The 71,757-nt window shown below is 39.0% G+C and overlaps 2 protein-coding genes across 2 annotated transcripts; one reads left to right on the top strand and one right to left on the bottom strand.

Moving 5' to 3' along the window:
- The first annotated feature begins 13,299 nt into the window (after nt 1-13,299).
- Nucleotides 13,300-27,421, top strand: LOC110602311. The gene is made up of 2 exons (XM_021739798.2): nt 13,300-13,613; nt 26,761-27,421. Exons 1-2 carry the CDS (start codon nt 13,483-13,485, stop codon nt 27,218-27,220), a joined length of 591 nt encoding a protein of 196 aa, XP_021595490.1. The 5' UTR covers nt 13,300-13,482; the 3' UTR covers nt 27,221-27,421.
- A 2,573-nt stretch (nt 27,422-29,994) lies between these two features.
- On the bottom strand, nt 29,995-39,187 carry LOC110601696 (protein ESSENTIAL FOR POTEXVIRUS ACCUMULATION 1). Its single transcript, XM_021738929.2, has 10 exons — nt 39,006-39,187; nt 37,712-37,800; nt 36,746-37,591; nt 36,548-36,665; nt 36,226-36,417; nt 35,012-35,785; nt 32,129-34,844; nt 31,034-31,227; nt 30,903-30,962; nt 29,995-30,638 (listed from the first exon to the last, which is right to left on the bottom strand). Exons 1-10 carry the CDS (start codon nt 39,073-39,075, stop codon nt 30,250-30,252), a joined length of 5,448 nt encoding a protein of 1,815 aa, XP_021594621.1. The 5' UTR covers nt 39,076-39,187; the 3' UTR covers nt 29,995-30,249.
- Between the last annotated feature and the right edge of the window lie 32,570 nt (nt 39,188-71,757).

The following is a 71,757-nucleotide window of genomic DNA, read 5'->3' as shown; positions in this document are numbered from 1 at the left end:
TGCCAAGGAGACGAGGTCTCACCTGGTCTACACTTCACTCTGATCTGACAGCCCAGCTGTCTGACAGCCCAGCTGTCTCACTCATAGTACCAGGAGCGACCTGGACTATCCAGGGGCGACCTGGTATGGCTTTCTCATGCCATAAATCTGTATCTGCTCTCTGTCAAGGGCTAAGGATCATCCAACATTCATCCACAGGAATAACAACATATGCAATGCATCATATTCGTGAATTCTAATGCAACACAACCTAAAATATAACATGGCAATGTATGATGCATGGAGCATGCTAGAATCGTGTCATTTCTCAAAATAAAATAGTTAGTTTAGTTCCACTCACCTCTGCTTCTCTGGCAGAAACCTGACTGACTCTGCAACTGCTAAACCTGACGACCTCCCTGAACTGTCGGGTCCGATCCTACACAAAAGGACTCGATTGAGGTGTCAAACATACTCTTATTAACTCTTAAACCATTTCCCAAAACCCCTCTAAAAGCTCATAGAACAATCACTTAAAACATGCAAAGGAAAAGCTAGGCAGGACACCTTCGGCGGCATCTTCGGCGGCCGAATGTGCAGGACAGATCCGAAAGTCCATTCTTTCGGAGGCAACCTTAGGCAGCCGAAACTACCTTCACAAGGGGTTCGGCGGCCGAATCCTCCCTTCGGCGGCCGAACCTGAGTTCATCCAGAACTCAGCTTCGTGCACAACCATCTCCTGCCAAGCACCAACTCTACTCAATCATGCATACACAACTCCTCCACTTGCATATACTCTGGTATATGCTCCAAAGGGTCCAAAACTACCTATTAACCCCAACAAAACAGCAACGAGAACATATATACAAGCTTACACCAGTAAAACATCAAAACTAAGCTCTAAAACCTAACCATGCAACGCTACCCTGAACCTCGTCAAAAGCTGTGAAAACCATAAAACAAGTATACAGACCTCTCTTACCTCCTGAAACTAGCAGAGGAACACTTTGAACTCAACAAATCCCCTTCACACGCTTCAACCCACCAAAACCTCTCTTTTCTCTCAACAACTTTCAAACCCTTTGAAACACACTCAAACTCACTGAACACACGACCAACCCTCTGCCTAAGCTGATAAAAGCCTGCAGATGAGTCAAGGGAGACGTGGCCAAACCTCTGGTCATGATCTGGAGGTGAAACACCTGGCCAAACCACGGACTGAGGAGTGTGCACAACCAACCGACCACCTCAGCTTCGGCTGCCGAAACTGCATGCAAACCCATGCAACGTTCGGGGGCCGAACATAACCTTCGGGGGCCGAACATTGGGCACTTTCGGCGGCCGAACTTACCATTCGGGGGCCGAACATGACAGAAACTCCTTTGGCTAATTCTCCTCATGACTTAACTCTTTTCTGAATCACACCTTTGACACACTTAAAAACCTTTTAGAAAACCTTCACTCTTACCCTTCTAGAACCTCTGACATCCCTGAATTCCACCTGACGGTAGGAATTCCGATGTCGGATTTAGCCGGGTATTACAAAAGTCCTTTGGAACCACCACAATATGGAAGAATGCACCTGGGAGACACGGGAGTCCATGCTCCAGCAATACCCTTATCTTTTCTAAGGTTAGTTTCTTGTGTGTTTCATGTGTTTTATGTGTATGATGTGTTATATGCCTTGCATGTGCTAGTTGAGGAACATTCGGGGACGAATGTTCTTAAGGGGGGAGAATGTAATACCCGGCTAGACTCCGGTATCGGAATTCCTACCGTCCGGTGGAATCTCGGGTGTCGGAGACTTCTAGAAGGGTAAAACCATGTTTTTGTAAAATGTTTTAATACATTTTATGTTTTTAAACAAGAAAGAAAATGAGTTTTTGCATGAAAATAGCATTGGAGGAAAACTCGGGTTCGGCCACCGAACCTCAAGTTCGGCCGCCGAACATGCATGCACTTCGGGAGTGCTTTAGGCCCCCGAAGGCATAAGTGAGGGAAGTCCAGGTTCGGCCGCCGAACCTTATGTTCGGCCGCCGAACATGGCATGCTTGCGGAGGCACGTTAGGCCCCCGAAAGTGGCTTGGCCAGCCACCTATAAAGGGGTCCCCATGTCCGAACGAGTGAGCTTTTTCTCCCCATTTTCGGCCAAAGTGAGTCTCCGCCGCTCTCATGCCGATCTTGAGTTCTTCCTTCAAATCTTCCATGATTTTTATGAGTTTTCACCTTTATTTTGAAGATTTTTAAGCAAATAGCAAGTTTTGGAACTTGGAGGTTCAAAGAACTCGATCTCTCCCATCTCCGAGCTAGGATCGTTTTTCCTCTCGATCTTTAAGAGGTAAGAGCCGATCTTGAGCTCAGTATATGTTTTAAACAAGTTTCAAGTTGATTCATGAGGTACAAATGCATGCTTAGGTCAGTTGAGTTTTGTTAGGTTTTGAGTTGTGTTTATGGACAATGTAGGTTGCTGAGTTGCTTCTGATGTGTTGTAGTTGGGGTTTAGGATAGTTTGAAGCCCCTAGGACCTTATGTATGTGTTTATGCATGTTTTGGTTGAGTTGTATGCATGTTTGAAAGTTTTGGGAGGCAAATGTGCATAAGAGCCGAGTTTCTGTCACTTTGGGAGAAACTCAGGTTCGGCGGCCGAAAATGGGATTTTCGGCTGCCGAACCTGCCTGTGGAGGCAAGCTTTCAACTGCCGAAGCCTGCCCCCGAAAGTGGACTTTCGTCTCTGGAGGGGACTTTCGGCCGCCGAAGGTGCCGCCGAACATGCATGAGTTTCGCCTCTGGAGAGAACCTTCGGCCGCCGAAAGTGCCGCCGAAGGTGCATGACTTTTGGCTCTGGAGGGACTTTCAGCCGCCGAACCTGCCGCCGAAAGTGCCCTGTTCAGCCCTCCTTTGCATGAATTCTTTGATTTGTTTTGAGGTGTTTTAGGGGATTTTTTGGGGGATATTTTTAGAGTCATGTTCTAGTATATTTGGTCCCTTATTTGAGTCCACCTGTGTAGGTTCGGACCCAAGGAACCGAGGACCCCAGCAGTGAGTCAGCTGCTTCAGTTCATTGTCAGAGTTAGCCTGAGGTGAGTAGAATAAACCTTATGTTTTAAATTAATGCAAGTTTTAGCATGATTCATGCATCACGAATGCCATGTGATATAATAGGTTGTTGCATTAGAATCCACGAATATGTTGCACTGCATTCTTTGTTGTGGATGTGGGCGAATACTGTATGATCCAATTAGTCCCTGAGGAAAGACCAGGACCCCATTCTATGGCCTGGCACGGTATGAAAGACCAGGACCCCATTCTACGGCCTGGCACGGTATGGAACGCGAAGACCAGGTGCCCAGATGAGGCCTTAGGGCAATGGTAAGTAATGTTATGATATGACAGGAAGACCAGGACCCCATTCTACGGCCTGGCACGGATATGATGCTGGGACTATTTGGTGACAGGTTCACCCTTGATGTGATTTGTCTGTGATATGATGCATTACATGATGGCATATGTTTTAAATGTTTTAGTATTCTGCTCACTAGGCTCTAGTAGCTCACCCCTTTCCCCTATATCCCACAGGTTTGCAGGTACGGGCTAGTTCAGGGAGTCAAGAAGAGTAAAGTCTTGTGATTTGTAATAGTTAGATGTGGACATGATGATTTGTAAAATGATGTAAGGTTATGATCAGTCATGTTATGTAATATTGATATTGAAGATTAGAATTGTGCTTGACCATAGTATGTTTGAATAATCCCATGTATATACATGATCTATGTTTTATGATGTTTATGTTCAACCAAGCTTGATGTTTGATGAGATACCCCATTGGAGCATGTGATGAGACTCCAGTGTGTGGTTTATGTTTATGTTTATGTGCATGCACAGGTTGAGCTTGGTAAAAGAAAAGAAAAAGTTCTCATGTTTATGGATATGTTTGATCATGTATGGGATTTGACAGGTATTCAGGATGTATGTTTGGCTTGCTACGGGTCCCAGCGACCTTATGTCGATCTGGATCCTAGCGCCGGTAGCGGTCCGGTTTCCAGATCGTTACATCAACGTTGGGCCCAACATGCGCCACCCAGAAGATTTTTTTATTATATATTAAAAAGTTCATTTTTTTAGAATTTTTGTATAATAAAAAACTCATGGCCCAAAATTAATAAAAAATAGATTAGTGACTTTTTAAAAAAGAATTTAAGCATTTTTTTTATAATTATTTAATAATATTTTATTATTACTTTTATTAAAAAAGCTTATCAGTTTTTTTTAAAATGTCCAAAAATATTTTTTGGTTATTATCTTTTATTTATTTTTATTTTTTTGACCTTTACTTCTTTTTTTTCTATATATGTATAAAAAAAATAGTGCGAGCTCCCCGTAGGATGCAAGTCTTTCGTATTTCTTATAGGATCATTACTGCTAAGCAGAAAGTTTAGGTAGACAAGATGATTAGACAACTTATTGTCTCAAAAATAGATCTTACAGACAATTCAGATGAGTTAGATTATCTAGTGTTTTTTATTATCTATGTGAATGTCAGGATATAAACAATTATTTGGAACAGTGATATCTTATAAAGAGAGAAATATGACTTTAAGGAATTTGTTGCCTAATCCCAACCTAAAATAAAATTTTGATATCACTTGAGAAAATATCGATAAATCCTATAAGCAACTAGTTATCAAATTCATTAATGAATATTCTAAATGGATTGCAAATAAGACGATATGTCATTTGATAGGACTATTAAGATTTAATAATAGGTCTAAACTTCTTAGAGCTTACCGTAAGTTGAAACAATGCTAGAAAAATATCCTTTGTGGCGTCTACTTCGGGACTAAGGTATGTTGAGCATACATAGTTTTAAAATCATAGTTATCCTTGTAGGAATAAGTTGTTTTTTCAGTTTTATGGATAACTTTAGAATGAACAATGTTTTAATTATTTCATGATGATAAATATTACGTTATTATATTTCATGAATTATTATTGCTCATTTTATCTTTAATATCATATGTTGATATTATGGAATATATATTAATCCTATGCAATCTCTTAAATTATGAGTAGTTTAAGACATGAACCTTAATATATACAATTAATTATATTAATTTTTATAATAAATTAGGATTTCATATGATAATTGAGAATATAATGAACTTTCAACTCTAAACCTAATGTAGGATAATAATTGAAATAGTTAATTATAATTAAGGTTAGTGTATGTATGAACTAAAATATTAACTCACATGCATAAATATCTCTTAATGACCGTTGGGCCACTAGCACCCAGGCTGAGGTCAAGCCCTGGTAGAAGAGTCAAGCTGAGGTCGAGCCCTGGTAGAAGAGTCCCGGTCATTGGCACTCTTCGCCCGATTCTCCAGGGCCAGTTTGGAAGCATTGGCCTCACCCAGCTCAGTCTAAAGCTTATCCACTAACTTTAGAGTCTCCTTCATGGTGCCTTCCACCTCATCAACCCGAGCCTTTAGCCTCGAGCACTCCTCAGCTAGAAGATTTCTATCTATTTCTTGATTACCAAACTCTCACCTCAGGATCTTATTATGCTCTTTGGCCATATAGGCACAAAGGGCACTCTCCAGAGTAGATTGCATAATATTGTCAAAAAGCTCATCCATCTCAAGCTCGTTCAAATGCCGATGGTCCCCGAGCCTTAAGGCATTCTTGGTTAACAGGACAGCCAAGTTCAGATCCTCAAAGAGAGAGGACATTCGGGTTAGAGCCAATGCCAAGCACTGATGCTGGGAGGCTATGAGAAATCAAACCCCACATTCATAGGAACGAGCTCAGTAGGAGTGGGGACGGCAGTAGAAAGCTTGAAAACTAGGACAGGTACAGAGGCACCCATCATAGAAGTCTTAGGCTGTGAATGGGCCGACTTCTCGACTATAAGTTAGGGAGGAGGAGGAGGAAGCATGATCGCTTCTTCTGCCCGGCGAGCATGCTTGGAAAGGGGACTGGTTGCTTCGGCGACAGCCTTGCCTTTGAGAGCAGCACGCACCGCTTCAACAAATTTGCTTCTTGACCCAGTCATATCTATGTAAATTGAAAAGGTAAGTAAGGCAATTTGAAATCTTAAAAAAGTTCGAAAGAAAAATACCTTGATCTCTAGTCAAGGAAGTGCCCTAAGGTAAGAAAGACTCGCCTTCAGCTGCTCCTCAAAGACTATGATAGCATCCTCTGCAGGAATCAGATTATTCATGCGAACGTCCAAGAAAAGAGCAAAAACACGAAAAGTCTCTCAAGAAATTTGGTATTTATCATGAAATCGATCTACATCCCGCTCTGATAGGATGGACAGGGTGTCACCAATCAAGCTATCTTGGCCTTCTTGAGCCACCCCCGGTGGGACGATAGGAGCTGGAGCACGGATAGGGCCGTCAAAAGAGGAGCTTGAGGCGAAGCTTTCACAAAGAGTAAGAGAAGAAGAGGAAGACTTCCTATTCATTAAAAAAAATTACCGTGAAAGCAAGGGAATGTAATCGGGAAAGAAGGAGCGACCGAGTCTTTCTGAGAGCAAAAATGATAGATTAGAGAGAAAATAATATTTAGGGAAGAAGAAGGATTCTTATAAGATGGTTTTGACGATAGGCTTTAAATGCAACTCGAGAAATGGGGCAGCCATCATTGAAAGGCTAGGTAAGCAAAACGGCGCGGGCATGGGAAGACCAATCTCAAAAGGCTACATGAAAACAACTGTCACCTTCAAATTTAAAGAATTGAAGACCAACGGAGGGACCTCTGATGCTACACAAGAGTTGCCTAAAGTAGGCTATGAGTTGTCACCACGAAACAGGACTACGTGGCAAGGATCTGATAAGTGGATAACGCGGTCTCACCCGAGGAAAGGAAGCTTGGATACCTTAACGCTCAATTTATCATCAAGGATCACCCTCCCCTTGACAAGTCTAGCCTCGGCCTAAAGTTACCATTAGCAAGTACAATACAGTATATTCCCATTATACCTGCAATCACGGGATTGCCGACCAAGTAGCCAGCCACATCATCGCTGGATTATCATGAAATATTATATTTATCCCCACATTCTTACAGTATAAAAGGGGAATGATCACAGAGGCAAAGGTACACAATTCTTATACAACTACTATTAAGTTTTAAGCATTATAATTCTCTCTCCCTTCTCTTCAGCTTACTAACTTGAGCGTCAGAGTGGTTGTCGTGGACACCCACCACCTCATATTCTCTTTCTTGCAGGTTTAGCCAATTCTAGTACAGCTCCATTATGGCCACCTCATCAATTTGGTTTTAGCAACATCACCAAATGATGTTGCTAAAACCAAGTTGATGATGTGGTTAGAATGGAGCTGTATTGTGATTGGTCAATCTTGCAAGAAAGAGAACATGAGGTAGTAGGTGCCTACGGCAGCCACTCCGACGCTCAAGTCAGTAAACTGAAGAATATGACGAATGTAAGGAATTGCTTAGAATTCAAGTTTAGTTGTGTAAGAATTGTCTATTATAGTATTTCTTAGAAATCCGGTAATGATGTGGCTGGCTCATCAGTAAAGGATCTTGCCGGCTAATTGGTCAGGGATCCCGTGATTGTAGGCGTAAAAGGGATTTGCTGGATTGTAGCTGTTAATGTTAACTTTCTTATAGAGCCTTGCCTTGTAGCTGAGAGGGAGAATCCTGACAAACTAAACTGACTTGAGGCCAACTTGACCCGAGGCCGACCTGAAGCGTCTGGGTCTTATTTTCTATGGGTGAGACTACGTATTGATTTATTAGATCCTTTTCACGTGGCCCTATCTTATGGTGACAACTCACTGTCTACTTTGGGCAATTGTTGTGTAATATCAAAGGTCCCTCCACTGATTTTTAATTCTTTAGATTCAAAGGTGACAGTTGTCTTTAGGATCTGGGGCACGTGGCTTGTTTAGGTTGGCCTTTCATACTCGTGTCACTTACCTTCCTTAGTGGTTAGTTGCGAAATGTGTCACGGTCCTAGAGTGTAAAACATACTGATCGTGCGACCTTAGTTTAGTCCATCGAACCAAGTCAGCCTTTATCCGAGCTGAGCGTACAATGTCCTTGCTTTCTTCTTACTTGCCCTACCGACTAGTCAAGTCTAAGATCTTATCTAGCAAAAAGTGGTCCGAGTGATACAATAAATCCTTGATGAGTTTCGGGCTTTCTCTAGCCCCTGCTAGCCTTGGGGATCTTCCGGGCATTTTTCAGCCCTGGCAAGCTTTCGGGCATTTTCTTATGAGCTCTTTGGCATTTTTCAGCCTTGACAGGCTTTCGAGCCTTTTCTAATCTTAGCGAGCTTCTGGGTGTTCTTTAACCCTTGCGAGCTTCCAAGTGTTCTTTAACCCTTGAGAGCTCTTTAGCCTTTTCCAACTCTGACGGGCTTTTGTGCATTTTTCTAACCTTGACGAGATTTCGAGTATTCTCTAGCCTGCGAGAGATCCTTGGCCTTTCTAGTCTTGACGAGCTTCCATGCATTTTTTCAGCCTTGACGAGCTTATGGTCGGCCTAGCATATTTTTGCCTTGTGGCTTGGGCATGTATTGCCTTAGAAATATCTTATGGAATGGCTAGGCCTGGCGTATTTCCGCCTTAAGGCCGAGCATAAAACTCCTTAGAACATCTTGTGGAGGAGAGTTAATACCCGGTCGGTCAGTCTAGTGTATTCCCGCCTTGAGACCGAGCATGAAATGTCTTAGAAATATATTGTGAAGCGAGGCTAAAACCTGATCGGTCAGCCTAGCATATACTCACTTTGTGGCTTAGCATCGAATGGCTTAAAAACTTCTTATGAAGCGGGGCTAACGCCTAGTCGATCAATCTGGCGTATACCCGCCTTATGGTCTGGCATCGAATGCCTTAGAAACTTTTTGTGAAGCAGGCTAACACCTGGTCAGTCGGCCTAGCGTATAATGTTAAGTGTAGGTATTAAATTAAAATAAATTTATGATAAGTATAATGTTTGATATTGAAAGTTTAAGGGACTAAAATGGAAAATTGGGAATAAAGTGGAGATTTTAAAATATGAATGAAATAAGTTTGGGATATTAAAGAGTAAACGATAAATGGTGAATAAGGAGTTAAAGTGATTAAAGCATACAATACATATATTTGAACTTATGAATGAAGTATTGGAAAACGAAATTCTTGGATTAAATGAAGAAATTAACAAGTTGTAAAATATTAAAATTGTAATTTGTAAAGTTAAGTTATGGAAAATATTTATGAGAAAGAAAGGAATATCAATGAAAATGTTAATGAGTTTACCACACATGAAGGTATTAAGTTTAAAATTAAATTTTATTTAATTACCTAAAAGATTTTAAGAAATTTATTTGATGTGGCAACAAAAGATTTATAGTTTGAGAGTTTTAAATTTCACATACTGAAAGTTATGAATATCTTAGAATATTAAAATATTAATTAGTACCTAATCATATTGAGTTTAGTGAGAATACTGAGATAGTATAAGATTGTAGTATTAAGAGTATCACACTATAATTACATAACATTTTAGAGCTACAGTATGGTCCTCTAAAAGTTTAAGACATTGAACCCTTGTTTGGAATAAAATTTTTTATAAAATTTCAATTCAATTTCATTCGATTTTTTTTTATCAATTTATTATTTGGAATGAAAATAATTCATGAAAAATTCATTTCTATCAATTATTATGAATTATTTCTTGCAAAATCAATCTACGTAAAACAAGAAGATTAAAGTTGAAATTTATTGCAGTGTTATTACTATTCAAAGATGGATTTATATCCATATTACAGGAGAGATTTTTTCTATGAATATCATATTAATTAATTAAAAAGGATAAGAAAAACTTCATAGAATGTAGCATCTTGAGATCAAATTATTATAAGTCCAAATAGGGATGTTACAAATGCATTACAAATTTTAGCAGTAACAAATTGGCAATAAACTTAGAAACGAAATAGAAAATGTTGTGTAGAAATGACCAATAATATATTTTGAGGGCTTGATTGTGTGTTTATGCAAACCGAAAAGATAATGTTTTATTCTTCTATATAGTTCAAAAAGTGTGAGTTGAATTAGTATGAGTTAAATTACCTCACACATAAATTTAAATAACAATAGTAGGAGGTATTGTTTTTATATGGTAAAACATAAAATTTTTGCAAATCGTAAGCATCTATGATATATCTTGAGTTATAAGGAACTGAATTTCAAGCAGAAGAAATATGTTGAACGGTTTAGTGATTATGATAGTAAAATTGAGTATATCTTTCATATAACACATATATTTATTTATAATCTTATCCATAAATCATTTGATAGTTTATCTGATGTTGTATTAAAAAGGCAGATAGTAGTGAAAGAGTTATATAAATTGATAAATAAAGGGTTTCATTTGAATTAACTAATAAAATTTATAATTTAACAATATAATGAGAAAAAAAATGAGAGAAAGGATGAAAAACAGAATAATTTAACTATAAAAAATATTTCAACAAAAATTAATTTGAATTGGTGAGGTTGAGAGGAAATGAGGGGAGATAAATAAGAGAGTAGAAAGGCTGCCAACAATATTTGTTTTTAAAATTTATACAGTCTAGCGCTAGTGATATCAATTTTATAATACTTCTAATATTCATTTTTTTTTTTTTGTGGAAATTAAAGATTGAGAGATTATAACCTAAAATCTTTCGTATTTACTTAGATACACTTACCATCAATAATATCAATTCTGTCATGCTTCTAATTTACAGCATAATTGATATGATCACAAGATTTGCCAAACATCTTTTTAAAAATAAAAAAATAAAAAAAAAATTAAATGTCACTTTTCTTCCATCCCCTTTCTTTATATATATATATATATATATATTTAACACCTAAAAACTAAAATCCATGCTCTTTTGCCTAATTTCCATCATATATGTTCTCATGCAATCAGTTAGATTACTCTTATTGCAAAAAATGCCCCACTATTGAAATCAGAATCAATTTTGCTTGAGGGATTATCTAAATTGCCAACCTGGATGTATTTAACTTCTAATATGCTTGATTAATAATGTTGTTTTCTATTTCTAAGAAAAAAATAAGCTTCTACCCATTTTATTAAAATTTATATAAGCTTAATTTAACTTGTTTAATTAAATAATTTTTTAAATTTAACATTGAAATGCAAGTAATGTCTAATTGAATATTACTTTTAGTAATAATATATTATTTTCTATAATTTTAAATATTAAAAAAATTATTTTAATTAAAATAAAATTAAAAAATTACTGAAAATAATGTTTTATTATTAAAAACATATTAGTAAGCTAAATTTTTTGGTTAACTTAAAATTAAAATTTAAAATTGAGGATAAATTACACTTTAGTACTAAAATTTTATCACAATAAATAGATAGGTCCTTATATTTTTAAAATCAAATATTTAAAATCCATCCGTAAATAGTCCATCCAAATTAGAGTTTCTTTCATTTATTTTTTTGCCATTAAAGTGTAGAAATATTTTTATTACCATTTTAAATGAGTAAATTATACTTTAGTCCTCGAGTCTTAGTATAATTAATAAATTGATATCTGTATTTTTAAAATCAAACACTTAAATCTTTTTATAATCAGTTTATCTAAACTTCGATCCTCTCATTTATTTCTTATTATTAAAAGCGTGAAAATATCATTATTATGACTTTTGAAATTAAAAATATTAAGCAGTTAAGGTTCCATATTAATCACTTCGGTTCTTCATTTTTCATTTGAAAGAACACTCGAGTTCCATTAGCTTTTATTCAAATTATCACATTCGGCTAATATTTAATGTTTTTTATCTTTTAATTTTCATTCATTAAAATATTTTAGTATTTAGTAACTTCAAAACTTAGGAAAAAAAAACTTAGAAAAAAAACTTACAACTTTAACTATTTTTAAGTGGCTGTCACCTAGCCTTTTAAGTAAGTTCTAGACTTTTATAAAAAGTATTTTAGAAAGAAAATTATACTTTCAGAATTTTAACCATTCAAAACTAGTATCTAAAATATATGAACTGATTATGGTTTTGAATAGACTAAATATAAAAGATTTTAAGAATTTGATTTTAAAAATATAAAAATTAATCCGTTCGTTATGTTAAAACTCAGAGACTAAAATATAATTTATACAATATAAAATATTTCACTCATTAATAAGGATTTAAGTATTTATAAGAGTATTTTAGATATTTAAAATATTTATGATCTCTTTTACATGTTGACTAGTAAAGTTATGGATGAAAAGACATTCAATTTGAACGTATTGATTATAAAGGGATTTAAGTATTTAATTTTAAAAATAAAGAGATCGATTCGTTAATCATATAAAAATTTAAAAATTAAAGTGTAATTTATTCTAAAATTTATGTGATAAAATAAGTGAGCTTATTAAAAATGAGTAAATTATATTTTAATTCTTAAATTTTAATGTAATTAATGGATCGATTTTTTCAAATTGATGGAAGATATCTTTCGTCTATAATTCTGTCAACCAATCAAAGATAAAATAAATATTTTAAATATCTAAAATACTGTCGTGATCCCTTAAATCCTTTTAAATATAAAGGGAGAATTTTATATTATATTAATTACACATTATCCCTAAGCATAATTGACGGATCAATCTTTATATTTTTAAAATTGAATTCTTAAATTTCCTTATTTTAATCCGCTTAAAATTATAATTTTTTCATCTATTACAGACATTAGCTCAAAACTAGTGGATAATTAAATTTCTGAAAGTACAATTCTCTCTAAAATACTCTTTATAAAATTTTATAATATACTTAAATATTAATCAATACCACTTAAAAATAGCTGAAATTATAAATATTTTTTAAAAATTTTAAAGTTATAAGTATTGAAATATTTTAATGAATGAAAATTGAAGAATAAAAAATATTAAAAACTAGTTAAATGAAGTATTATAGATAAAGTTAATGGAAAGTTAAATTTATTTTTTTAAATAAAAAATAAAAGATCGAAATGTTTCGATTGTAATAAATGAGAACATAAGTATAGAGAAATTTAAGTATATGATTTTAAAAATATAGAAATTGATTTATTAATTATGTAAAATTTTAATATGTTGAAATGTAGTTTATCTATTTAAAATAGATAATAAATAGATTTTTATACTTTTAGTTAGATATCTAATTTGTATGAAAAATTATAAAAAATTATAAATATTTAATTTTAAAAATATAAAAATAAATCTTTACCTGTATATTTAGAGATTCAAGTATAATTTAATTTATTAAAAAATATAAATAGCCTTTTTTAGATTTTTTTATAAGCAAAATGAGAAAGAGCACACTGACGCACAAACAAGCGTCACTTGCCCTTACAACTGCTAGAAGCTCTGGCGGCTAACTTTCCTCCTACGAAACACAGATCACTGCCCTTTGTTTTTGAATTCAAGACAGAGAAAAATTATATCAATAACTGCCCGTACCCAGAGAGGAAGAAGAAGAAGAGACGAGAGAAATGGTGCTATGGGAGATCACATTGGCAACTGCATACTTTTTGGGTCTCAAACGGACTTATAGACTCGCTTTGAGGATTCAACGTAGGCTTGTATCTCCTAGACGTCCTAAGATCCGCCAATTTCTTCACAGGTATTTTCTTGTTTTGCGGCTGATTTGTTTTTAGGCAGCACCAGCAAGATTTTTAATCGTTGATTTTTTTTTTCAATTTGGGTATTTGTTCTTTGTGCTTCTCTTCTTATTGATTTTCTTGTGTTAAATTTCACAACCATATGTAGTGGACCATATTCGTTGTGATTAGGATTGAAGAGGTATTATATATTGGGTTCGGACTCAGTTGGAAATTTTGAAGCTTTGCAATGTAGATGATTCCTGTATCAATTAGCCAAAAGCTCTTTGGGTAATGGAAATTTTCTTTTGGGGGGCAATTTAAAGTGTGATAGAATATACATTTCAACATGTGAAATCATTTCATCCCATAATGCATTGGAGGCTCTTACAATCTTATTTCTGTTAAGCTCACTTCCCATTTTCTGCTACTATTTACAAGCACAACCCAATTTATTGCTTATGTCTTATGAAAGAACAATAGTTTTCCTGAAAGTTTGTGTATTCTCAAAATTATGATTCTTTAATTTTTACAGAATTGCATGTTTCATAGCATAAACTGATATAGTTAGCTTTACCACTCCTTAGGAAATGTTGTCTTCAGTTTTGGCACTTTGGTTTCTAATTCTTGAAGTGATTTTATTTAGATTTCCTTTTTAATTTTTATTTTAAAGTTGTATTTTTGGTCCTCTAGTGAAGCAATGAACCATGACAGTGATGCAATTGCAATAGCTGCCAATACATGTCACTGTCTCCTATCTGTCTTTTCTATGTACTTGATAAATTGTGCCAGTTTTTTTTTGGCTCCTACATTTTCTTTTTTACTTTATACATTCTAGAATGCAGTTTTAAAAGCCTTTAATGCAGCTACATGGTCAGAATATGCAATGACTATTGGTATTATTGTTCCAGTCATATTTAGTTGCATACGATCTGTAGAGTAGGGATGATTTTTATATTAGACTATACCTACAATATAGCGACATAGTTAAACTATCCACAACAGTTTTGATTATCTTTTTATCGACAGAACAGTAATAAAATAGAGGCCTTGTTTCCCTGTTAACTAATAGAACTGCAGAAACCGGATGCGCATATCCTGTACCTAAGATTAACATGTTCATCTTCCTTCCCAATATCAAATTTGAGAAACAGGTGTTACCTATTTCTCCTTTTTAACCATTTAGGTTGCAATTGTTACTGCATCCTTTTCTTTTTCAATAAAGATGTTCTAAGTAATAGAAATGGGCATCATCAAGCACACTGTGATGCAAGAGCACCTTAAGTTTTGGATATTAGTTTTCTATTCAGTTCTGGATTTTTACTTAATTTTCATTTTAACTATAGCTTTTTATTTTTGTTTTACTTCTTTGTTTAGGATTATTATACATTAAAGTATTTGTTATTTGGATTAGTTTTCAGTCTTTATATAGGATTTATCTCCTACCTAGTATAAACAAGGTTGTAGGTAGATATATAAGCTAGTATGGGAAGATAAGGATCCTATACAATTTTGGCATTCTGTTTATTGTTAGACTTAGGAAATTTAGGCTTTAATTATTTAGGAAGTTTATAATTATTATTATTATTATTATTTCCTAGTGATACCTGCTGGATCTAGGAATCAACTAGATGCTGCCACGTGTACTAGACAGGTGATCTGACTTATTTACAGGACAGTCCAGGTTGAGGAGAGGGCAATTGGGGTAGTCTCCAAGATAAACCAAGGTAAGAAGGATAGCAGGGTGTACCCCTTGCTTTAGAAAACTGTAAGGAGAGTAAATGAGGCTTTAAGACACAATAAATGAAGAGAGAATGAAAGGGGATGTATAGTAAATATGAAAACTCTAAGCTAACTTATGTAGAGAGTGAATATATATATATATATATATATATGTATACACCCATGGTTCACATTTTGTCTAAGGATAGCAGAGTGTTCCAAGCGCATCAAACTCATTTACACGCTCCAGCAAATGTGAAGGAGAAAGAGCAAATGTGAAGGAGAAAGAGAAAGAAAAAAACGAAGAAGCAGAAGAAGAAAAATAACTTGCCTTGTCTTCTCCAGCTTCCTCCAGAAGATCTACAGGTAAGTTGTTATTCTTTTTCTTCTTCTTCTTCTTCTTCTTTTTCTCCTCCTCCTCCTTCACCAAACTCTTTCTTCTTCTTCGGTCTTGACTGTCATGCTGCCCCATTTTTCTTTGGGTTGGTACTTAGTTGCCGGCACAGCTGCATGTCCCTTTTTCATTCTTTCCTTTTAATATTAAAACTGAAAAATAATTTGTTTTTATTTAATGAGATTAGAACTTTTAAGTATTTTAATTTTTTTAATTAAAAATTTCTTATTATTATGATTATGAGGATAAATTAAATTTATATGATTAACATAGAATTAATTATCATATTGTTTAAAATTATTTAAAAAATCATGAAATAAATATAATTTATTATAAATTTTTATCATATCACCAGACTTATGTAATTATAAAAGTAGATAAATTTAAATAATCATCTAATATTATTTGAATTTTGATAAATTATTTATATTAATTTAATTTTTTTATTTTTGCGCCTTGCGTTGTTTAGGCACGCGCCTGCACCTTGTGCCTAGGCTCCAGGACTCCTTGGCACCTTGGTGCGCCTTGAGCCTTTAATTACCATGATTAAACATCATATAGAAAATTACTAGCCTTTAATTGCCATGATTAAACATCATATAGAAAATTACTATCTTACTATCACCAAAAAGAATGTCTTGCTGGTTCTTGATGATTTTGGTTTTGACTTTTTGAGCTTTGATGATGTTGTTGATACTTATAGTATTATTGTGGATCAAAGTTGAATAAGGAACCACCCACATTATTAAGATTACTATAAGTTGGTTGAGAGTACGATGATGCCGACTTTCCGCATCATATAAAAATGTAAGAGGATATTTGGTTGGACATGGCACACCTCCATAAAACCCATAATTTGATGAAAAAGTAGCTTCAGTCACCACCTACATAAAATATTTGGATCATACTTACTATAACCATATCCATAATTAGATGAATCAATTGAACTCTCTCCTTGCTCCTTGCTCCTTGCTCCTTGTTTGGGATGTGCAACTTCAATCTTATCATCCCATGTGTAATTTTATTCCCACAGAAATTACAAGTCATTTCTTTTTTTTTCTCGGTTGGTGTCACAAATTTTCACCTGAAATCATTACCTGGTTTCACCTCCTTTAGTAGAACAAGAATCTCTTCCACGAGACATTTTCAATGTTTATATTTAATAATTATTCACAAAATTACAAGACATTAAGTATCAAAATTTGGAAGTTGGAACTAAATTAGTTATGCATTCAGTTCTATTCTAACTTCTTAAGTCCTAAATAAGTAAATGATATAGTAAAACTTTTTATTTTAACAAAACAATTTTTTTTTTCAACTTTTAATTTTAACAAAATAGAATTTTTGTTTTCAACTTTTAATTTTAACAAAAACAATAATTTTTTTTTATAAAACTTTAATATTCAACTTTTTTAACTCAACTCTATACATTAATTTCTATTTAACACAAATAATACAAATATTAAATCTATAACTATCAAACTACAATTAGCACTAATAAATACCAAATAAAACTTAAGCATATAATTGTACTTAAGTTATCTTATAATTAATTTAATAGAAGTAATTTTTGTGAAATAATTTAAAATAAGAAAAGCCACACAATCTTTATAAATTGGGTAAATTAATAGCTCAAAATTTTAACACAAAACTAACACTTTAATCCACAAAAAAAAAAAAGGAAAAACAACAACTAAAAACTAAAAAAAAAAATTTAACTTGCATTTTAGAAGAAATAAGCTAGAAAATGTAATAGTTTATGGATCTAAGCTTGTATGAGAAATATATAGGAAAGGTTGAGATTTAAGAGAGAAAGGAAAGGGAAAACTTAAAAATATTGCTCTTGAAGCTACTGGAATGCGTGGAAGCTGATAAAAATGAGAAAAGGGGCAGTAAAGAAAGGATATAAAAGAATCAATTATTAGTAATGGTCGTCAATGTTACTTCACTATCGGTAACAACTGTTAGCGTTGTGTAATGGAGTAACAGTATGATCGTGTAAGGAATGGAAATGGAAAATTGCTATTGTTTACTGAGAGTTCAGTGTTAATAAGCAGGAATAGAGAATTCTTAAGAAAAATTCTCCCAACAGAAATACTCTGCCTAATTCATAAGAATAGAAAAATACAGTATGCCCTTGTCATATTACATATTCTTCTATATATACTGCTAGATACCCTCCCTCATGAAACATCACGCCTGTCCTTTACTCTGGCAAAACGGTTTTCCCCTGATTTCCTTAATCTTTTGGAATATACCCTCCATGCAAGTTTTGTCTTTCCATTATTCCCCTGCGTGGTTCCCTCAACCCCTTTGGCCTGATTTTGCTTATCATTACCACCATTTAATGAGTACTTGGGGTACCAAGATGCCGTTTTGGTCCATGGAACGACGGTTGAGAATAGTTTCATTCTCTATTGGAATAGGCTCATCAACAACTAATTCTGGAGGTAAGGATGTGACCACAGCATGATCACTAGTAACCCTCTTAAGTTGTGAGACATGAAAAATGGGATGAACCTTTGCCTCTGGTGGTAAAAGGAGCGTATAAGCGACTGCACCAATCTTAGCAGGGATAAGGAAAGATCCGTAAAACCTTGCTGCCAGCTTTGGATGGACTCAAGATTTAATTGATAACTGAAGGTAAGGGCAGAGTTTGAGGAAAACCTTATCACCTACGTCGAACTGAACATCTTGGCGTTTCTTGTTTGCTTGGTGGGTCATGGCAACCTACGCCTTATGCAGATTGTACTTCAGTTGCCTGATTATTTCATCCCTATCCAGCAGAGCATGAGACACTTCTTCCACCCTTGTTTCTCCTGGCAAGTGCTGTAAAATGGTGGGAGGTGGCTTCCCATACACAGCCTGGAAAGGAGTGAGTTTAATTGCTCCTTGAAAGGTCGTGTTATACCAAAATTCAGCCCAACGTAGCCAATGAACCCGCAACTTAAGTTGCTCTGAGGCAAAACAACGAAGATATTGCTTCAGATTTAGCACTTCTGTTTGACCATCCGTCTGTGGATGGTATGCCTAACTCATACTCAGCGTCGTCCCCATGATTCGAAACAGCTTTTGCCAGAAATTGCTGATAAAGATAGGATCCCGATCACTAACCATGGAATGAGGAATGTCATGAAGCCGCACAATTTCTTTGACAAATAGCTCAACAACTTATTTGGCAGTGAAAGGATGTCGCAGAGCAAGGAAATGCCCATATTTCGGAAGTCTATTAATCACTACCAAAATGCAGTCAACTTTGTGTGATTTGGGCAAGCCAGTGATAAAGTCTAAAGAGATATCCTCCCAGATTCTCTTAGGAATAGGCAGGGGTTGTAAAAGGCCTACTGGAGATAGAGCTTATTTATTTCGTTGACAAATTAAGCAAGAAGCCACAAAACTTTGTATCGACTTCATCGTACCGTGCCAATAAAGACTTGAAGCTAGCCTGCGATATGTTCTGTATGCCCCCGAGTCTCCCTCCATAGGAGTACAATGAAACCCTGCAATTAGTTTAGGTATCCATCAAGACTTTTCTGGAATAACCAACCTTCCTTATAGAATAAGTGAGTGTGGATCCTATTGGAGGGATGCAAGAATGGGTTGCAAATCCAGATCATTATGAACAACAGCATGTAATTCATCCAAATCAATCCAGCATGGGTGAGAGAGAGCATTCAATTCAATGTCACCTTGACGCGAAAGTGAATCAACAACCCTATTGGTGTGTCCAGCTTTATATTCAATCACAAATCTGTGGCCCAACAGTTTAGAAATCTAACATTGCTGAGCCAGAGTAACAATCTGTTGCTCAAGAAGATGGCGAAGGCTGCGTTGGTCGATTCGTACAACAAACTTCTAAGGTATGGTTGCCAATACTCAATGGCAAGAGCAAGCGCCATTAGTTCACGGTCATACGCTGAAGTAGACGTAGTTTTGGTAGAGAGAGCCTTACTAAAATAGGCTATTGGTTGTCCTTGTTGCATTAGCACTGCACCCACTCCATCCGGACGCATCACACTCGACTTCAAACCTCTTCGTAAAATCTGGCATAACTAAGACGGGTGCAGATATGATAGCTTGCTTTAGATGATCAAAAGCCATTTGGGCATATTGATTCCATTGAAACTGCAACTGAGATTCCTTGGTAGTAAGAGCGGTAAGCAGAGAGGCAATCTTACCATAATTTTGAATGAGTTGACGATAATAGCCTATCAATCCCAAGAATGATCTCACAGCTTTAACTGTCTTGGAGATAGGCCATTGGACCACCGCAGATATTTTCTAGGGTCCATGGCCACACCATTGTTGGAGATGATGTGTCCCAAATACTCCATAGAACACCTAGCAAATGAGCTTTTTTTTTTACATTAAATTGTTGTGATTGTAAGGTCTGCAAAATAATAGCTAAATGTTGGATGTGTTGATTCCAGTTATTGCTATACACTAAAATGTCGTCAAAGAAGACTAAGACGAAACACCATAGGAAAGGACAAAAAACCTCATTCATCATAGCTTGGAAGGCAGTCGAGGCATTGGTTAGTCGAAAAGGCATGACTAGAAACTCATAATGCCCAGAATGTGTTCTGAATGTTGTTTTTGGGATGTCCTCATGCCTGGATTTGAATTTGGTGGTAACTAGAATGAAGGTCCAATTTGGAAAAGAAAACAGCACCATGGAGCTCATCCAGTAACTCTTGAATTATAGAAATGGGATAACGATTGGGAACTGTAGCCTGATTAAGCCTCTGATAATCGATGCAGAAAGGTTAACTCCCATCCTTCTTGGGGACAAAAAGAATTGGGCTAGAAAAAGGACTAGAGTTGGGCTGTATAATCTCAGCAAACAGCATTTCTGAGACCAACCGCTCAATTTCATCTTTCTGGTGGTATCCATAACGGTAAGGCTTGACTGATATTGCAGTTGTACCTGACTGCAAGGGAATGGCATAGACATATGGCCTCACTGGTGGTAAGCCAACTTTGTTTGAGAACACAGTCGAATATTGGTCCATCAATCTGTCTAGTTGATGCTGTTGATCCAGAGGGAGACAAGTTGGAAGAATCAGGCAAAGTATCAACCGATGAACAATCCCATAATAAGAACCCCGATTCTATATCATCCATTTTTTGAATAGATTGGAAGGAAGCCAGAACGCAAACTAGGGCTAGCTGGCTAGAGAGAGTAATTTTGCTGCCCTTATGAGAGAAGTGCATTGTCTGATTTTCTCCAATTCATTCTGACACCACTCAAAGTTTCCGACTAAGAGATGCCCAGAATGATATTTCATCCCACCTAAAGGGAATACATAACAATCAGGAGAGATGTTGAGAGACTCCAAATTGATGGTGAGGCTAAGACATGCACCGGAGGACTATAAACATCAGCCATCACCTAGATAGACAGAGAAAGGTTGGGTGTGATGTACTGGTAGGGAAAGCTGGTGAACCAGCGACTCGGAGACAAAACAGTGGCTAGCACCACTATCAACCATTACAATCAACTCAGTATCAAGTACACGACCTAATAACTTCACGGTACGAGGGTGGGAAATGCCTCCCATCGAAATAAGCGACAGATCCAGATGAATGATCAGGAGAAAAAATTTCTCTTGGGTCTCAGCCATATCTCGAACCACATTGGGGGAATCTTCATCATCCTCGCCCCCAATAAACATTCAATGGGATTTGTTGGGGCATTGGTAAAGAGGAGAGTAGGGTTGTTTACAATAAAAACACAGCCCACGAGCTCGGAGATCTTGGTATTCTTGATTGGAAAGATGATGAACAGGGTGAGACTTAGAGGAAGCAGAAGGGGTGGAGCGCTTAGCTAAGGAAGAGATAGAGGATGAGAACGTTGTGGTGGGTAAGTGTGGAACTTTGTCAGAAGGTTTGGGAGGGTAAGCCAGAGGTCTGGTGAGAGAAGGGTAAGCGGAGCTGGATTGTTTAGCGCTTTTGGTCTGTGAGCCAAGCCCATGAGAAAGGTCTGGTTTATCAAAGGTAGAAGAAATACAGTATTTGTGTGGAAATGAAACAACTCTCGCTCAATTTCATGAGCCAAGATCATGGTGTGAGAGTTATCTGTAATTTCATGGCTAAGTAACCGAACTTGGATCTCCTTCAAGTCATTGAGAAAAAATCCCATAGAGTGAGGATTTGAAAAATTGGGGATTTATGCAACTCGGACAACAAAATCATCAATATAAGCATCAACAGAGTCAAGCTGTTTGAAAGCAGCCAAACATTCATAAGGGCTCATCATGAGATTTGAACCATAACTATTCAAGAGCTTGGTGGAGAACAATTCCCAAGAGAGATTAGGAGTCCGATGTCTAGCCATCGGAACCAATGCAGAGCACCATCCTTTGAATTTAGAGTTATGCCTTTTGGCTTGACCAATGCCCCTTCCACATTCCATGCTCTAATGAACCTTTTATTCCAGCCCTTCCTCAGGAATTTTGTGTTGGTCTTTTTTGATGATAACTTGGTCAATAGTAACAACATGGCAGAGCATATTCAGCATTTAGAAGCCATGTTTAAAGTGTTACTAGACAAGCAACCGTTTACCAAGTTATCTAAGTGTTTTTTTGGGCATAATCAGATTGAGTATTTGGGGCATATCATTTCTGAACAAGAGGTGAGTACAGCTCTTGTGAAAATTGAGGTTATGGTCCATTGGCCAGCACCACAGTCTCTTAAAAACCTCAGAAGCTTCTTGGGACTCACAGGGTACTACCGGAAGTTTAAAAATTATGGAATTATTGGCAGACCCTTAACCAACCTTCTGAAGAAAGATGCTTTTAAATGGTGTGAAGAAGCTCAATTAGCATTTGATTGGCTCAAGCAGAGAATGACTGATTATCCCTACCAGATTTTTCTATGCCATTCATTGTAGAAACTGATGCAAGCAATTAGGGAATGAGAGTTGTTTTGCAACAACAGGGACACCCCATAGCCTACATATCTAAAACTTTTGGTTCCTGGAATCAGGCTTTATCAGTTTATGAAAAGAAGTTGTTGACTATTACTTTTGCAGTGACTAAATGGAGGCACTATCTAAAGCAAGGACAGTTTTTTTATTAAAACAGACCATGAAAGCATTAAATACCTTCTTGAACAAAGATTGCATACTAACCTGCAACAAAGGGGCATTTCTAAACTACTGAGACTTGATTATAAGATATTATATCGAAAAGGGGTAGAAAATATTGTGGCTGATGCACTTTCCAGGAGATCTTCTTCCTTAGATAGCCATCAATTATACAACTTGCAGTCAATAATTATTCCCTCTTAGATGTAGCATTTGGAGAACAATGATGAAGCAGATACTAAGGCTACTGAATTAATTCAACAACTCTCAATTGCTTCTCCTACCACCACTCCTTATCAAGTGAAAAATGGAGTCCTATTTTATAAAAACAGAATGTATGTGGGCGCAACTACAATCCCAAACAGCAAGTACTGGATGCTTATCACAATTCAGCAGTGGGTGGACATTCTGGAGTGCAAGGCACTTATTTAAAGCTTAAACGGTACTTTTACTGGCCTGGAATGTTAAGGGACATTATGGAGTAGATTAAGTAGTGTGATACTTGTGCAAGATGCAAACATGAACACTGTTTATCTAGGATTGCTGCTGCCTTTGCCAATTCCTACTCAGGCTTCGCAAGAAATATCCAATTTCATGGAGGGCCTTCCTAAGTCAAAAGGGAAGGACACCATCTTAGTAGTGGTTTGAATATTAACAAAATTAGCCCATTTCTTGCCTCTTACTCACCCTTTCTCAGCCACCACAGTAGCTCACTTGTTCATGGATCATATCTACAAGTTCCATGGTCTTCCTAAAGTCATTGTTTCTAATCAAGACAAAATTTTTACTAGTTTGCTCTAGCAGGAATTGTTTAAGAGTTTAGGTGTTAAACTTTCCTTTAGTTCAACCTATTATCCTCAATCTGATGGGCAAACTGAAAGGGTCAATCAGTGCCTTGAAACTTACCTCCGATGTATGGTTTATTTGAAATCACAGGCTTGGATTCAATGGCTTCCTATGGCTGAATGGTGGTACAACTCTACTCTCCACAGTGCTCTTAAAATGTCCCTTTTCCAAACATTATATGGCTATCCTCCTTTCAGTTTTCCTATGGAACTACCTATTGATATTATTGTTGACAATGTAGATCAATTTCTCCATGATAGGCAGAAGCTTGGGCAACTCTTAAAGGAAAACTTAGAGTTAGCTTAACATAGAATGAAGCAACAGGTTGACTCCAAAAGGACTAAATGAGAATTTGTTGTGGGTGATTGGGTTTATTTAAAGCTTCAGCACTACAAACAGACTTCCTTAGCAGTCAAACATTGTGTGCTAAATATTATGGGCCCTATCAGATCCTAACTAAAGTGGAAAGGTGGCCTACAAACTGGAGGAACCCCCGGAATCTTCCATTCACCCTGTTTTTCATGTCTACTTGCTCACAAAGAAGGTGGGAGAGTCGCCGATTATCTCTACAGTACTGCCTAACCTTCGGGATGATACTTTCGTAGTGGCTTCGGAGAAGGTGTTACGGACTAGAACTGTTCTCAGAAGCACTGATTATGTGATCCAAGGATTAATTAAATGGGTCAATCTTTCTCTTGAAGATGCAACTCGGGAAGATAAGACTTTCATTGAGACTCAATTTCCTACTCATTGCCTTTCTTAGGGTCAAGAAAGTTCTCAACTAAGAGGTATTGTCACGTATTCTAGGAAAAAAATATAGAAATAAGAGGGATTTAAATGTATAGCAGAGAATATTATAGCTATTATAGGCTGTTATAGGTTGTTATAGCCAGTAGTGAGGTTGTTATAGCTATGAGTTTACAGCTGTCAAATTAGTTACTGAGAAATAATATATATCTCAGCACAGCACACATGTAAGGACATTCCATTTTATTCATCAATACACGTACAACTTACTTGCTACCCTCTAAAACCTTCTTCTCTATCCAAAAAGTCTCTTATTCTCTATTCTTCTCTCTCCTTCTTCTCTATTTCTCTCTATTCTGCCTTATTTCAACCTGGTAGAGCTATTGCCCTAACAGAACCTTAGCATCAAAAGCTTCAGTTTTCCGAATGAATTGTGCATATCCATAATTTTTAGTTACCCCCCCCCCCCCAAAAAAAAAAAATAATAATAAAAAATAATAATAATAATAATAATGTTTCCTAGATTCCAATATATTCAAACTTTCAAAGGCAAGAACCATACCATGGTTCCCATGATTTGAACGTTTCAATTTGCTGTTTGTATTTTTCATTTTTCCATTACTAACAAAGCACTCACACACTTCACTTTCTGTTCAAGATTGTGCCCATTTCTATTATCAAGTTTTTCAGTGTTACCATTTGGAATTGGTATTCTTTTTTAATCAAGAGGTTTTCTGGAAACTAATTATACATTCTTTGTTCTAACCAGAATCAATCCTATTGTATTCCCAATTGTTGAAATCCAATTGTCTTAAACCTTTTTGCTGCTTCAAGTGGTATCAAAGATAGAAACTCCAATCAAAGAGAGAATAAGATTGAAGGAAACTGGAAAAAGAGGTGGAATTTATTAATAAAATCTAGACTGACGGGAATCGAGTCTTCTACCTCAATATACTGCTATTTCTCAGTCATTTCGAAGTTACAACTGCCTTCCCTTTATATTAACTGCTCAGTTCATTAACTCACCATACAGTTATCACAGCCTTCCACCCACCCACCCCCCCCCATTTTTCCTAGTTGACTTTTCCCCTATATGTCTTTTTTTATTTAAAAGTCAAATTCTGTGTTATTTAATTGAATGATTGACTTTGACTTGATAAATTTTGACATAGGGATGCAACTGGGACATATTTAAGCTTTGTGATCCATTTCATAGTTCCTGAAATGAAATCATTAGACCCTTATTATGCCCTCATCCTATTAGGGTGCTTTAGCATTCATTTTCTGTTTATGTTCGTAACATTATGTCTCTAGCTACTCATGTATTCTTTTGCACCATTGTTGATTACTTTTGCTTTACAAGGAGAGTGATGGAGGTGGATCATAATTCAGATTTGGACAGAGTATGTTTATAATTTTAGTTCAGATTTGAACAAATTATGTTTATATAATGCCTGAAATGCTTGACAATATGAAAAACGGGATATTTGAGGGAGTAATTTCTGCGGATATGTTCCTTTCTGGGTTCCTTTACTGTAAAATCACAGGATGTGTTATTATTTGAGCTCTAAAAAACTATTTGGTCGTTCTAAATATATTTATATGGCCGAAGGTGAGGAGAGCTTTCAATGTTACCTGAGGCTTCTAAAGAAGCCCTGGAATATTTTCTAGTTCTTTTACATGTTTGGCACATTGGAATGTTAATGAAAGGTGTGGCAAATGAGGGTGAAGCAAGGAAAATAATCATGGATTATTTTACTTTTCAAACAGAAAAACAAGGATGTTATTGCTAGAATATAAATTTTTATTAGGAGAAAGCCCAATAAACCTTCTTAACCCACCATTCTAGTGGGTTAGGGTTTTAAAGGATGGGGCATACCTCCTCAAAAGCAAGGATGGAGGGTTACTGTACCCAAGCTTAGTAATCTTCTCCCAAACAAGAAGTTGATTGTCAAATATTCGGCTAGCAAATTGTAATATGAGCTTAATACTATATTTATAATGTAATAATTACAGAATGTAAATAATTACCATCAAACTCTAAAGGATGTTCTGGAAACTGTTTCAACAGTTTGGTGATCATCGAGATTTTGCTTGCTTGAATGCAACTGTTAAGACATTTTGGATGTGCAAGGTTTGTGAAATTTTCTACATGACCTAAAGCCAGGGGTATTACAACTTATTAACTATTGATCTTATACTATGGTACAGACTCTCTACGCCTTTATTTTTTCTTGTCTATCATGAGCATAACCATCCCTTCTAAGAGCGTGTTCAGGAGGCAGTATGCTATGTATCTTATTTCTTTATGCTAGCTAGTTTTGCTCTACTAGTGTTGCTGCAACTTCAGCTTAACTTTTTTCAAAAATCACAGACGAACTCGCACAGTTTTTGATGCTGCACTCAAGGTTCACCAGAATATACAAAAGAGAGACATAGAAGTAGGCCGGAATCTTGGTAACTGGATTCTACGATGGCTGGACCGGATGAAACCTTCTGCTCAGATCCGTTCTCCCTCACCAATGAAACCCTCAAATGGTGCTAACTCAAACGTGAACATGAAAAGGCAGGCGACAGGCCCTGGGAGCATTCAGGCATCCAGAAACCAGGATTCTAGCAGGCATCTGTTCACCGCGTCAAGAAATACATGGACTAAAACATTGCCTACAATTTCAATGATGATGCGACCACCAAGGCCCACTGGGACGGTTACCCAGTACAGACACTTGTGTATCAGGGGTCCTGAAATGGCAAGTGCAAACTACATTGGTGGAGTAAGGGGTTTTGAAGGAGTAGTTAGGATGGATATAATGCAGTACTTGCTGCAGAAGTGACACTGGAAGATAGGCTTTGGTTTCACGTAAACGCCTTATGGTTAAAAACGTGTCATTTGGTTGAAATCTTTTCTTTTTCTTCTCATTTTCAAATAATAATTTAGTTTTCTTACTTGGGTGATTTATGTATATTCTTTTTGCTTTAGTTCTTGAACCTTTTCTCATAGTGAATAAGAGATGTTTCTCCATAGGAAACCAATGTATGGAGTGTTTAAGTAATTATTTAACGGGTTAATCATGTTTGATGTAGAAATAATACTTTATTCAGCCAAATACAAAATATTAAAGTTGGGTCAATTAGATTTTAAAGTTGATGAGATGAGTTAATTTACTTAAGTACAAAGTAAACAATAAAGGTGACCTTAGAAAAATTTAGAGCATTTTTTATAGAAACAAACAAAAATATAAAGCAGTTCAGACGAAGAAAATCAAAAGAAGCAACAAAAAATACAGGTTAGACAACTCATGTTTTCATCTTATTCGTATGTAGTTCAGTCCTAAATGCACGTTCAGACCCGTAATTTTACAAGAAAACTTTATTTTTTTTTCAAGTTTATCCCTAAAACTATAGGATAGAAATTTAATAAAATATAAATACTATCATAAAATTAGATCTTTTATTCACTTTTTGAAAACTTTTAATCGCTGGAAAGTCAAAGAAGAAAATTTAGAGATGAATCTATACTGTCCAAAGTTTTTTTTTTATTATTATTATTATTTTATTCTTTTGATTTATTTTTTAAAATTATTTTAGGATGATATTTTTAAATAATTTTTCAATTTGCTCTTGAATTCTTGATATGAACGATTAAAATTCCTTTGTTATGAAATTTGATATAGTTTAGATTATGGATTTTTTTAAAAATTATTATTTAATTTTTGAGATTAATGTCTTTAAGTATTTTTTGAATATTTAAATTATTTTATCCTAAAAATAATAGTGAGAGGAGTGAACCTTTTAACTTGTAGACCCTCAACAAAATAATTAGAGTATTTGAAGAATTAATTAAAATATTATCATATTAAAAATAATGATAATTTTTAATTAATTTATTTGATACTAGAAAGAGAGTTAATTATTTTAGCAATATTTGCTTTAATTTTGATAATTAAAATTAAATTATTAATCAAAGCAAATTAATTAAATCATAAATTAAGATATCCTAAATTTTAATATTAATTATCTTTTTGAATTATATTTTATTAAGTTGTTTAATTTTATTATCTTATTTTATTTAAATTTTATAACTAGTTTTATAATTAATAATTAAATTTACATATATTTTAATATTTTAATTTGCAATTAAATTTTACTTTCACCCATTGTTGTATTTTTTGGGGGGAGGAAAAGCAATGGAATGGGTTTAAAATAATAATTAGCAAAGAAAGAAAATAATTTATAACTTTTTATAAAGAAGAATTTATTTATTATTCCCTCCCGTTATCATTAATAATTATTTAGGATATCTTAATTTATCAAGAAATATATATGTGGTTCTACTCAAAAACAAGAAAAAATCCAGAAAACATATATAGTGCCCGAAACAAAAAAAAAAAAGAGATCTGAACGCTTCGAAACATGTTAGTCTCAGGTCGGATAAAATTCACCCTCATAACTGTAAAGTAAGACTCTATAAGAAAGCCGTTAACGGTTATAATCTAACAGATCTCCTTCACACTTTTGATCATAGGATTTCCGACCAATTAACCGGTAAAAATCTTTCACTAACAAGCCAGTCATATTACCTAATTATCAAGAAATACTATATATATATTTTTACAATATAGAAATGAAATAACACAGGAGCAAAATGATATGCTATTCTCCCAGACAAATATTTTTAAGTTCTTCATTCACCATTTTCTCCAACTTATTGACTTACGTCGGAACAACTGTTGTGGACACCTATTACCTCACGTTCTTTTTCTTACAGTTTAGCCAATTACAGCACAATTTCCTTCTGGTCACGTCATTAATTTATTTTTGACAATATCACATAAACTAAATTATTATGAATTATTAAAATTAAAGTGGCTAAATTATTATAGTCTAACAGTGAAATTTAACAGAATAATTATTTTATTAATTAAATAAAACTCTAAGAATTAAATTATTTTTTATTAAATATAGATTTTATTAAATCTAAGAGATTATATTATAAATTACCTTAAAAATTATACTATATAGTCCGTGAATTTATTTTGATCATTTGTTTGGATGGTTTTGTTCATTTTCACATTAATAGTTTAAGATAAATTGCTATGTAATGCTAGATATTGTAATTATATATAATTTTATTCTTAATTTGATCTCTTCATATTTCTTCCTTTTAAGAGGGGAGAGAGACAGAGAAACAGATGAAGTGTGCATGAGCGAAAATTATATAATTTTTTTGTTATTAACAATGTTTTGAGAGATTTTTTGAAAATAAAATAAAATAGAATTATAATGGTTAATTCATATATTATTATAATATAAAAAATAAAAATAAACAATAATGTTAGCAGTAAAGGAGGTTCCCCTGGTTTGCAGTGTCATTGTGGAAAGTTATGCTTTACTTTTGGTGCAAGCAGTTGCACAAAATAGACGAGATTGTTCCTTGTTAGGATATTAGAATGCTTATCCAAATACCTCATTTGTTTATATTCGTAAATCTATGAGTCAGTGCACTCATCTTTAGTTGTTAAATTCAGATATATGAAGGCAGTTAATTAAAGCCAACATTATTTTTACCACAAATAAATCATCATTAAATCCATAAAACATAACATCATGCATTTAAAATTTTCCTACGTTAATATTCATTTCAACTGAATCCTATAAAAAGTTGACAAGACTGAATATTCACAAGTAACCATAAGTTGTGAAATGAAATTGAAGATTCAGTTAGCAAAAATTAGATAGAATTTCAACCTCCTTAAGCAATTTGGATAAAATTGCCCAAAATTAGAAGTCATTAGGCCAAAGACAAAAATCCTAAGACAACATTTACAGATAGGAGTTGAGCCAAATTGTATTTTCACAACTCCTAATCTTCAGCCGTTTGAATCTCACCCATCATGATCCTGTTGCTCACAACATTAAATCCCAAAACCGAAGGGCTAACCTTCTTCCCTTTCTTCCCTTTTTTCTTTCCACCACCTTTTGAGGATCCATCGTATCCCACTGTAATATCACGTTCCGACTCCCCAACACCTGCATTGTCAAAATTCACATCTCCGCCACTGTATGCTGTAGCTGTCCGATCATTCCGACTCTGGAAGGCCATTTCGAGTACATCCGCTGGTAACAACTCTTTATAGTCGAGGAATTTGTCAATGAACTCGTGATTGGGATCAAATGATCCGAGATTCTCTATCAGAAGCATCTCAGCCTCTGATCTCGATTGCTTCGAGCAGAACTCCAAGAAACTCGTATCTATCAAGAACACAAAATATACATATACAAAGATTCAGAAGCAAAAACTGAATTTGTTATTTTAAATATACATATACAATGATTGCACAAGATTAATGTACTTTTCCTATATTTACATAGCATGGCTTCATCTTTGAGCCACATTTAGTTTCATATTTCTTATTATCACCCTATGATTCTAATTCATTTTAATTAAGGTATATCTGAGTGAAAACATTTATTGAGCTACTGAGTATGGGGAATCATAAAGTAGAAGACTAATACCTTTTATCCCAATAAGTCTAACACACTCACTTTCACACCAATCTCTGAAGTCCATGGCCTCTGCAAAAGAGTTAAAATATGTAGTTAGCCAATATTTTTCACAAGAAAAGACCATCTTATAGAGAATTTACCTGAATGTTTGTTAATTGTATCTTTTTTCCCTTTAAGAGATGATTGAGCAGAGGCAGGTGAGGATGAAAGAGAATGTTCAGCATGCCTGCTACCCATGGACTTTTGTCGGCTTAATGAACCACTTGTACTTCCTTTTACAGGGGTGTTTTTGGTTCCCCAACTGCCTTGATTCGCCAGATGAGGAAAGTCAGACCTGTAAAGAAGAATAAAACACTAATGTATTACTTCTCCCTCTTCAGCGCTGTAAGTAACAGAACCAATCAGAAAACAACTTTAAGTAAATCAAGCACTTAGAAAGAGATTACATAAACACATGACTGGGCAAACACGCACACACATTGACAGAGGCACATGCGCAAAAACACACTAGAAAAGCAAACCACATAATTAGTCCACTTGGACTCTAACAAATCTGACATTCGTCAATTCCCACTAGCATGCTTAAAACAACGCATATAAGCATGCCAGAATAAAAGTCCAAGACAGAAAACCACAACTGACGGCAATTGATAAAGCTAACATAATGAAACTGCAATTGATAAAAAGCTAACACAATGAAGCTTCAAGAGTGGCAGCCACAGGAACTGTCAAAGCAGGCAGCATGATTTTCAACTAGTGACCGCAAACATGTGATTCTAATCAGTGCAGTCATGCTCCTATTGAAGCTACATATACTAGATCTAAAACCCCAAAGCTTGATTTTGGTCAGCTACAAGCATTTTCAGTAAATTATCTATACTATACCAGGTCACTGACTAACCCCATCAGCAATGGGCTTAGCCATGTTAAACAATAACCATCTGCGAGTTATGCATTCCCGCTCTCAGAAAGATGACGCGTAGTAAAAAATGAAATTATCAATATCACCAGCTTCAGTTAGTGAAAGAGAATTTCTACAAATAGGCAAATGTGAAACTGTTGGTTTAGAGAAAGTACTAGTAAAATGAGTACCAAAAGGGATTATAAGTACATGTACATGAATGCAAAAGGATGCATGTAGAAAACCAGTGTACGCTAAAATAAAATAAAAGATAAAATATACATTGAAACTAAGGTAAAATGCAAAATACAACACAAGAAGATAAAGGTCATACTGCTTAGACTCCTGCTTAGATTGATCAAGTGGGCCCCAGAAAAGGTCATCATCTCCTTTATATTTTGACTGAATAGCAGCATTGGAATTGATCTGGATAGGAGAAGCAACCTTAGAGGGAGAAGCAGCAGAAAGTGACCATGAAGGACCACTTCCAAGAGTACCCTGAGTAGACTGGGGTTTCTGAGGGGTTGTCATTGGATTTTGAGGCTGAACAGAAGAAACCTTCTTCTCCTGCTCCATTAGTATGTCCCTTAAAGATGTGGGTTTAGGGAGCTTCTTGGTGTCAGTCGACCATGCTGGAGACGGGGAATTAGTTGTCGACTCTCCCTTCCAAAAAACAAAATCTCCTAGAGAAGGGCCCGAAGGAATTGCAGGCAATACTTCCTTCTCTTGTTGCACAAGACGAGAACTTTTTCCTTTCTCAATAGGACTCGAACTAACAGGCACATCAGTGTTTGTGGGCACTACTGCCTTGGTGCCAGTACCCTTAGCTTTAGCTGACTTTTTGCGACTCTTTTTAGTTTCTTTAGCCTCAATGAAGTTATCATCATCTAAAGATTCCATATTGGTCATTGTGGATTGCTGGGAAGGCAAGCTAGACAGATTTTCGGGAACTTCCATCTCCTTATCATTAGACTTTGCCAAAACTTCTTCTGCCAATAGATCATGTAACTGGCTTTTCTTGCTCTTTGAATTAGGTGCAATTTCAGGTTTCCCCACATTTAACTCATTGTTACTTGCATCTTTCAGAGTTTCTCTGGAAATCTTTGGGTCTGAACTGGCCACAACCCCAGCCCAAGGAGTTGACAAATTCATGGAATTCACAGAAGTGGTGATCTCAGAAACTGCTACTTCTGTCTGTGCCCTCCTCTGTTCTTCCAGTTGGATTTCCAACAATGATTTCGGTTTGAAACCAGGAGCAGGTTTCCAAGCTCGTTGACCTGAGTTCACCTGGGCATTGTGAATTGGAACAGACCCAGCAGGTTTAGATTCACCATTTTTTGTCATTTCAGCATCTACAATGAAATGTGAAGATAACAAACTTTTGACTCGTTGAGAATCCTTGATTTCCACAGAAGAAATCCCATCTTTGTTGTCTGTCATCTTTTCTGGAGTTGTGCCATGAAAAATTTCTCCTGTTCCATTATGAGACTCAAATTTGTTGTCACCAACATTTAGCATTTCACTTTCTGGTTGCTTTATTTGCTGCACTGAGGAATTCTTTGATGTTCCCTTTATTTGGTCTGTCGACTTTGACTTAGCAGATTTTTGCTTTCTGGATTTCTTCTCAGCAGCTTTTCTCGCCTCGCGAACTTCAACTTTTTTAACTTCTGCCCCCGCAGGCACTAAGGGCTCATCACTGGACCTTTCTTTTTCAATCTGCTGCTCAATAAGAGTGCCATCTATCTTTGTAATTTCATCCTCAAAAGTTCCTGATAAGGGTTTACTAACAGAGATTTCAGGAGACTCTGGTTGTACAGCATTGGCAGCAACCTCCGGCACTGCAACCTGAGAAGTTTCTTCAGTTCTCCCAGTGTCATCTGATGTCTGCTCCACAGAAAGAGAAGCATCTAAACGTTCATGAACAACAGAATGCTCCTGCGTATATTTATCCGTCAACTCCAATGAAGATGAAATCCCTACTGGTGACGATACTGGCAAAGGTTCCTTCTGGTGCATTTCATCATTCTGTTCAGTAAGAATAGTACCCCAATTTTTTTTACTATTAACATTCCCAAACATCTGGTGTGGAAGTTGGAAAGAGGACACTCCAGAATCAACATTATAACTGAGATCCTGGGTAACTTGTGGAGGCAAATTCATCAAACCAGGGGGGTGTTCTTCTTGATAATTTGAAACAGGTATCTGAGAACCAATCTGCAGCATTTCTTTTAATGGCTGAAGCCGAGAAGAATCAACAGATGTGTTTCCTGTAGCTATTGCAGAAGAATGGAACTGTCCATATGGTGGCTCTCCAAAACGTTGGTGAGAGTGATGCTCTGACAGAACCTGAGAAAGCAGCTGCTGTTGTCGCAGCAACTGTTGCTGCTCCTCCTGTTTCTGCTGTTGTTTAAGCAACAAAAACTTATCTAACACTGACATCTGCTGAGTTGGAAGAGGAGTCTGGGAATGTAACTGCAATAAATACTGCTGTTGCAACATATTTAGTAATTGCGGATCTTGAGATAAACTGGGGGGTAGTAAAGTTTCAGGTGTCAAAAGACCAGATGAACTATCTATTGCTTGGCTGAGTATATTTGTCAAGGAGGGTGGTCTCTGTGGCTGAAGCCTCTGCTGTTGTCCAAAGGTTGCTTGTGGGGGAAAATTCTGAGTATGATGCAAATCAGTATCCTGATGAGAATCAAGGGTACCTTGGACGGGGAAATTTGACCAACCAGTAACATCATTATTAATGCCAGAGGCAGAGCCTTGGAGGATGGACATCAGGTCAGCATTCTGAGAATGAGGGGGTTGATGAGAATTGTCAGTTAAAGAAGATAAGAGTTTTGCATGTTGCATCGGAGAGTCTGAGAGAACTTCCGACTTCGAAGCCACAGTTGCAGCATCCCTCGCAGGCCAATATGGATAAGGATTAGGTAATGACCTCTGACGTTCAAGTGCCATTCTCTTTGCCAAGAGGTACAGATCATTTCCACCATCAACACCTGATGGGGAAATACCAGCAGAACTGTTTCCAATATATCCCTGCAAACCTATAAATCAAACATAACCATCCATGTCACTTTACACTGCAACAAGATGACATATCTTGAGGAAAACTGGGTAAATTGAGTTGTAGATCATATGAAAAAATAGTAAATTGTTCTTAAATTAAGAGGAGATAAAAAAAGAAAGAAAGGCGATAGAGTGGACTATGAACCTTGAGATGCATTGCTCATATTTCCAGACATGAGTGACTCCAAAAATCTATTTTCAGCTTCTGTTGTCGAAACAGGTTTCTGCCTTGGTTCATTTCTTACCAGATCAAGCTCGCTTAATCCAGAATGAACATTTCCAAAGCTACTAAAGTGAGATCTACTTGCTGTATCTGTGAATTCATTTTGTTTTGGTGCACTAAACCCTGGTGGCGGTCTTGCCTTAGCCCGCAAATGAGGCATCACATCGCCAAGTAATGAAAATGGTGAGTCCTTTGATGCACTTGCAAGCCGAACTTGCAAGTCTATCCCAAAATATCCAGCCTCAAACCATCCAATAATATCACTACCAGAAAAAGGACCTTGAATTTCACCCTGAGGATCTTTATAGTAAAGAACTAGATTCTCTGGCGAGGGCTGAGAAAGCTTCTTGGCTTCTTTTTCCCTATCCAAAACTACAGATGGCTGCCTCTTAATCATTGGATCTTCACTGGCTTGCCATTTTGCTTCATCTTTGAGATAGGGAGAGCTAACCAAATTACTCTCCCACTGATTAGCCAGATCTTTCTGAGGTTGATTCCAGCCCATCTCAGGGGTCCTTGACCTGCCATCACTAGGAATCTCTCTCCAGTCATGCATGGCCATATGCAACTGTTCTCCCAGTGATTGGGCTCTCCAAGGTGTCCCAGGATGCTCAGTACTATTTCCCTGCAAAGCTGATTCCTTGCTGGTGGGTGCCTCATCAACCCTTCTGTGAGCAGCAGTATCTTCTTTAATAACTGCGGATAAAGAAGGAAATAATTATAAAAATGCACAAAGATCAAGTGTACAAAACTTCCTTACATGTCAAAGTTAAGAGGAAAAGGATTCATCACAAAATAATCACACAAAATTTGCAATAAGAGCCAAAGCGCTAAAACTCATTTAAATTTCTCAATTAAGAATTAAGGAATGAAACTAAAGCTAGTAACAATCTAACAGGCACACAGCCACACACACACTAAGAGGTACATCTATCTCTGTAGACATGACACATGCAGGTAAATATATCAAATTATCCAAAATAATATAAGTTAGAAAGAAATCATTTATCTAGCAATATGAAATGCAGAGGAAAAGGTCATCTGCACAGCAATTAAGCATTTCAAACACCAACTTCATATCTTAAGAAAATTATATACATAATGAGCTTCATATGTAACAATTATCTGTCAATTACCTTCAGCTTTTAATTTGTTATCCTGAATAACCTTATGAGAAAGCATGGCTTCCAATTCTGTATTGGATCCATGATGCTGTGTCTGCCTTTCCTGGGAAGATACCTCTGTGTAATTTCCATAACCAACTTTTGAATTGTCAACACTTTCATCTTTAGCATTGTCAATAGGAAATGAAACATCTTCTCTACTGCCTGATTAGACAAGCCAGTCCAAACAAATTATTCACTGCTTGCAATGTCCACTAATATACTACAACAAAAGAAACAAAACAAGACAAGACAAGACAAGACAAAACAAAACAAACTTTGATTTGTTTGGTACCAAGTTTGGCTCGTCTTGATTGTAAATCTACCAAGTTCCGTCCCAAAGAATTGTCTTTAGATATCTGAGGTGCACCGCTACTTACGACATCACCTTTGTCAATTCCTTTCAAAACAGCCTACTCAAGCAATAAATAAATCCAATTAACAGCAAATGTTGATAGAGCCTTCACAAGACAATTCATATATGTAAAATTACCATTTCCTCAGAATTAGGGGCACAAAGTGCCAGCGGCTCCAAGGCTTCTTCCTGTGTAAGAGAAGGCACTTGGACAAACCCATCTAATAGTTTGCTAAATAATTTCATGTCAGTCATCCTGTACACATCAAGCAATTTTGTCCTACTATATTTTAAAGGCCCACTTTCACCCTTGTGCAGCACGGTGGCTCCCCAAGATTGGGAATGGAAACTTGGAGTGTTTTCCCCACGTCCACGACCATGAGAAAATGTAGGAACCTGTTTATTTGACATTAAAGTCTGATGATGAGGGGGCTCTCCCCTTCCTCGACTTTGAGAGGAGTTAGATCTCCAAGGCCGGTAATGATCACCCTCCCTCTCATCCTTTCCATGACTAGGAGGATGAGGCAACCCTTTTTCAAGAGGCAATTCACCATCTCTTCCAGAGTCCATCCACTTGTCACGTGCACTTGTCTCCTTGTCATCAGGACCCCAGCGTGTATTCCACTTGCTCTCCCGCCGCTGATCATAGTTGGTCTCTCTGTTAACAGAATCGGTCCAGCGCTCAGAAGGAGCACGGCGTGGCTCATAATGTCTGGCTGATGAATTGTCCATCCAGCGATCCATCCGCCGGGTGTCACCAACCTCTTTCTCTCCATCCCTCCAACGATCTTTGCGGACCAAGGAGGAATTGTGGTCTCTTTCTTCTTCTCGCCAGCGATCACGACGACCAATTTCCATATCAAGCGAGGAGGGACGGAAAACATCTTTTTTCTTCTGGGCATCAGGCATCTCCTCACCATTTCCTGATAACTTCATGTTCTCCAAGCGATTTCCAAATGGTGGAATTGCATTGAAATGGCTTTCCTGTGAGGAAAAAATCCCCATAAAAATTCAAATCAATAGTGTAGAAGCATAAAGTGACTGTAAAACAAGTTGCAAGAAAATAAAGATCATGGGATCATGGTAAAAATGGTCACAACTCACCCCAACTCCTACTCCAGACTTACTCTCACTTGGTTTTGGCAGAAGCCATTGCGGTGAAAGAGGTATGGTATTGTCAGATCCTTGCATATCTGCATTGACAAAGCGTCAATGACACATCTAAGACAATGATCTTTTTTTAATTAAAAATAGGCTACTAACCACATTGAATATCTGGCACAATTGATGGCGTACAAACATACAAACTAGACCATTTCAGTGAGGACCTTCTACATAAAATAGTCCCTGAACTACTAGTATTTAGGAAAAACATATTATATCACCTGGACATTTATTAGAACCTATTGCTTAATCAATTATTTCTGCAGCCAATAGAGTCAAAGTGTCTTAGAATAGCAATAAGCACATATTCACACAAAATCAAGCAGGTAAAGGTGGTTAGGAGTAGAAAATGTGGATGGCATTTTGGATATTTCAAAATGGAAGGATCTTTATCCCTCTCAAAATGTGTGTAAACAATCTCTCCCATCCAACAAGTGAAACCACTCTCTCTCTTTCTCGTATGAAATTTCTTCTGTCAATACTCATTTCACAGAGAATCCATAAACATGTTTCGAAAGAAGATATAAAGTGGATGAAAATTTTGAGTGGAATCTAAAAATTCTAAAACCAGTAATTTTAGAAATCTTAATACTTTGTCTCCCATCACTCAAAAACCTAACACTTGTCATAAAATAATGAAGACCTAATTCACCAAGAGTTCACATAAAGCGGACAAAAGATTACTACTTGCAACTACAATTTTCACCTCATTTACAACCCAAACTTTAGACTATTGACAGAGAATCCAACAAAAGACCTAATGACAATGGATTCAGAACTCGTTAACTCTCATCCATTTTGTTAAAAACCAAATATCATGCTATTTAATTCAAATAAGAGTGCTAAAAACTAAAGATTTAAGGGTACACTCAACAGCTAGATACCAGGAGCTCAAGCACCAAACACACTCAGCAAACTTGAGGAACTTCCAAAAGTTTCAAATGAGACTTGTTACTGCCCAACAAAATATTATGGCACCAACAGAAAATGCACTCTTTGTTGTAGCAAAACGGAAGAAAAGTTAGTGGATTCCTCAGAGCTACAAGCAACTCATTTTAGGTTGGTTAGTTAGAGCTCAATTGAAGTTATGGGTACAGAAAATCATCGTTGGTAATTATTGTTGAAAGATTTCTTGATTTGAAGATATTCTGTGCTTGTAATTGAAGAGATAAAAACAGGAAAGAAAAAGATAAAGAGAGTAAATAGCTATAAATAAATGAGAAGTGAAATTTACCTTTGGAGATCTGGTGAAGAGGAGCGACGGAGAGGCCGTGGCGAGAATCGGAAGAAGAGTTGTTTGCCATGGATGATCGGTGTGAGCTAACGGAGCCAAGAAAAACCCTTTTGATTGCTTGAGGCGAGGTAAGAGAAAGGGCAAACGTGGAGAGAGGGAATATATGTTAAAACGGGAGAGAGAGAGAGAGGGGTGCGTGCTACGGGGACTTCAAGTCACCATGTACTTGAGCTGTTAATAGTAACAGGTAACACCTGTAACCGGCTAAACGGGTCATTACCCTAACAAAACCTGCCTTATAAGTGGTGCTGCAAAATGCAAAATTATTGTTTGAAAAAATCTTCAAATTTTATTATTTTTAAATAAACGATGCAACAATTTTTTGTATTAATTAATATATAATTTAATTATTGGTATGGAAAATATTTTTAAAAAAAATAATAAAATAACTTATTTTTTTATTATTTAATTGTAATTTTAAAAGATAAAAATATTAATAAAATTCATATAAAAAATTTAATAATGTTATTAGGAAATAATTTTATTCTAGAATGTCAATTTTTTAAAAAATGCGAAAAGGTTTCTTTCTTGAAAATTGTTTACCCAAAATATTTGAATGATTTATTATTATAATAACAAAAGACTTAATTTAATTTGTTCTTAAAATTAATTATAGACTTTCCTACTTCTATACTGTAAATGCAAGTGGTATTGAGATTTTGATAATGCTTTTAAATTTTTTATTTATTTATAATAACCTTTAATTAATTTATAGTTGATAATTTTATTATTTAAAATATATGATAATTTTATTATTTAAATTAATTTCATAATTATTTAAAAAAACCTTAAAAGATATATATAAAAATATAGCAATATTAATTTTTTTAAATAAAAATATAAATTAGATGATAATTTTATTATTTAAATTAATTTTAGATTTTATTAAAAAAATTATTTAAGTTAATAAAAATATAAATAGATTAATTTTAAATTAAGATTATTAAAATAACATGTTAAATATTAGATAATTATTAAAATAATAAACTTTTATATTTAAGTAAATGTATTAGTATTTAATAGTTTAATTTAAGTAATTTTTATTTAAATGTAATAGTAAAATATAATAAAATTTATCATTATTATTATTATTATTCTTGTTATTAATTTTTATCTTTATCATTATTATCGGTCTATCATTATTACTGTAAAATTTAAAGTGAATTACAAGAATAAAATTTGTAGAGGGCAATGAGAAAAAGAGAATTAGTTACTAACATTTGAAAAACTAACATGAAAAAATACTCTTCACCATCAAAAATAGTTTGGATAAGATTAAGATCAAGGAGAATATTTCCTTTTGAAATTCTCCAAATATGTAATATTATATTTTTTATTTATTTTTTTATACTTTTTTAAATTTTATTATCGTAATTTAGTTTATTAAATTTAAAATTAATTGAGTTAATTCTATATTTTTTCATATATAATATTATAATTTTAATATCTTATTATAAAATTATAAAATATATATTACAAGAGAAAAATAATGAGATTTTTTAAAGTACTCTTCATTGAATATGATAATAACACATTTATTTTTATTTTAACAGGTTAATAATTAAAAGTTAAAAATTAAATTTTAAATTAAATATATTAATGTCTTATTTAAATTCAAATTAAGTAATATTTATTTTTTTAATTAATTTAAGTTAAATCAATCATTACATATGTAATTAATTAAATTTCATTGGAACATAATTTTTTAAAAAATATTGATTTGATGTAATTTTTTGGAAAATATTACGCATTTTATTTTATTGTAAAAAAATTATATTAGTTAAATAATTTATTTTAATAAAGTAATCATATATATATAAGTATAACTAAATTCTTTTATATTTATTTCTGAAAATTATTTAAATAATAATTTCAAATATATTATAGAAATATAAGAGAGGAATATGTTTATTTTTCCTAAATATTAATAATTATATTTAAATTTTAAAGCGGATATGATTTTTTTTATTTCAATTACTTAGATACTTGGAAATTCAAAAAAAAAATATATATATATATATATATATATATTTATTTATTTATTTCTGAAAATTATATTTATAAGTATAACTAAATTATTTTATATTTATTTCTGAAAATTATTTAAATAATAATTTCAAATATATTATAGAAATATAAGAGAGGAATATGTTTATTTTTCCTAAATATTAATAATTATATTTAAATTTTAAAGCGGATATGATTTTTTTTATTTCAATTACTTAGATACTTGGAAATTCAAAATATATATATATATATATATATATTTCTGAAAATTATATTTATAAGTATAACTAAATTATTTTATATTTATTTCTGAAAATTATTTAAATAATAATTTCAAATATATTATAGAAATATAAGAGAGGAATATGTTTATTTTTCCTAAATATTAATAATTATATTTAAATTTTAAAGCGGATATGATTTTTTTTATTTCAATTACTTAGATACTTGGAAATTCAAAATATATATATATATATATATATATATATATATATATATATATATATATATATATATATATATATATATATATATTTATGCACATGCTCATTGATATGAGATTCAATAAAAGGTAGGTGTAATACCCGGCTAGATTCCGGTATCGGAATTCCTACCGTCCAGTGGAATCTCGGATGTCGGAGACCTCTAGAAGGGTAAAACCATGTTTTCATAAAATGTTTTAATGTATTTGATGATTTTAAGTAAAAAGGAAAATGAGTTTTGTATGAAAATAACCTTGGAGGAAAACTCAGGTTCGGCCGCCGAACCTCAAGTTCGGCCGCCGAACATGCAGGCATTTCAGGTGTGCCTTAGGCCCCCGAAGGTATAAGTGAGGGAAGTCCAGGTTCGGCCGCCGAACCTCAAGTTCGGCCGCCGAACATGGCATGCATGCGGAGGCACGTTCGACCCCCGAACTTGGCCTGTCCAGCCACTATAAAAGGGTCCCTTAGCCGAAATGGGCGAGCTCTTCTCTCCATTTTCGGCCAAGGTGAGCTCTCCGCCGTCCCTCACCAATCTTTGAGTTCTTCCTTCAAATCTTTCACGATTTTCACAAGTTTTCATCTTGTTTTGAAGATTTTCAAGTTTTGAGCAAGTTTTGAGCTTGGAGACCCAAGGAAGTTGAAAATCTCCCATCTCTAAGATTAGGTCGTCTCTCTCTCGATCTTCAAGAGGTAAGAGCCGATCTTAAGCTCATTGCATGTTTTAAGTAAGTTTTATGTAGATCCATGGGGTAGAATGCATGTTTAGCTTATGGTTAGGTTTATGAGTTTATGTTGTGTTTTTGAACAATGTGGCTTGCAAATGCATGTTTGATGTGTTGTAGATGGGGTTTTAGATAGTTTGAAGCCCCTAGGAGCTTGTATGCTTGTGTATGTGTGTTGTAGAATAGGTTTATGCATGTTTGGATGGAATGGGAGGCGTGTATGCATAGAAGAGCTGAGTTTCTGCCACTAAGGGAGAAACCAGGTTCGGCAGCCGAAGGAACTTTCGGCCGCCGAACATACTTGTGGAAGCAGCCTTCGGCTGCCGAAGCTTGCCCCCGAAAGGAGACTTTCGTCTCTGTCTGGGAGTTTCGACCGCCGAAAGTGCCACCGAACATGCATGAGTTTCGCCTCTGTCTGGGAGTTTCGGCCGCCGAAGGTGCCGCCGAACCTGCCTGACTTTCGGCTCTGGAGGGACTTTCGACCGCCGAACCTGCCGCCGAAAGTGCCCTGTCCAGCCCTCTTTTGCATGTTTTTCTATGGTTGTTTCATGGTGTTCTAGGGGGTTTTTGGGGGATGTTTTTAGAGTTATGTTCTAGTTGTTTGGTCCCTCATTTGAGTCCACCTGTTTAGGTTCGGACCCGAGGAACCGAGGACCCCAGTAGTGAGTTCAGCTGCTTCTGAGTCAGTAGAGCTTCAGCCAGAGGTGAGTAGAATAACCCTTATGCTTTTAAATAAATAAATCAGTTTTAGCATGATTCACGCATCATGAATGCCATAAGATATAATAGGGTGTTTGCATTAGACTCACGAATATGTTGCATTGCATAATATGTTGATGATGTGGATGAATGTTGAATGATCCTTTAGTTCCCATATGTTATGATGATGATGATACGGTACGGAAGACCAGTGAGGCCCATTCTACGCCCCTGGCACCATGTAAGAGAAAGACCAGTGAGGCCCATTCTACGCCCTTGGCACAGTTGGACCATGTTATGTTATGTTATGTAAGAGAAAGACCAGCGAGGCCCATTCTACGCCCCTGGCATAGTTGGACCATGTTATGTTATGTTATGTAAGAGAAAGACCAGCGAGGCCCATTCTACGCCCCTGGCATAGTTGGACCATGTAGGGGACTATTGGTGACAAATTCATCCTTGATGTGATTAGCTGTGATGTGATGCATTTCATGTTATCATATGTTTTAAATGTTTTATTATTCTGCTCACTGGGCTCTTGTAGCTCACCCCTCTCCCTTAACCCCCAGGCTTGCAGGTACAGGGTAGACCAGGAGGTCAGCAAGAGTAATGAAGTCTTGTGTATGTAATAGCTAGAATGTGGACATGACAAATTGTATAATGATGTAGAGTTGTGAATAGTTATGTAATGTAATGACATTGAGGATTAGAGATTGTGCTTGACCCTATGTGTATGGTATCCCTTTTAATACATGATCTATGATGTTTATGTAAACCAACTCAACACATGTTATGCCACCCATTGGGGGCATTGATGAGATCCCAAAGAGGGGTCAATGTGTATAGTTATGATTATGTTCAGTGCATGCACAGGTTGAGTTTGGTGTATGAATGAAAGAAAAGTTTTAATTTTTATGTATGTTGTTGATCATGTAAGGGATTAAACAGGTTCACAGGATGCATGTTAGGCTTGCTACGGGTCCCGGCGGCCTTAAGCCGACCTGGATCCTAGCGCCGGTAGCGGTCCGATTTTCGGGTCGTTACAGAATGGTATCAGAGCCCTAGGTTCATATGGTCGGACCTAGAGTGTTGGGCTCATAGATGTTATAGAAGGTCAAGCACAATAGGAAGATCATGTCCACTAGGAAGATCATGTCCACTAGGATAGGATGTGGAGTCCTGTCTTGTTTGATGATGTGAAATGCCATGATTTTATACATGTGCATTAATGCTATGGTATGAATGATATGTATGTGATGCAGGTTCATCTGTTTCCACATGAACCATATGATGCTGATGTTTTAGTGTTGTGTACTATTTTCCAGAAAACAGGATGAGAGGAACTCGTCGATCTGCACGATTGACTGGAGTGCCACCTGAGGATGAGGGCACGAGCGCCCGTCCTCCTGCATTGCCTAGGGCAATGTCATGTAGATCAAGCAGAGAAAGAGTGTCAAGGAACCCTAGAAGGTCTTTTGATGCTAGCAGAAGGGGGACAGATAGAGGAGGAAGTTCTTCAGATGTGAGGGAGGTTATGGAAGAGGACCGGAGGAGGGATGGGAATCTGGATGTCAGCATGACGGAGGAAGGGACAGGGGAGTCACAGGGAGGCGCTCAGGCCTCAGGGTATGGTTTTCCACCCCATTATCCATCATTCCCACAGGGTTCAGGGTATCCGATAGGAGGCACATCAGATTACTCCAGCATTAACCCCTACCCTACCTACATGCCTTATCCACCTTTCTATCCACCTCACCCCCAGTACCCAGCTTATCCACCCTCACCCTTTTATCCTCACCCGGCAAACCCCACCTCGGGGAATGCTGCACCCCCACCTCCACCACCTACAGAACCAGCAGCCCCAGTTACTCAACCTTCTAGACCTAGCTCAGCCAGTGGGAGCAAGGTCAAGATGACCGACTACATGAAACTGGGTGCTCCTCAGTATGAAAAAGGGGATGACCCATTTGTGTATCTTGAAAGGGTTAAGGTGATCACAGATGAGATTGGGGCTGATGACAGTAGAGCCATTCAGATGGTTGGGTTCACGCTTAAGTGCAAGAAGGCACGAGAGTGGTTTAAGAATTATGTGAACCCGAGAGTGGACAGCATGTCTTGGGAGGAGTTTGCAAACGAGTTTGCAGGATGGGCTTTTCCAGATAGTTCAAGGGAGCTGAAGATGATAGAGTTTGAGCAGTTGAGGCAGACTGATGAGATGAGTGTAGAGGAGTTCACAGACAGATTCTTGGAGCTGTTGCCATTTGCAGGGCAAAATCTTGACTCGGACCAGAAAAGGTCAATGAGGTATATCATGAAACTCCACTCCAGATATTCCTCCTTGATCCAGTCAGCAGATAGGGAGAACTTCCATGCCATAGTGGATATGGCCCGAAAAATGGAGGCCAGTGCCATCATTCAGGGGACGGTTAAGCAGTCAGTGGCACAGCCTTCTGGTTCTAAGACCCCAGGCTCTTCTTCTTTTAGTGCAGCAGCTTCAGGCAGCAAGAGGTGGAGCAGTACCACCAAGAAGCCAAAGAAGAACAAGTTTTGGAATAAGGTCAAGTCTAGTCTGGGACTAGGAAGTGGCTCAAGCTCTGGTGCGGATAATGCAGTTTGTGCAAAGTGTAGTAGGCCACACAGGGGAGTTTGCCGGGCTGGGACAGCAGCCTGCTTCAGATGCGGGCAAGAAGGACACATGGCTCGGGAGTGTCCTAGGGCAGCTTTTGGAGCACAGTCTCAGCAGACAGCTTCTGGTAGTGTGGCTCAGCCAGCAGCTCCAGCCGTGACTCAGGCTAGTGGCAGAGGCAGAGGAAGAGGGGCAGCCTCTTCTTCAGCGGGTTTCAGAGGTGAAGGTCCATCAGCTCCAGCACGGATCTTCACCATGACTCAACAGGAGGCAGATGCATCTAACACCGTGGTGGCAGGTAACTTAGTCATTGGTTGTTCAGATGTGTATGCCTTGATGGACCCTGGTGCATCTCATTCTTTTATTGCTCCGAGAGCCGTTGAGAGGTTGGGTCTGATGATCTCTGGATTAGAGTGTCCTCTCTGGGTCAGTGGATCCAAGTGTGATCCATCAGTGGCAGAGTCAGTCTGCCAGTGCAGTCCAGTCTTTGTTGAGGGAAGATGCCTTTCTGCCGACCTTGTGGTTCTAGACTTGACAGATTTTGACGTCATTCTAGGGATGGACTGGTTATCTACCTGTAACAGCCTGGGAACCGAACTGCCACCGGCACTAGGATCCAGATCGACTTAAGGTCGCCGGGACCCGTAGTAAGCCTGCTATCCTGTCTGTATACCTGTGAAATCCCATACATGATCATTCATTTTCTGTAAAACACATAAAACTTTTCTTCATTCCAAGGCTTAACCTGTGCATGCACTCTCTCTGTTCTCTACTAATCCCTACTAGAGCTCCTCATGGCGCTAGGCGGATCAAACTCAGAATGTTAAGCCTGGTTTTGCTCATAAACATACAACAATAAAGAAACATACATAAACTGATCATGTGACTCCACAAAGGGATTACAAGTCTTATAAGTCAAGCACCATTCTATACACTATACATATACATTTACATGTCCACACTAGCTATTACACTACTCTGTACTCTTCCTGTACCCTGCTGAAATCTCTCTGACCTCTGAACCTGCACAACTGGAGTTAGGGGAGAGGGATGAGCTACTATAGCCCAGTGAGTAGAATAGTAAGAAAATCACAGGTGCTAAAACATGCTCTCATGGAATGCAACACATAATCACATCACCTCGGCCGGACGGATCAAAACTCCCTCTATCTCATCTGGGGTACCGGAGTACCATGTGCCTGGTCCCCGTAGGGCTGTTCCAAGTCTTTGTGCCTGGTCCCCGTAGGGCTGTTCCAGGTCTTTTCTCTGAGGGCTAATGAATCCTCACGAAGTCCGTGCCGTCTCATAGAAACAATGTACAAGGAGCAGTGCCAAGTACAAGGATAAATGCAATGCATCATCTTTGTGTACACTAATGCACTCACCCTATAGCATATGCATGATGCATGAAGCATGATAAAAGATTCAGTTCCATATTAAAACATTAAGTTAAGTTCCACTCACCTGTAGTTATCTCTGAACTGACTCTGCAGGTTCTGACACTGGACTCACTGCTGACCTCCCTGATTCCTCTGGTCCGTACCTACACAGGTGGACTCAAATGAGGGACCAAACTCACTCAAGAACATCTCTAAGAAACTCCCGAAAACCCCTCTAAACAATCCTAAAACCATCACATAAAACATGCAAAAGAAAGCTGGACAGGGCACTTTCGGCGGCAAGTTCGGCGGCCGAAACCCCTCTCCAGAGACGAAACTCATGCATGTTCGACGGCACCTTCGGCGGCCGAAGGTCTCGTCCAGAGACGAAACTCACACACTTTCGGCGGCCGAACTCCCTCTTTCGGCGGCCGAAAGTCTCTGTCTAAACCGAAAGCCTAGCGTTCGGGGGCAACCTTTGGCAGCCGAAACTGCCTCCACAAGGGGTTCGGCGGCCGAACCTTCCTTCGGCGGCCGAACCTGGTTTTGCCCGAAGGGCAGAACCCTGCTCTGTTTCATGCAAACTTTGTCCAAAAACCTACAAACATGCATATCAACTACTCCCAACTAGCATATACACATATATATGCACAAAGGGGTCTAAAACTACCCTAAAACCCCAAACAAACATAGCACATAACACTTAAACATGTTTGAACACCACAAATCACCAAAAACCTCACCTAAACCTACACATGCATACTACCCATACAAACTTCCTAAAACCGTTCAAAATCATCAAAGAAGCTCAGGATCTTCACTTACCTCTTACACAACTTGAGGATGAAGGATCCTAACGTGGAGATATGAAGAAAAGCTCTTCCAAAGCTCCAAGCTTCAAAACTTGGTTCTTTTGCTCAAAACCTTCATAAGTCACCAAAACTCTTAAAACTCTTGAAAGCTTTGATGAAAATCATGGAAAACATGAAAGTCAACGTGCGAGAGGCTGAAACTCACCTCTGGCTGCAAGTGGAGGAGAAATAACCTCCTTCCACCGACCCTTGGCCCTTATATAGGTGGCTGGCCAGACCACCTTCGGCAGCCGAACGTGAAGCCGCAACCATGCAATGTTCGACGGCCGAAAGTGACCTTCGGCGGCCGAACCTTTGCATTTCTCCCTTGTTGCTTTTCTGTCAAAACTCAATGCTTTTAATCCTTCAAAACATGAAAACAAGTGAAATTCCCTTAGCAAACATATGTATTACCCTTCTCGAGGGTTCCGACACCCGAGATTCCACCGGACTACAGGAATTCCGATGCCGGACTCGAGCCGGGTATTACACTACCCATGGTGCTACCTTGGACTGCAGGGACAAGGTAGTCAGGTTCAGAGGTCAGGATGGGTCAGAGGTTGTCTTTAGGGGAGACAGGAGGGGTACACCTAGAGGTCTGATATCAGCTCTTCAGGCTCGTAGGTTGCTTAGGAAGGGATGTCAGGGGTATTTGGCTCATGTGAGAGAGCTTAGCAGTCAGGTTAGAGAGCCCGCCTCGATGCCAGTGGTTAGAGAGTTTCTAGACGTCTTCCCAGACGAGCTGCCAGGTTTACCACCTGCTAGGGAGATAGAGTTTGAGATAGAATTGATGCCTGAAACCCGACCGATCTCTATTCCTCCCTACAGGATGGCTCCAGCTGAGTTGAAGGAATTGAAAAAACAGTTACAAGAGCTGGTAGAAAAGGGCTTCATCCGACCGAGCACCTCACCTTGGGGTGCACCAGTTTTGTTTGTGAGAAAGAAGGATGGATCCCTTAGGTTTTGTATCAACTACAAGCAGTTGAACAAAGTCACTACCAAGAATAAGTACCCGTTGCCTAGAATCGACGATCTATTTGACCAGCTAGCCGGAACAGGTTGTTTCTCCAAAATAGATCTGAGATCGGGGTACCATCAGCTAAGGATAAGGGAGGAGGATGTGCCGAAGACAGCCTTCAGGACCAGATATGGGCATTATGAGTTCCTTGTTATGCCGTTTGGGTTAACCAACGCCCCTGCAGCATTCATGGATCTCATGAACATAGTTTTTAGCCAATACCTGGATCACTTTGTTATTGTCTTCATAGATGATATCTTAGTGTATTCTAGGAATGCAGAGGAGCATGCCCATCATCTGAGGTTGGTTCTGCAGACCTTAAGGGAACATGGCTTGTATGCCAAGTTCTCTAAGTGTGAGTTCTGGCTGAGGAGCATTTCATTCTTGGGGCACGTGGTGTCAGAAAATGGAATAGAGGTGGACCCCAAAAAGGTAGAAGCTGTGGCTAACTGGCCTAGACCCACTTCAGTGACAGAGATCAGGAGTTTCTTGGGTTTGGCAGGTTACTACAGGAGGTTTGTTCAGGACTTCTCGAAAATTGCAGCTCCTCTGACCAGGTTAACCAGGAAGAATCAAAAGTTTGTGTGGACCGACCAGTGCGAAGAGAGTTTTGAAGAGCTTAAGAAGAGGTTGACTTCAGCACCAGTGTTAGCTCTTTCATCTAGTGATGAAGACTTTACAGTCTTTTGTGATGCGTCCCGTGTGGGACTGGGTTGTGTACTAATGCAGAATGAGAGGGTGATTGCTTATGCTTCTAGACAGCTGAAGAAGCACGAGTTAAATTACCCCACGCATGACCTAGAGATGGCAGCAGTAATATTTGCACTCAAGATGTGGAGGCACTACCTCTATGGGGTAAAATGTGAGATCTTTACAGATCATAAGAGCCTGCAGTACATCCTGAGTCAAAGAGATTTGAACTTGAGACAGAGAAGATGGGTAGAGCTGCTGAGTGATTATGATTGCAAGATTCAGTATCATCCGGGTAAGGCGAATGTCGTGGCGGACGCCCTAAGCCGGAAGTCACTAGGCAGTCTATCCCACATCACGGCTGAGAGGAGACCAGTGGTGAAGGAGTTTTACAAGCTCATTGAGGAAGGTCTACAGTTGGAGTTGTCTAGTACCGGTGCTTTAGTGGCCCAGATGAGAGTGACACCTGTGTTTCTGGAGCAGGTGGCTCAGAAACAGCATGAGGATCCAGAGTTAGTGAAGATTGCCAGGACTGTTCAGTCAGGCAAAGATAGTGAGTTCAGATTCGACAGTAAAGGGATCCTCCGTTATGGGAGCAGACTATGTGTACCAGATGACATAGGGCTAAAAGGAGACATTATGAGAGAGGCTCATAATGCAAGATACAACGTTCACCCCGGAGCCACCAAGATGTATCAAGATTTGAAGAAGGTTTATTGGTGGCCAGCTATGAAGAGAGAAGTGGCACAATTTGTGTCAGCCTGCGAAGTGTGTCAGAGGGTGAAGCTGGAACATCAGAAGCCGGCTGGAATGCTTAACCCGCTACCTATTCCAGAGTGGAAATGGGAGAATATAGCTATGGACTTCGTAGTGGGGTTACCGGCAACGTCCAACAGATTGGACTCCATATGGGTGATTGTGGATAGACTCACCAAATCTGCTCACTTCATCCCTGTCAGGAGTGGCTATTCTGTGGACAAGTTGGCGCAGGTGTATGTAGATGAGATCGTCAGGCTGCATGGGGTTCCTGTTTCAATAGTGTCTGATAGAGGGCCCCAGTTCACCTCCAGGTTTTGGCGGAGTCTGCAGAATGCCATGGGTACCAGGTTGGATTTCAGTACTGCCTTCCACCCCCAGACTGACGGACAGTCAGAAAGGACCATCCAGACTATCGAGGATATGCTTAGAATGTGTGTGCTAGATTTTGGCGGTTCTTGGAGGCAGCATCTACCCTTGGTGGAGTTTGCCTACAATAACAGCCATCATGCTAGCATCGGGATGACTCCATATGAAGCTTTATACGGAAGGAAGTGCAGGTCACCTGTTTGCTGGGAGGAAGTTGGAGAGAAGGCCTTGGCAGGGCCTGAGCTAGTAGAGATTACCAGCAGGGTGGTACCCATAATCAGAGAAAGGATCAAGACTGCTGCAAACAGACAGAAGAGTTATGCAGACATCCGCAGACGGCAAGTAGAGTTTCAGGAGGGGGATCTGGTATTGCTCAAGGTGTCTCCAATGAAAGGAGTGGTTCGGTTCGGAAAGAAAGGTAAACTGGCTCCACGGTACATCGGACCCTTTGAAGTCTTGCAAAAGATTGGGAATGTGTCGTACAAGCTGGATTTACCTGCTTCAATGGAAAGAATCCATCCGGTTTTCCATGTTTCCATGTTGAGAAAGTTCGTGTCAGATCCGGGCAAGGTTCTTAGTGAGCCTGATGTGGAGATCCAAGAAGATCTCACCTATGTTGAGCAGCCAGTACATATCCTAGACACCCAGATTAGGAGGCTGAGAAACAAGGAAATCCCGATAGTGAAAGTCCTGTGGAACCACCACAATATGGAAGAATGCACTTGGGAGACACGGGAGTCCATACTCTAGCAATACCCTTATCTTTTCTGAGGTTAGTTCCTGGTGAGTTTTATGTGCTTTGTATGTATGATATGTGTATGCCATGCTATGTGCTAGTTGAGGAACATTCGGGGACGAATGTTCTTAAGGGGGGGAGAATGTAATACCCGGCTAGACTCCGGTATCGGAATTCCTACCGTCCGGTGGAATCTCGGATGTCGGAGACCTCTAGAAGGGCAAAACCATGTTTTCATAAAATGTTTTAATGTATTTGATGATTTTAAGTAAAAAGGAAAATGAGTTTTGTATGAAAATAACCTTGGAGGAAAACTCAGGTTCGGCCGCCGAACCTCAAGTTTGGCCTTCGAACATGCAGGCATTTCGGGTGTGCCTTAAGCCCCCGAAGGCATAAGTGAGGGAAGTCCAGATTCAGCCGCCGAACCTCAAGTTCTGCCGTCGAACATGGCATGCATGCGGAGGCACGTTCGGCCCCCGAACGTGGCCTGGCCAGCCACTATAAAATGGTCCCTTAGCCGAAATGGGCGAGCTCTTCTCCCCATTTTCGGCCAAGGTGAGCTCTCCGCCGTCCCTCACCAATCTTTGAGTTCTTCCTTCAAATCTTTCACGATTTTCACAAGTTTTCATCTTGTTTTGAAGATTTTCAAGTTTTGAGCAAGTTTTGAGCTTGGAGACCCAAGGAAGTTGAAAATCTCCCATCTCCAAGATTAGGTCGTCTCTCTCTCGATCTTCAAGAGGTAAGAGCCGATCTTAAGCTCATTGCATGTTTTAAGTAAGTTTTATGTAGATCCATGGGGTAGAATGCATGTTTAGCTTATGGTTAGGTTTATGAGTTTATGTTGTGTTTTTGAACAATGTGGCTTGCAAATGCATGTTTGATGTGTTGTAGATGGGGTTTTAGATAGTTTGAAGCCCCTAGGAGCTTGTATGCTTGTGTATGTGTGTTGTAGAATAGGTTTATGCATGTTTGGATGGAATGGGAGGCGTGTATGCATAGAAGAGCTGAGTTTCTGCCACTAAGGGAGAAACCAGGTTCGGCAGCCGAAGGAACTTTCGGCCGCCGAACATGCTTGTGGAAGCAGCCTTCGGCTGCCGAAGCTTGCCCCCGAAAGGAGACTTTCGTCTCTGTCTGGGAGTTTCGGCCGCCGAAAGTGCCGCCGAACATGCATGAGTTTCGCCTCTGTCTGGGAGTTTCGGCCGCCGAAGGTGCCGCCTAGCCTGCCTGACTTTCAGCTCTGGAGGGACTTTCGGCCGCCGAACCTGCCGCCGAAAGTGCCCTGTCCAGCCCTCTTTTGCATGTTTTTCTATGGTTGTTTCATGGTGTTCTAGGGGGTTTTTGGGGGATGTTTTTAGAGTTATGTTCTAGTTGTTTGGTCCCTCATTTGAGTCCACCTGTGTAGGTTCGGACCCGAGGAACCGAGGACCCTAGCAGTGAGTTCAGCTGCTTCTGAGTCAGTAGAGCTTCAGCCAGAGGTGAGTGGAATAACCCTTATGCTTTTAAATAAATAAATCAGTTTTAGCATGATTCACGCATCATGAATGCCATGAGATATAATAGGGTGTTTGCATTAGACTCACGAATATGTTGCATTGCATAATATGTTGATGATGTGGATGAATGTTGAATGATCCTTTAGTCCCCATATGTTATGATGATGATGATACGGTACGGAAGACCAGTGAGGCCCATTCTACGCCCCTGGCACCATGTAAGAGAAAGACCAGTGAGGCCCATTCTACGCCCCTGGCACAGTTGGACCATGTTATGTTATGTTATGTAAGAGAAAGACCAGCGAGGCCCATTCTACGCCCCTGGCACAGTTGGACCATGTTATGTTATGTTATGTAAGAGAAAGACCAGCGAGGCCCATTCTACGCCCCTGGCACAGTTGGACCATGTAGGGGACTATTGGTGACAAATTCATCCTTGATGTGATTAGTTGTGATGTGATGTATTTCATGTTATCATATGTTTTAAATGTTTTATTATTCTGCTCACTGGGCTCTTGTAGCTCACCCCTCTCCCTTAACCCCCAGGCTTGCAGGTACAGGGTAGACTAGGAGGTCAGCAAGAGTAATGAAGTCTTGTGTATGTAATAGCTAGAATGTGGACATGACAAATTGTATAATGATGTAGAGTTGTGAATAGTTATGTAATGTAATGACATTGAGGATTAGAGATTGTGCTTGACCCTATGTGTATGGTATCCCTTTTAATACATGATCTATGATGTTTATGTAAACCAACTCAACACATGTTATGCCACCCATTGGGGGCATTGATGAGATCCCAAAGAGGGGTCAATGTGTATAGTTATGATTATGTTCAGTGCATGCACAGGTTGAGTTTGGTGTATGAATGAAAGAAAAGTTTTAATTTTTATGTATGTTGTTGATTATGTAAGGGATTAAACAGGTTGACAGCATGGGTCCTGGCGGCCTTAAGCCGACCTGGATCCTAGCGCCGGTAGCGGTCCGATTTTCGGGTCGTTACAGTAGGATTAGGGGTATGTGTGTAAATTTAGTTTCATTAGCTCCCTTTCCCTCACTTTATTCTTTTCCTTTTTCTTGTCTTCTTGTGGCGTATAACTGTCATTCTATACCCCTACACTCTCTCATTTTCATACAGAACCGTACATACGGATGTATTACCTCCTTTTTCATTATCAAACGGTTATTTAATTCCTTCAGCATCACGCAGATACGATCCCATATGTTCAGGATCCATTGCTCTACGTATCTGTCACCTTTAATGAGCTGGACCTCCTTCACGTGGGCTCGTTCCTCGTTTGGTCCGGTCTGCCTGAACGAAATCTAGGCTGCGTGCTAATGGTCTAGCCTGTACATTAGACTTGGATGGGCTATGGCTTGGCCTTTTCAATGTGGGCTCGATTGCAGCCCGGGTATAAGGGCCCAACGATTATCAAGTGCCCCTTTACCAGCTCATTAATTATTCCATGATTAATGAAGGGGTAAATTTTGAAGCCCCAATTATGACCGTGCGACTGCAAGAATGCTTTTGCCAAAATGTCTCATCTCTAGCTTTACCAATTTCAAATTCACATTTTCGACTCTACTCTCGATTCTTCTTCTTGTGTTGTTTCTGCTAACTCATTTTTTTCTTCTCTGTAATCTCTGCTTCCCCGATTCAAGGTACGTCTCACTTTTCTCATAGCTTCTATTAGAATTTCTGATGTCATTGGCTTAGTGTCTTCTATCACCCCTTTCTTCCCTTCTTAAATTCTTCTCTCGTAAGTACACCACCACCACCATTTATAAGATTAGGGCTCCCCTTCCTAATGAGAGGATTGTTCTTTCCAATCCACCTCTAGTGGGCTTGATAGACGCCCATCAAGGATGTTGTTTAGTTTTCTTTGTGAAACAGCGCGATTTCGAGCTAACATTTCCCTTTACCCCTTTCTTTATTGAGGTTTTCCATCACTTTAAGGTGACTCTCCATATGTTATCTCCCAACTCCATTCTGTTTATGTGTTACTTCAAGTCTGTTTGTCTGTGTTGGGGTTTTGCCCCTTCTATTACTTTGTTCTTCACCTTCTTCCGCCTTGTCCAGTCTACTTATGGATTCTATTACTTTGGTCCCCGGGTAGGGTTATCTATCTTCGGTATAAGGACTCGATAAAAGGATAGGTAGAGGCCTTTATGGTTGTCGAGCTGAAAGAGAGCTCAAGGATCAATTAGGATGTTGATCTCTATTTGGGGGAGGTCCCTCAAGACTGCAATGATTTTTCTAGGCTGACCCTATTGGACCAGATCTACCTTCTTTGACTGACCTCTATGAGGAAGAAATATGACGTCGAGAAGTGCATGTTCATATTCAATCTTCGGGATTGCCGGGAAGCTGGTATTACTTTTCTCATGTTTCTTCCTTGTTGCATTTTCCTTTTGTTATTTCGAGTTCTAACTGAGTTGGTATCACTTTTTCCAGCTTTTGCTGTTCCTATGGAGAATGTCAAGCTCTCGAAGAACTTTTCTTTGTCTCAGGAGAACATGAAGGCGACCTTGGCAGCCTTCACGCCCAATAAGTTGGTGGTCAATGTGACCCAAGAAGTCTTCCAGGCAGTGGATCCAGCAGCCGCGAGTCGTTCGACCGCCCCTACCCCTACTTTAACGTTGGTGCATGCAGTAAGGGGCTCTCGGTCTGCCACCTCGAGGAATCTGACTACTCCTAAAATGGCTTCCAAGGAGCCTATTGCATTGAGCGAGTCTACTAGGAGCAATTCGAAGGAGGGCACTAGGGTTGCCCCTTTGGACGTTCCCCCTATTCTGGCCGTAGGGGCCATAGTAATTGGAGGGGCAGCCAGTAAACAGGCTTGGGCTTCAGAGCCTAACATTGAGGGTAGGGCTACCAAAATGGCTCGTACTGTGGAACCCACAAAGACAACCCCTCCCCTTTCGCTGATAAAGGAAAGAGAGTTATGGAGCAGCTATCTTTGGCTTCAGACAATGAGCTCTACACTAGCCTTTGCAGCTAAGGTGCTGTGTGAGAAGATGTTTGAAGGGATCCCAGATGCTTTGGATCCCCATTTCCTGGCTCTCATCAGCTATCTTGCTTGCTCTACTAAGCAATAGGTGGCGTTCAACACTCGTTCTTTAGATAATCTCGAAGATAGCTTTTCCTATGTTTGCTTTTCCTATGTTTTAAATAAGATTTAAGAAGGGGTTAAGAGTTAATAATGCATGAAATGGTCAAATATAAAGTTTTAAGGTTTGAGTTAGGTTATTAACAAATGTTTTTCTCTTGTATTGTTTTTGTTGTTGCTTGATGGGGATTAAGTTAGTTGTGGGTTATTGGGTGTGAGGATTGGAGTGTTTTGGTGGCTTTGTGCATAGGACAGAATCGGGTTCTACCTTGTTGAGAAGTAAGGTTCGGCCGTCGAACCTGCTTGTGGAGGCAGCCTTTCGGCCGCATAACCCGGCTCCGAAAGTTCCAACTTTCGGATTTGTGTGGGGTTTAGGCCGCAGAACCTGCCGCCGAAAGTTCCTGACTTTCGGATTTGTGTGGAGTTTAGGCCGCCAAACCTGCCCCCAAAAGTCCCTGACTTTCGGATTTGTGAGGGACCTTCGGCCGCCGAACTTGCCATGGAAAGTCCCCTGCCCAGCCTTTTCTTGCTTATTTTATATGCATGCTTTGGTATGTTTTAGGGGATTTTGGGGGAGTTGTTTAGAGTCTTGTAATAGTTATGCTTGGTCCCTCATTTGAGTCCATCTGTGTAGGATCGAACTTGGGAGACCGTAGAGGCCTGCAGTGAAATAACTGCGTCAGTGTTAGGCGAGCGTCAACCAGAGGTGAGTAGAACTGAACTGATCTATTGTTTTTAAAGAATTCAAACTATTTAAGCATGCTTATGCATCACGAATACCATGTATATGTATTAGGTTGTTTGCATTAGAATTCAAATATGATGCATTGCATAATTTACTGTTGATGTGGATGGATGTTGGATGACCCACTAGCCCTCGAGTATAATATGTTATGATGGATATGGAAAGACCAGGGCTGCCCATTCTATGCCCCTGGCATTATGGATATGTTATGTTATGTTTAAGAGGAAGTCCTGAGGAGCTCCTGTTGAGGGCCGAGCACTTTTGGAATATGTAGAGGGTTACTGGTGACAACTCCATCTTCATGTGTATTGTTTGTGTTGTGACGCATTTCATTCAATCATATGTTTATTAAACTGTTTTTTATGTTCTGCTCACTAGGCTCTTGTAACTTATCCCTTTCCCCTAATCCCAGGTTTGTAGGGTCAAAGATAGCTCGGAGAAGTCGGCATAGTTGCTGGTATAGTCTAATGTAATAGTATAGTTGTGGACATGTATTGTTTAATGGATTAGAATTATGCTTTGCCCTAGTTTTTATCTTTGTAATCCCTGTTAACATGATTCTTATGTAAAAGTTTTAATTATGAGTTATGCTTGAACCAAGCTTGAAGCATGTGATATTTACCATACTAGAGCATTTGATGAGGGCTCTAGTATGGGTTTTATGTTTTCAGTTTGATACATACACAGGTCGAGCCTTGGTTCATGAAATGTTTAAGTTTTTGTTATAATGTATGATCATGTATGGGATTCTATCAGATGTAACAGGATGTACAGTAGGCTTGCTACGGGTTCCGGCGATCTTAAGTCGATCTGAACCCTAGCGCTGGTAGCGGTCCGGTTTTCAGGTCGTTACAACATCGGCCTTCCCAAGATGACATTGTAATTTAAGGGTAGCTTCACCACGAAGGACACTACATAGTGAGTTTGGGGTAGAGGTGGTTCTCCTAGGGTAAGGGCCACTTTTACTTTCCCCTCCATGGCTAATAGAGTCCCTCTTATCCCTTTCACTAGATCTTGATCTCTGACCAGTTGTTCCTCGAGTATGTTCATCTGCTAGAAGACCTGGTAGGGCAGTAAGTTCACCTTGTTACCGTCGTCTATTAGGACCTTTCAGACCCTAAAGTTGTGGATGACAGTTTCTATGACCAGACCATTGTCATGAGGCATCTGTATTCCTTTAGCATCATTCGGAGAAAAATAAATGGTCACTGGAGAATGCTCTACAATTTGCATTATTTCGGTACTGCTTCCTTCTCCATTTCTACTCCTTTTCTTTTTCCTCTTGCTCATTTGGCCTCCAGTCCCCTTACAATCATGTTGATTGTCCCACTGGAGCCATCATTCATTGGTCCCTTTATCTATCTTTAGGGCCTCTCCCCTTCTGCATTCTACTGTGGTCTTTGGGCTTCCAGTATTTTCACAAAGTTCCTGAGATGCCTTCTCTTAATGAGCCTCTCTATCTCATTTATTAACTGATAACAGTCATTTGTATCATGGCCATGAGTCCGGTGGTACTGACAGTACTTATCCGGGTCCCTCCTGCTTGCTTCTTCCTTCATCGGCTTGGGCCACTGTATGAAGTCCTTATCTAGGATTGCCACGAGCACTTCGGCTCTAGATGCATTGGGAACCTGGGTTGATAGGGTCTCTGCTCTTTTCTCTCCCATCGGTACCAGTTCAGTGCTTTGAGTCCCCGGTCCTGCCTCTCTGACCACTTATCTTCCCCAGTTTTTCCTCCGTCTCCAACTTCCTTGGCAAACCTGCTAGTGGTTAAGGCATCATCTTGCCTTATATATTTTTCTACTCACTTCATCAGCTCTGCCAAGGTGGTGGGTGGCTTTCTACACAACGATCCAAAAAACTCTAGGGAGATGGTACCCTTCTACATGGCTTCCACCGCTCTGGCTTCATTAAGCTCAGGGATTTGTAGAGCCTCCGAGTTGAACCTAGCCACGTACTCCCTCAATGACTCATTCCTTCTCTGCCGAACTGTTTCTAAGTAACTTGTTTTCCTCTCAGTTGGGACCCCGGCTATAAACCTGCTGATAAACACATTGGCTAGGTCTAGAAAAATTTTAATGCTCCTTGCTTCTAGGCTATTAAACCATGCTCGGGCTGGCTCGGTAAGCGTGGTGGGAAAAACTTTGCACATTAGAGTATCTGAGTGGGTCTACAACTCCATGAATGCCTTACAGTTCAGAACGTCCTCCCTGGGGTTTCTTGTGCCATCATACGCGGCCACTGTTGGCATGATAAATTTTTTTGGGATAGTTTCCTATTGTAACCTTCTCACAAATGAGGATGAGGTCGTAGCAGGGGGCTACTGTTGTCTTGTGCCCCGAGTTCTGTCAACAGTTGCTCCTTCAGCCTCTCCAATTTCTAATTTGCATCTTCCTCTTCTCTCCTTGGTCTTTTCTCTAGATGATAGTTTCTCTCTGACTCTTCACATTTTGATCTTTCTGCTGACTTGGAAGAGTAGCTTTCAGCCCCGTCATTCTCGATGACCTCTCTTACTACCGGCCTCGTGCTCTGGCCATGGGCTCATTTCTCCTGTTGGCCTCTCCGTCTCCATCACTCATCCTCCTACTGCCTTGTTGATGGGTTTGGTGGTTTAGCATGGGTTGAGGCTCGTTGGCATTAAATCCTTCAACTACCAAGGGTGCGCTCAATAGGGTATTGAGTCCCCTTTGCTACAGCATTTGCCCTAGCCAATAAGCAGTGTTTTGGAGTTGAAGAGCCATGTTTTATAATTTCTGGTCAAATATGGTGGTTTGGGACATGATTCCCACCGAGCTCAGCGAGGGGTTAAGCAACACAGGTGGTTGGTTTAATGGGCAGTAGGGCTGAAAAATGAAAATTGTTGTCCTTCCTGACTAGAGCTTAGATCATTTGGAGTGTTTCCGATGTGGTTTTCGCCGTGATTGGCTATGTGGATCTCAGTGGGTATGATGAGGGTGAGAACTCCGGTGATAAAAAGATCTTCTTTCGTTTTCCTACAAACGACGCCAATTGATTATCTGAGATCCAGTAAAAGGTAGGATTAGGGTATGTGTGTGTGAACTTAGTTTCGTTGGCTTCCTCTTCCTCTCTTTATCCTTTTCCTTTTTTGTCTTCTTGCGGCATATAACCGTCGTCTTATACTCCTACACCCTGTCACCGCACAGGACCGTATGTATGGACGTACTGCCTCCTTTTTCATCGTCAGATGGCCATTTAATATCCTTTAGCGTCACGCTGATACGATCCCAGACGTTTAGGGTTCGTTGCTCGGCGTATTTGTCACCTCTAATGAGCTGGACCTCCTTCATGTGGGCTCATTCCTCATTTGGTTCGGCCTACCCGAATGAAACATGGGCTACGTGCTAGTGGTCTGAACTGCACATTGGATTTGGATGGGCTATGGCTTGGCCTTTCAACGTGGGCTCGACCGCGGCTCGGGTATAAGGGCCTAGCGATTATCACTCATTTAACTGAAATTAAAATTTTAAGATAAAACTATTAAATAATATATTCAAATATTAAATAATTACATGTGTTAAACTTGGATCAGATTTAACTCATCCCAAAAACTAACTTAAAAGGGAGGAGAGTCTAAGACACATTACCTCTATCCCAAACCAATATGGGTGTAATACCAGGCTAAATTTCGGTGTTAAAATTCTAACTTTTAGATGTTTTAGAGTTTGAGTTTCTGGTTTTTGGTTAATAGACGTTTTCTTCTTGTGTTGTTGATGCATGTTAGAGATTAGGCTAGCTTTAAGTGTCCCTTATGTGTGTTGTCTATGTATGGTTGTTTGTGGGATATTGCATGTAGGTTAGAAGCATTTTGGTGGATGTTGGATGAGGCAGAATCGGGTTCTGCCTTACAAATGAACCCAAGTTCGACCGCTGAACCTGCATGTGAATGTTGCCTTTTAGCCACCTAACCTGCTTTCGAAGGTTTGACCTTCGGATCTGTAAGGGGACTTTAGGCTGCCGAACCTGCCATCAAAATTCCCTTGTCCAACCTTTTTCATCTTGTTTTCTATATGTGTTCTACATGTGTTCTTGTATATTTATAAGGGTTTTTTGGGGTAGTTTTTAGAGTTGTAAAAAGTTATATTTGGTCCCTTATTTAAGTCCATCTGTGTAGGATCGGACTTGGAAGACCGTAAAGACTTGCAGTGAGATAACTGCTTCAGAGCTTGGCTTGCATCAGCTACAGTTGAGTAGAACTAAACTAAAACTATTATTTTAAAGAAATCAAATGCTTTAAGCATGCTCATGCATCAAGAATGCCATGTGTATATGATTAGGTTGTTTTGCATTAGAATTCACGAATATGATGCATTGCATAATTAATTGTTGTTGTGGGTGGATGTTGGATGACCCATTAGCCCTCAACATACTATGATATGTTATGAAGGATATGGAAAGACCAGGGCTTGCCTATTCTACGATCTTAGTATTATGTAAAGAAAATATTAGGATTGCCCATTCTACGCTCCTAGCACTATGGATATGTTATATTATGTTTAAGAGAAAGTCCTGAGAAGCACCCATTGTGAGTCACGCACTATTGAAATTATGGAGGGTTACTAGTGACAAGTCCATTTTGATGTGAATTGTTTGTGTTGTGATGCATTCATACAATCATATGTTTTATTAAACTGATTTTATTTATGTTTCTGCTCATTAGGCTCTTGTAACTTATCCTTTTTCCCTAATCCTAGGTTTGTAGGTTAGAGTTAGCTCGAGAGGACAACAGAGTTGTGTGGTACAGTCCTGGTGTAATAGTTTAGATGTGGATTAGAATTGTGTTTTGCCCGAGTTTCCTTTTATAATCCCTTATTTATGATCTTTTATGTAAAAGTTTGAAAGTTTAACCAAGCTTGAGGCATATAATGTGACCATACTGGAGCATTTGATGAGGGCTCTAGTATGAGTTTTATGTTTTTTAGTTATGATGCATGCACAGGTTGAGTTTTGGTTAATGAAATGTGTAATACCTGGCTAGACCCCTGCGTCGGAATTCCTACTTTCCTGCAGAATCTTCGTTGGAATCTGGAATTCAACGATATCGAAGCTATCTAGAAGGGTAAAAGAAATGTTTTTCAAAATGTTTTTACATGTTTTTAGTGATTTGAGTAAGAAAACTTGGAGTTTTGAAAAGAAAAGACCAAGGAGGGAAATGTAAGGTTCGGCCGCCGAAGTTGGCATACTTTCGTTGCCACCGAAGCCCAAGTTCGGCTTCCGAAAGTGGGAAAGCTGTGGAGGCAGCTTTGGCTGCCGAAGGTGGTTGACCAGCCACCTATAAAAGGGTCCCTTATCCGGATTTGAGGTGAGTTTTCTCTCTCTTTTCGGGTATAGGTGAGTTCTTGACCTCCTTTGGTTGATTTCTTGGTTTTCTTTCACGTTGAGCAAGTTTTAAGTTGTTTTCATGTTGGTTTTGAAGTTTTTGAGCAAAGAAGCTAAGTTGTGAGGCTTGGAGGTTCTATATCTGTTTTTCCTTGCATCTCCAAGTTAAGACCATCAATCCTCTCGATCTTCAAGAGGTAAGCATGGATCCTCACATTTTCTTATGGTTTAAGTATGTTTTGAAGGGTTTTAAGTGAGTTTGCATGGGTTTTGCATGGTTTGCATGGGTAGGGTTTATATTGATCATAAGCCATATGTATGTATTTGTGTTGTTTTTGGGGTTTAAGCTAGTTCTAAAGCCCTATATGCATGGAGAAGGGTATATGCATGTGTTTGAGAGCTTGTTGGTGAGTTATGCATGCTTTGGAGAGGTTTTGGAGGCTGGAGACTTAAAGTTGGATCGAGTTCTGCCTTCTTAGAGAACTCAGGTTCAGCCGCCGAAGCAAGGTTCGGCCGCCGAACCCCTTGTGGAGGTTGTTTTAGCCGCCTAAACCCGCCCCCGAAAGTTTGGACTTTCGACTCTGGAGTGGAGTTTCGGCCGCCGAACATGCCGCCGAAGGTTGTGACTTTCGTCTCTGGAAAGAACTTTCGACTGCCGAACTTGCCGCCGAAAGTTCCCTGTCCAGCCTTCCTTTGCTTGTTTTTCCATGCATGTTTATGATGTTTTAGGGGGTTTTTGGGGGAATGTTTAGAGTTATGCTAGAGTATGTCGGTACCTCATTTGAGTCCACCTGTGTAGGTTCGGACCCGAGGAACCAAGGAGGCCCTCAGTGTTAGCTGGTTCAGAGGTATTCCAGCGTCTACTAGAGGTGAGTAGAACTGAACTATGTTTTAAATTAAATGAAAGGTTTTAGCATGACTCATGCATCATAAATGCCATGAATATATGAGGTTGTATTGCATTAGAACTCACGAATATGTTACATTGCATTATATGTTATTGATGTGGATGGATGTTGAATGATCCTTTAGTCCTTGAGGGAAATCCATGGCCCATTCTACGCCTTGGCATGATATATGAGAAAGTCCAGGAGCCCATGCTACGCCCTGGCACCATATAAGATAAATACCAGAGGCCCATTCTACGCCACTGGCATAATGCAACGTCATGTTATATTATTATGTTATGAGAAAGACCAGGGCCCATGCTACGCCCTGGCACTATGGCATGTGTGAGGACTATTGGTGACAAGTTCATCCTTGCTATGTCTTGTTTGTGATGTAATGCATTTCATAGAGGCATGTTTTATTGATTTTCTTGGTGCTCTACTCACTGGGCTTTAGTAGCTCACCCCTCTCCTTAACTCCCAGGTTGCAGGGCCAGAGATAGCATGGGATAGCTACAGGAGAAAAGCTTATGTAATAGTGGTAGTGGACATATATTGTAAAATGATGTAAGGTCTTGTAATGTATAATGATGATAGAGTTATGCTTGGCCCTAAAACTGATTAATCCCTTTTGTACATGATTTGTATATTATTATGATTTATAATGATATATGTTGATGACCAAGCTTAAGATATGAAATGATGACCCAACTAGAGCATTTGATGAGGGCTCGAGTATGGGGTTTATGTTTACAGAGATTGTGTGCATGCACAGATTAAGCTTGGTAGATGTAAAGTTTCAAATTTTTTTATAGAAATTGTTGATCATGTATGGGATGTACCAGGTTTACAGAATGCATAGTAGGCTTGCTACGGGTCCCGGCGGCCTTAAGCCGATCTGGATCCTAGCGCCGGTAGCGGTCCGGTCACCGGATCGTTACAAAATGGAAATATTTTTATATGCTTGTCTGATCATATATAGGATTATATTAAATACAGTATGTATAGTAGGCTTGCTACGGGCTCCAGTAACCTTAAGTCGATCTGAACCCTAGCGCCGATAGAGTCCGATTTTTGGGTCGTTATAATAGAGTATTATTTTTTAAATAAAATTACATATATCATGATACTCTTTTATCAATCTGTATTATGTAATCCATGAAAAATAGCCTCTCTACTTGGATATAACGTGTGCTAAAGAATAACTAAAGAATGCTAAAGAATAATTAAAGAATGATGTTGTTTTCTAAAAATTTTATTATCACGCATCACATCACTTTCATGTTTTTCACTTCTCTGTTCAAATCAATTTTATTATAAAGTATTGTCCATATATATATTTAATTATTTATATATAAAATTGACATCTTTTGTTAAAAGTCTTATATAGTTTATTTGAGATCCTATGCATAAGATTTTTAGGTTGATACTATAATTTTAAAAAGTCTATTAGTTAATTTTTATGTTAATTTTAGTTGATATTTTATTATTTAATTCATATAATTTTAAAAAATTTATTAATTAATTAATAAAAATTTACTATTTAATCCCTAACACATCATTTAGAGGTTTTTCAAGTCTTTGCTTAATAACAATTTATTAATTTTCCATGAATAATTATATTTTCATTGTTAAGTTTCCTGGTTTGATAGGAAACTATCAACTGCATGTTTTTCTTCAAGAACTTGCATTACAAAAAATGGGTCCCCTGGCAATAAAATAATAGAGGCACTTCTCTAATTTGCCCTTGCATATACATTGATTAGAAGAAAAGATATTTCTTTGAGGCGTGTATTGATTTTGCAGCCAACTAGTGGCGGTTCTTAATTACCTTGCGAAATAAAATGAAATGATAATACAAAATTGCTTCAAGTATTGATATTTAATACAACTAGCCTTATTCAAAGTGGTTACATGTTTAATACTTATTATAATATTTTAGTATAATGGAAATTGGTTAGATTGTGTTCTCTCATGGTACTGCTGAAGAGAGAGCGAGTCTCAGCAAAGGACCAAGAACTACGATGTCCGGATCTTTCTTTCTAAGAGTGGGAATGTATATCACCTAATTAGATCTTTACCACGTGACCCTGTCTTATGGAGACAGCTCATGGCTTACTTTAGGCGATTGTCATGTTACATTAGAGGTCCCACGTTGGATTTTTATTCTTCAGATTTGAAGGTTACAGTTGCCTTCACAATCATAGGTACGTGGCACAATCAGATTGGTTTTCCATGGTTGCGTCGCTTGGCCTGATCTTGATCATAAATGAGAATTGCTTTGTTCCCGAGCCGCATTCAAAATCTGCCATTGAAACCGCTATATAAAAACCTTTCTTCTCCTCCAAATTCTATTTTTGCTCACTATTGACTTCTGCAGTTTAGAAAAGACTCGACCATTTCTCTTTTTCATTCACAGACTTCTCTACTAAAGATGTCCTCCATTTGCTTTTCCTTCTATAGAAATAAATAGAAACGCTTCTTCTTCCTTTAGCGGAAGTTCAACATCTAGCTCCTCCCCTGATTGTAATACCCGGCTAGAGTCCGGCATCGGAATTCTACTTTCCGATGGAGTTCTGATTGCCGAAAGTCTCTAGAAGGGTTAGATTTATGTTTTTCTAAAAGGTTTTGGTATGTTTCATAGTTTTAAAGCATAAGGAAATGAGTTTTTGAGTGAAATGAACCAAGGCAGAAAAGCCAGGTTCGGCCGCCGAAGTTGAGGTTCGGCCGCCGAACATGCATGGCTTTCGGTTTCACGATAGGCCGCCGAAGGTGGTCTGGCCAGCCACCTATAAAAGGCCCTCAGTCGGTTGAAAGGATAAGGCACGCCGATTCCTTTCGATTTCTGAGGTGAGACCCTGTCCTTTTTAGAGTTTTCTTCATGTTTTCATTAAATCTTGCAAAGGTTTGATTAGTTTTTATGTTATGTTGAAGGTTTTAAGCTAAACACTCAAAGTTGTGTATTTGGGAGAGGTTGAAGGAGAGTTGCTTCAAAACTCCATGTTAGGATCGTTCATCTTCTTGGTTTCAAGAGGTAAGTGAAGATCCTGAGTTGTTTTTATGTTTTCTGAAGGTTTTAGGAGGTTATGGGAGAGAGTTGCATGAATAGGGTTATTTTTGAGGTTTTGGTGATTTTGTGAGAAAAGCTTGTATATGTGTTGTATGTCTTGTGTGTTTGGGGTTTTAAGGCAGTTTCTGACCCCTTTGAGCATATACTTGGGTGTATGCAAGTTGAGAAATTGAGGTGTTTGAGATTGGGAGAGTTTTGTGCTTTTGGTGAGAGGCAGAGCACGTTTCTGCCTTGCGGATGAACTCAGGTTTGGCCGCCGAAGGTACATTCGGCCGCCGAACCCATGAGGAGGTGGCTTCGGTTGCCCAAGCTTGCCCCCGAGCTTTTGGACTTTCGGCTCTGGAGGGGAGTTCGGCCGCCGAAGGTTAGAGACTTTCGTCTCTGGAGTGCCTTTCAGCCTCCGAAACTTGCCCCCGAAAGGGTTCGGCTGCCGAAAGTAGAGATTCGGCCGCCGAAGGTGCATGAGTTTCGTCTCTGGAGAGGACTTTCGGCCGCCGAACCTGCCGCCGAAAGTGTCCTGTCCAGCTTTCCTTTGCATGCTTTGCATGAATGTTAGAGTGAGTTTAAGGGGATTCTTGGGGAGTTTAATAGAATTGTTCTTGAGTTAGTTTGGTTCCTCATTTGAGTTTACCTGTGCTTACACAGACCAGAGGAACTAGAGAGAGCAGCAGTGAGTACTGCTCCAGAGTTTTTAGAGCCTGCAGAGTCAGTCCAGATAGCCAGAGGTGAGTGGAACTAAACTTAATTCTTTTAATGGAGAAATGAAATGCTTTTAGCATAGTTCATGCATCATGAGTATACAATAGGTTGTTTGCATTAGAATCCACGAATATGTTGCATTGCATAGTTATTTATTGATGTGGGTGAATGCTGAATGATCCAATAGTCTCTGAGAGAAGTCCAGAAGCCTTTGACTACGCCCTGGCAGGTATAGAGAAGTCCAGGAGCCTTTGACTACGCCCTGGCAGGTATAGTAAAGTCCAGGAGCCTTTGACTACGCCCTGGCAATGGTAAGTACAGAGGTGTTATATACACATATACATATAGAATAGGAAGACCAGATGCTCGATTCTACGCGCTGGCATGGCAGAGTTACCGGGACTATGTGGTGACAGGTTGACCCTTGATGTGGATTGTCTGTGATATGATGCATTCCATAGAAGCATGTTTTAATGACTTGTTTTACTGTTCTACTCACTGGGCTATAGAGCTCATCCCACTCCCTTAGCTCCAGTCTTGCAGGTTCAGTGTACAGGGGAAGTCCAACAGAGTGCAGAAAAAGAGAAGAGCTGTGTAATAGAATATAGTGGACATGTAATAGTAAAGAGATGTAACAGTTGTGTATCAAGTTAGAATTGTGCTTGACTTAGTGATGTTTGTGTTGTAAATCTTTTGTTATGTACATGATCTGTATATGTATATGTTTTATAGAGTATGTGATAAACTAGGCTTAACAGGTATGAATTAACCCATCTAGAGCAAGCTCTAGTCAGGGGTACAGAGTACAGAGTACAGAGTACAGAGTACAGGGATAGTGCATGCACAGGTTAAGCCTTGATTCAGCAAAGAGTCTTTATTTTCACAAAAAATGTATGATCATGTATGAGATTTACAGGTACACAGAGAGTATAGCAGGCTTGCTACGGGTTCTGGCGGCCTTAAGCCGACCTGAATCCTAGCGCCGGTGACGGTCCATTTTGGGATCGTTACAGATTGGTATCAGAGCCCTAGGTTCAAATGATCGGACCTATAGAGAGAGTGTCGAGCTCATAGAGGTTAGAAGTGGTCAAGCACAATAGGAAATCATGTCCACTAGGATAGGATGTTGAGTCCTGTCTTTTTGATGCTATGAAATGCCATGAGTTATGCATGTGCATTAGTGATATGTGATGTTTATGTGCTAAAAGGCTATATTATGTGTTGTTTTCCAGAGTTAAGATGAGAGAAACTCGTCGATCAGCTCGATTGACTGGAGTCCCACCAGATAGTGAGAGAACAGCTGCTCGTCCTCCTGCATTGCCGAGGGCAAGGTCTCAGAGATCTAGCAGGGAAGGTACGGCAATAGACCCTAGAAGGTCTGTCGACGAGAGCAGAAGGGGAACAGCTAGGGGAGGAAGATCAGAGGAAATGAGGGAGGCTATGGAGATTGACCAGTCTAGAGATGACAGCATGGGTGTAGGCAGATTTGAGGAAGGTATGGGAGAGTCGCAGGGAGGTGCTCAGGCCTCAGGTTTTGGCTATCCAGCCTTTCCGCAGGACCCAGAGTATCCGATGGGAGGTATGTCGGAGTACTCTAGTTTTGTCCCATATCCTACTTACATGCCATATATGCCTTATCCTCATTATTACCCACCATATCCTATGTATCCACCTTCCCCTACTCATCCAAGCGCAGCACACCCAGAGCTAAATGAACCAGTACCACCACCACCACCAGAACCAGTAGCCCCTGTTGTTGACAGACATCAACCTGGCCCATCTGGAGGTAAAGTGCAAATGACAGAGTACTTGAAATTGGATGCTCCTAAATACAACACGAGAGATGATCCATTTGAATACCTCAGATCAGTTAGGATGATAACTAGTGAATTGGGAGCAGATGATAGTAGAGCCATTGAGATGGCAGGGTTTACACTCAAATGCAAGAAAGCCAGAGAATGGTTCAAGAATTATGAGGAACCCAGGATGAACAGTATGTCGTGGGGAGAGTTCGCCAATGAGTTTGCAGGGTGGGCTTTTGCTGTTAGTTCGAGGGAAATGAAAGTAATAGAATTTGAGCAGTTGAGACAGACAGACGAGATGAGTGTTGATGAATTTACAGATAAGTTCCTGGATTTGCTTCAGTATGTGGGTCAAGCCTATGATACTGATCAGAAGAAGGCAAGGAGATATACTATGAGACTGCATCCCAGGTATTCTTCCTTGATTCTTCCAGCAGAGAAGGAGAGTTTCCACACTATAGTGGACGCAGCCAAGAAAATGGAAGCTAGTGCCAATATTCAGAAACAGTCAAAGGCACAGGCTTCGGGTTCTAAGGCCCCCCATTCAGTAATTTCAGGCAGCAAGAGATGGGATAGAGCAAAAGGGTTAAAGAATAAGTTCTGGAGTAAAGCCAAGTCTAGTCTGGGCATAGGTAGTGGCTCAAGCTCTGGCATAGCTTATCCAGTATGCAGAAGATGCGGAAGACCATATGGAGGAGCTTGTCGGTTGGGATCTACAGCTTGTTATAGATGTGGACAGGAAGGGCATATTGCTCAGGATTGTCCTCAGGTGACTTTTGCACCATCCCAGCAGATGAGTTCAGGTAGTGTGGTACAGCCAGTTGTACAGCCAGCAGCTCCAGTCATGCCTCAGAGTAGTGGCAGAGGTAGAGGGAGAGGGGCAGCCTCTACTTCAGCAGCAGGTTCCCGAGGTGGAAATCCGGTAGTCCCAGCATGGATTTTCACTGTGACTCAGGAGGAGGCTAACACGTCGAACACAGTGGTGTCAGGTAATCTCATCATTGGGTGTTCAGATGTGTATGCTTTGATGGACCCCGGTGCTTCTCATTCCTTTATTGCTTCGAGAGCCATAGCGAGATTGGGTTTGATCAGTTCTGAGTTAGAGTATCCTCTCTGGGTCAGTGGACCCAAGTGTGATCCATCAGTGGCAGTGTCCGTTTGTCGTTTCAGTCCAGTGTTCATAGAGGGTAGATGCCTTTCAGCTGACCTTGTGGTTCTAGACTTGACAGATTTTGATGTCATTCTAGGGATGGATTGGCTATCTGCATATAGTGCTACTTTGGACTGTAGAGAGAAGGTAGTTAGTCTCAGAGACCAGGATGGGTCAGAGTGTGTCTTCAGAGGAGACAGGAGGGGTACACCCAGAGGTTTGATTTCAGCCCTTCAGGCTCGTCGTTTGCTTAGGAGGGGTTGTCAGGGGTTTCTAGCTCATGTGAGGGAGCTAGATAGTCAGGTTAGGGAACCAGCCACAGTACCAGTAGTCCGAGAGTTTCTCGATGTTTTCCCAGACGAACTTCCAGGACTACCACCTGGTAGGGAGATAGAGTTTGAAATCGAATTGCTGCCTAATACCAGACCTATCTCTATTCCTCCCTACAGGATGGCGCCAGCAGAGTTAAAGGAATTGAAAGAGCAGTTGCAGGATTTGGTAGATAAGGGTTTCATCCGCCCTAGTACCTCACCTTGGGGTGCTCCAGTGCTCTTTGTCAGAAAGAAGGATGGATCCCTCAGACTTTGTATCGACTATAGACAGTTGAACAAGGTCACTACCAAGAATAGGTATCCTTTACCTAGGATTGATGATCTATTCGACCAGCTAGCTGGAGCAGGTTGTTTCTCTAAAATCGATCTGAGATTCGGGTATCATCAATTGAGAGTCAGAGAGGCAGATGTGCCAAAGACAGCTTTCAGGACCAGATATGGGCATTATGAGTTCTTAGTGATGCTGTTCGGGTTGACTAACGCCCCTGCAGCATTCATGGATCTCATGAACAGAGTTTTCAGTGAGTTTCTGGATCACTTTGTCATTGTTTTCATTGATGATATCTTAGTGTATTCCAGAGATGCAGAGGAGCATGCCCAGCATCTGAGGATAGTTCTGCAGACACTGAGAGAGCATGGTTTGTATGCCAAGTTCTCTAAGTGTGAGTTTTGGTTAAAGAGCATTTCCTTCTTGGGACATGTGGTATCAGCAGAAGGGATTGATGTAACAGCCCGGACGTGATCCCCGGCACTGTTACCGTTCACGGCCCAGGGCTATCCCTCGCCTGGCCTCTTTGCCACCTCGGGCTTTCCACTGGCGTCGTGAACAGCTCTTAACATCCATTCACCCTCACGGGTTCCTGGCAGGATTTGTCCCCTTGGGTTCTTGCATCAAATGCATCCTTCCCCAAGTGGATTTGGCCCAAATTTCCCTTTGGAAATTAGGTCGCCTCCCCCACTACTCGAACCCTTGACCACCCACTTTAAGGGAATAGTCTGGTGAGAGTGAGTACCAATTGTTCCACTCACTCTCACCAGACTATTCCCTTAAAGTGGGAGGTCAAGGGTTCGAGTAGTGGGGGAGGCGACCTAATTTCCAAAGGGAAATTTGGGCCAAATCCACTTGGGGAAGGATGCATTCGATGCAAGAACCCAAGGGGACAAATCCTGCCAGGAACCCGTGAGGGTGAATGGATGTTAAGAGCTGTTCACGACGCCAGTGGAAAGCCCGAGGTGGCAAAGAGGCCAGGCGAGGGATAGCCCTGGGCCGTGAACGGTAACAGTGCCGGGGATCACGTCCGGGCTGTTACATTTGAGGTAGACCCCAAGAAGATAGAGGCTGTAGCTAATTGGCCCAGACCCACTACAGTGACTGAGATTAAAAGCTTTCTGGGACTGGCAGGTTACTACAGGAGGTTCGTTCAGGACTTCTCCAAGATAGCGGCTCCTATGACCAAACTGACTCAGAAGAACCAGAAGTTTGTCTGGTCAGACCAGTGTGAAGAGAGCTTTGAGGAGCTCAAGAGGAGATTGACAACAGCACCAGTATTAGCTCTGCCTGTCAGTAATGAGGATTTCACAGTGTTTTGTGATGCATCTCGAGTGGGATTGGGTTGTGTTTTGATGCAGAGTGATGGGGTGATTGCTTATGCTTCTAGACAGTTGAAGAAGCACGAGTTGAATTACCCTACCCATGACCTAGAGATGGCAGCAGTTATTTTTGCACTCAAGA

Source organism: Manihot esculenta, chromosome 15 (assembly GCF_001659605.2).
Source record: "Manihot esculenta cultivar AM560-2 chromosome 15, M.esculenta_v8, whole genome shotgun sequence".
Lineage (NCBI taxonomy): Eukaryota > Viridiplantae > Streptophyta > Magnoliopsida > Malpighiales > Euphorbiaceae > Manihot > Manihot esculenta.
This window is presented reverse-complemented; position numbering and strand designations above follow the sequence as displayed.

Coding starts and splice junctions, on each gene's coding strand:
- LOC110602311 (XM_021739798.2), top strand. CDS start 13,483: ATGGTGCTATGGGAGATCACATTGGCAACTGCATACTTTTTGGGTCTC. Junction 13,614..26,760: donor ATCCGCCAATTTCTTCACAG/GTATTTTCTTGT, acceptor CAAAAATCACAG/ACGAACTCGCACAGTTTTTG.
- LOC110601696 (XM_021738929.2), bottom strand. CDS start 39,075: ATGGCAAACAACTCTTCTTCCGATTCTCGCCACGGCCTCTCCGTCGCT. Junction 37,592..37,711: donor AGTCTGGAGTAGGAGTTGGG/GTGAGTTGTGAC, acceptor TTTTCCTCACAG/GAAAGCCATTTCAATGCAAT. Junction 31,228..32,128: donor TCTAAGCAGGAGTCTAAGCA/GTATGACCTTTA, acceptor TCTTCTTTACAG/GTCTGACTTTCCTCATCTGG.